At 31.4% G+C, this 72,089-nt stretch overlaps 3 protein-coding genes across 4 annotated transcripts in view; 2 read left to right on the plus strand and 1 right to left on the minus strand.

Moving 5' to 3' along the window:
* Window positions 1-8,959: 8,959 nt before the first annotated feature.
* Window positions 8,960-31,028, plus strand: LOC119602478 (rhythmically expressed gene 5 protein). Its single transcript, XM_037954023.1, has 3 exons — window positions 8,960-9,757; window positions 29,540-29,729; window positions 29,850-31,028. Exons 1-3 carry the CDS (start codon window positions 9,623-9,625, stop codon window positions 30,473-30,475), a joined length of 951 nt encoding a protein of 316 aa, XP_037809951.1. The 5' UTR covers window positions 8,960-9,622; the 3' UTR covers window positions 30,476-31,028.
* Window positions 31,029-35,694: 4,666 nt separating this feature from the next.
* On the plus strand, window positions 35,695-56,809 carry LOC119602471 (protein kintoun). Of its 2 annotated transcripts, none has more exons than XM_037954014.1 (6): window positions 35,695-35,872; window positions 46,227-47,043; window positions 47,908-48,649; window positions 48,727-49,948; window positions 51,233-51,350; window positions 56,256-56,809. In XM_037954014.1, the coding sequence occupies exons 2-6, from the start codon at window positions 46,441-46,443 to the stop codon at window positions 56,472-56,474; spliced, it is 2,904 nt and encodes a 967-aa protein (XP_037809942.1). In that variant the 5' UTR covers window positions 35,695-35,872; window positions 46,227-46,440; the 3' UTR covers window positions 56,475-56,809. The 2 variants fall into 2 exon arrangements, with proteins under 2 accessions (XP_037809942.1, XP_037809943.1); XM_037954015.1 differs by lacking the exon at window positions 35,695-35,872 and adding an exon at window positions 42,461-42,663.
* Window positions 56,810-58,873: 2,064 nt separating this feature from the next.
* Window positions 58,874-72,089, minus strand: part of LOC119602470 (DNA polymerase zeta catalytic subunit) — a 13,832-nt gene continuing 616 nt past the window's right edge. Inside the window, 23 exon segments of the mRNA XM_037954013.1 lie at window positions 58,874-59,434; window positions 59,501-59,728; window positions 59,789-59,979; window positions 61,274-61,387; window positions 61,438-62,008; window positions 62,062-62,280; window positions 62,348-62,682; window positions 64,866-65,345; window positions 65,403-65,773; window positions 65,776-66,004; window positions 66,007-66,083; window positions 66,086-66,154; window positions 66,157-66,766; window positions 66,803-67,345; window positions 67,348-67,671; window positions 67,718-67,916; window positions 68,631-68,741; window positions 68,800-68,857; window positions 68,917-69,024; window positions 69,027-69,344; window positions 69,411-69,524; window positions 69,589-70,102; window positions 71,628-72,089. The exon segment at window positions 71,628-72,089 is cut by the window's right edge and continues 25 nt beyond it. Coding sequence (XP_037809941.1) covers window positions 59,038-59,434; window positions 59,501-59,728; window positions 59,789-59,979; window positions 61,274-61,387; window positions 61,438-62,008; window positions 62,062-62,280; window positions 62,348-62,682; window positions 64,866-65,345; window positions 65,403-65,773; window positions 65,776-66,004; window positions 66,007-66,083; window positions 66,086-66,154; window positions 66,157-66,766; window positions 66,803-67,345; window positions 67,348-67,671; window positions 67,718-67,916; window positions 68,631-68,741; window positions 68,800-68,857; window positions 68,917-69,024; window positions 69,027-69,344; window positions 69,411-69,524; window positions 69,589-70,102; window positions 71,628-72,089 — 6,642 coding nt within the window. The 3' untranslated portion in view covers window positions 58,874-59,037.

Below are 72,089 nucleotides of genomic sequence, written 5' to 3' on the forward strand. Positions count from 1 at the left end.
GATTAGTCTATAGTCTGGACTATAGATTAGTCTATAGTCTGGACTATAGATTAGTCTATAGTCTGTACTATAGATTAGTCTATAGTCTCGACTATAGATTAGTCTATAGTCTCGACTATAGATTAGTCTATAGTCTGGACTATAGATTAGTCTATAGTCTGGACTATAGATTAGTCTATAGTCTGGACTATAGATTAGTCTATAGTCTGGACTATAGATTAGTCTATAGTCTGGACTATAGATTAGTCTATAGTCTGGACTATAGATTAGTCTATAGTTCTGGACTATAGATTAGTCTATAGTCTGGACTATAGATTAGTCTATAGTCTGGACTATAGATTAGTCTATAGTCTGGACTATAGATTAGTCTATAGTCTGGACTATAGATTAGTCTATAGTCTGGACTATAGATAGTCTATAGTCTGGACTATAGATTAGTCTATAGTCTGGACTATAGATTAGTCTATAGTCTGGACTATAGATTAGTCTATAGTCTGACTATAGATTAGTCTATAGTCTGGACTATAGATTAGTCTATAGTCTGGACTATAGATTAGTCTATAGTCTGGACTATAGATTAGTCTATAGTCTGGACTATAGATTAGTCTATAGTCTGGACTATAGATTAGTATAAGTCTGGACTATAGATTAGTCTATAGTCTGGACTATAGATTAGTCTATAGTAAGTCTGCGACTATAGATTAGTCTATAGTCTGGACTATAGATTAGTCTATAGTCTGGACTATATTTTAGTCTATAGTCTGGACTATAGATTAGTCTATAGTCTGGACTATAGATTAGTCTATAGTCTGGACTATAGATTTAGTCTATAGTCGGACTATAGATTAGTCTATAGTCTGGACTATAGATTAGTCTATAGTCTGGACTATAGATTAGTCTATAGTCTGGACTATAGATTAGTCTATAGTCTGGACTATAGATTAGTCTATAGTCTGGACTATAGATAGTCTATAGTCTGGACTATAGATTAGTCTATAGTCTGGACTATAGATTAGTCTATAGTCTGGACTATAGATTAGTCTATAGTCTGGACTATAGATTAGTCTATAGTCTATAGATTAGTCTATAGATTAGTCTGCAGTATGGACTCTCGATTAGCCTATAGTCCGGACCATAGATTAGTCTACAGTCTGGACTATAGATTGGTCTATAGTCTGGACTATAGATTAGTCTACAGTCTGGACTATAGATTAGTCTATAGTCTCGACTATAGATTAGTCTATAGTCTGGACTATAGATTAGTCTATAGTCTGGACTATAGATTAGTCTATAGTCTGGACTATAGATTAGTCTATAGTCTGGACTATAGATTAGTCTATAGTCTGGACTATAGATTAGTCTATAGTCTCGACTATAGATTAGTCTATAGTCTCGACTATAGATTAGTCTATAGTCTCGACTATAGATTAGTCTATAGTCTGGACTATAGATTAGTCTATAGTCTGGACTATAGATTAGTCTATATTCTGGACTATAGATTAGTCTTTAGTCTGGACTATAAATTAGTCTATAGTCTGGACTATAGATTAGTCTATAGTCTGGACTATAGATTAGTCTATAGTCTGGACTATAGATTAGTCTATAGTCTGGACTATAGATTAGCCTATAGTCTGGACTATAGATTAGTCTATAGTCTGGACTATAGATTAGTCTATAGTCTGGACTATAGATTAGTCTATAGTCTGGACTATAGATTAGTCTATAGTCTGGACTATAGATTAGTCTATAGTATAGACTATAGATTAGTCTATAGTCTGGACTATAGATTAGTCTATAGTCTGGACTATAGATTAGTCTATAGTCTGGACTATAGATTAGTTTATAGTCTGGTCTATAGATTAGTCTATAGTCTGGACTATAGATTAGTCTATAGTCTGGTCTATAGATTAGTCTATATTCTGGTCTATAGATTAGTCTATAGTCTGGACTATAGATTAGTCTATAGTCTGGACTATAGATTAGTCTATAGTCTATAGATTAGTCTATAGTCTATAGATTAGTCTATAGTCTATAGATTAGTCTACAGTATGGACTATAGATTAGTCTGCAGTATGGACTCTCGATTAGTCTATAGTCTGGACCATATATTAGTCTATAGTCCGGACCATAGATTAGTCTACAGTCTGCACTATAGATTAGTCTATAGTCTGGACTATAGATTAGTCTACAGTCTGGACTATAGATTAGTCTATAGTCTGGACTATAGATTAGTCTATAGTCTGGAATATAGATTAGTCTATAGTCTGGACTATAGATTAGTCTATAGTCTGGACTACAGATTAGTCTATAGTCTGAACTATAGATTAGTCTATAGTTTGGACTACAGATTAGTCTATAGTCCGGGCTATAGATTAGTCTATAGTCTGGACTATAGATTAGTCTATAGTCTGGACTATAGATTAGTATATAGTCTGTAGATTAGTCTATAGATTAGTCTATAGTCTATAGATTAGTCTATAGATTAGTCTATAGTCTATAGATTAGTCTATAGTCTATAGATTAGTCTATAGTCTGGACTATAGATTAGTCTACAGTATGGACTATAGATTAGCCTACAGTATGGACTATAGATTAGTCTGCAGTATGGACTCTCGATTAGTCTACAGTCTGGACTATAGATTAGTCTATAGTCTGGACTATAGATTAGTCTACAGTCTGGACTATAGATTAGTCTGTAGTCTGGACTATAGATTAGTCTATAGTCTGGACTATAGATTAGTCTATAGTCTGGACTATAGATTAGTATATAGTCAGGACTATAGATTAGTATATAGTCTGGACTATAGATTAGTCTATAGTCTGGACCATAGATTAGTCTATAGTCTGGACTATAGATTAGTTTATAGTCTGGACTATATATTAGTCTATGCTCTGGACTATTGGATTAGTCTATAGTCTGAACTGAAGTTCAGTCTATATTTTACTTACTTTGCTGTAGGTAGGGGCTCTCATAAAGTTGTTAATTATTTAACCATCTTCTTTTACATAGCGCAGTTGTTTTTAAAAAAATATCGCATTTCATTAATTTCATGTTTTTATTGTAAAACTTATTTACGCCAAAAGTCCAGAGAACACTTCTCTAAAGAAAGAAGACAAAATCCAAACAACTTGGGGAATTCCAATTTCACATTCAAATGTGATTTTTAAATGAATATTTAAATTTTGTTTTAAAATTATTGGTATTTTAAAAGATTTTTATTTATTTTGTTTTTTTTATTTAGCTCTTTGTAATTTTTTATTATTTAATGAATTTTTAATGATGTTTTGTTATTTTGTTAAATAAAAAAAAACAAGAAAGAAAGAAAAACAATATATTAAATATTTTTGTTTTATGTAAGAAAACAAAAAAACAAACGTAACCAGAGTCCAGTTTTGTTTTCTGTACCCAATTTTTATTTCAAGAGGAATTTTGTGGATTTTTATGGAACTTTGATAATGCCGACTTATTATATATAATTGATTCTATTTGTTTATTTTTTATTTAAATAAATTTGACAAATTTTGTCTGAAAAAACCCAAACCAGTTAAATTTTAAAATATACGAGTTTTTTAAAGTGGCGCGTTCAATGGCGACTGGGCAGCAGCACTTTCTTTAAAAGGAAATTAAAGAATTTGAATATTTTGAAATATTTAAAATAGATTTTGTTGATTTTTAGATGAATAGCGTCTAGATGCGTAATTAATTAATTAATTAATTTTATTTATGAGAGGATTTTAATTTACGTAGATTCAAACGTGAAGTGTAAAAAATTGTATATGTTTTGATAATAATAAAAAATGGAATTTGAAATAGGTTGGGAAGTAACCACGTTGGCTACTGTGAGAACGAGTATTAAAGAAGTTCTAAAGTTCAGAAGAGGGACTTCTGACGGAGCCTATAATCTAATCTAAAGCTTGGGTAAAACTAGACTAGACTATAGACTATACTATATAGACTATAGACTAGACTATAGACTAGACTATAGACTAGACTATAGACCAGACTATAGACTAGACTATAGACTAGACTATAGACTAGACTATAGACTAGACTGTAGACTAGACTATAGACTAGACTATAGACTAGACTAGACTATAGACTAGACTATAGACTAGACTATAGACTGTAGATAATGATATAATGACTATAGACTAGACTATAGACTAGACTATAGACTAGACTATAGACTAGACTATAGACTAGACTATAGACTAGACTATAGACTAGACTATAGACTAGACTATAGACTAGACTATAGACTAGACTATAGACTAGACTATAGACTAGACTATAGACTAGACTATAGACTAGACTACAGACTAGACTATAGACTGTAGACTAGACTATAGACTAGAATATAGACTAGAATATAGACTAGACTATAGACTATACTATAGACTAGACTATAGACTAGACTATAGACTAGACTATAGACTAGACTATAGACTAGACTATAGACTAGACTATAGACTAGACTATAGACTAGACTATAGACTAGACTATAGACTAGACTATAGACTAGACTATAGACTAGACTATAGACTAGACTATAGACTAGACTATAGACTAGACTATAGACTAGACTATAGACTAGACTATAGACTAGACTATAGACTAGACTATAGACTAGACTATAGACTAGACTATAGACTAGACTATAGACTAGACTATAGACTAGACTATAGACTAGACTATAGACTAGACTATAGACTAGACTATAGACTAGATATAGACTAGACTATAGACTAGACTATAGACTAGACTATAGACTAGACTATAGACTAGACTATAGACTAGACTATAGACTAGACTATAGACTAGACTATAGACTAGACTATAGACTAGACTATAGACTAGACTATAGACTAGACTATAGACTAGACTATAGACTAGACTATAGACTAGACTATAGACTAGACTATAGACTAGACTATAACTAGACTATAGACTAGACTATAGACTAGACTATAGACTGACTATGACTAGACTATAGACTAGACTATAGACTAGAACTATAGACTAGACTATAGACTAGACTATAGACTAGACTATAGACTAGACTATAGACTATAGACTAGACTATAGACTAGACTATAGACTAGACTATAGACTAGACTATAGACTAGACTATAGACTAGACTATAGACTAGACTATAGACTAGACTACTAGACTAGACTACTATAGACTAGACTATAGACTAGACTATAGACTAGACTATAGACTAGACTATAGACTAGACTATAGACTAGACTATAGACTAGACTATAGACTAGACTATAGACTAGACTATAGACTAGACTATAGACTAGACTATAGACTAGACTAGACTAGACTATAGACTAGACTATAGACTAGACTATAGACTAGACTATAGACTAGACTATAGACTAGACTATAGACTAGACTATAGACTAGACTATAGACTAGACTATAGACTAGACTATAGACTAGACTATAGACTAGACTATAGACTAGACTATAGACTAGACTATAGACTAGACTATAGACTAGACTATAGACTAGACTATAGACTAGACTATAGACTAGACTATAGACTAGACTATAGACTAGACTATAGACTAGACTATAGACTAGACTATAGACTAGACTATAGACTAGACTATAGACTAGACTATAGACTAGACTATAGACTATAACCCGTTCAGCACGCCGTTGAAGGAAATTTGAAATCAATAACAATCTTCTCTCCTCTCTATCTGTAATGATAATTAATTGTAATTAAATAATAAAATTTTTATTGATTCATTTTACTTATTTATGTAAATTATACCGGTAAAACATCATTCAATATCGAGGCAATAAATAATTCATTCATTCAATCATTTTAATCAGTCAGTCATTAAAAATGATTCTTAAAAAAAAACTGATCAACAACGCATCGGCTCTATCTAATGCACATTTTACTTTACCGACAGACAGATAGACCGACAACTATTGACAACACAACAACAACTTACTACCTCCACTTGAATAGCGAAAAAAAAGTCTAGAAAACTTGACTTTGAACTGTGTACAAAAAAAATAGAATTAATATAAATAAACAAATAAATTTTTAAAATGTACAATTTTTTCAGTTTTGTAGACATCGCATTTTTTTGTTGCAATTTCTATGTACAACAAGTATGACTAGTTTTGAGTAGAGAAAATTTTTTTCGATAAACTGCAAAATACATATTTTTATATCTGACAAATTAATTTTTCTAAAATAACTTTCGCTCTCCTAAAACTCTCTCTGTGTTTGATGCTCTCATTGTTTATCGACATTCTGGCTTAAAACTCAAATAATCATAGCTTAAACTAGTCATAGCTGAGAGTTTAATTGCAATTGGAACCGCTGTCGATTGGACAGCTAAATGATGTTTAGCTAAATAAGTAAATGATATCCGATCATCCGTTGGACTACAATTTAGTTCATAGTATAGTCTGGACTATAGCCTATACTCTAGACTATAGAGCAGTCTAGTCTTGTCTATAGCCTTGTCTATAGTCTGGTCTATAGTCTTGTCTATAGTCTGGACTATAGTCTTGACTAAAGTCTGGACTATAGACATGTCTATAGTCTGGACTAAAGTCTTGTCTATAGTCTGGACTATAGCCTCGACTATTATAGTCATGTCTATAGTCTAGTCTATAGTCTAGTCTATAGTCTAGTCTATAGTCTAGTCTATAGTCTAGTCTATAGTCTAGTCTATAGTCTAGTCTATAGTCTAGTCTATAGTCTAGTCTATAGTCTAGTCTATAGTCTAGTCTATAGTCTAGTCTATAGTCTAGTCTATAGTCTAGTCTATAGTCTAGTCTATAGTCTAGTCTATAGTCTAGTCTATAGTCTAGTCTATAGTCTAGTCTATAGTCTAGTCTATAGTCTAGTCTATAGTCTAGTCTATAGTCTAGTCTATAGTCTAGTCTATAGTCTAGTCTATAGTCTAGTCTATAGTCTAGTCTATAGTCTAGTCTATAGTCTAGTCTATAGTCTAGTCTATAGTCTAGTCTATACTCTAGTCTATAGTCTAGTCTATAGTCTAGTCTATAGTCTAGTCTATAGTCTAGTCTATAGTCTAGTCTATAGTCTAGTCTATAGTATAGTCTATAGTCTAGTCTATAGTCTAGTCTATAGTCTAGTCTATAGTATAGTCTATAGTCTAGTCTATAGTCTAGTCTATAGTCTAGTCTATAGTCTAGTCTATAGTCTAGTCTATAGTCTAGTCTATAGTCTAGTCTATAGTCTAGTCTATAGTCTAGTCTATAGTCTAGTCTATAGTCTAGTCTATAGTCTAGTCTATAGTCTAGTCTATAGTCTAGTCTATAGTCTAGTCTATAGTCTAGTCTATAGTCTAGTCTATAGTCTAGTCTAGTCTAGTCTATAGTCTAGTCTATAGTCTAGTCTATAGTCTAGTCTATAGTCTAGTCTATAGTCTAGTCTATAGTCTAGTCTATAGTCTAGTCTATAGTCTAGTCTATAGTCTAGTCTATAGTCTAGTCTATAGTCTAGTCTATAGTCTAGTCTATAGTCTAGTCTATAGTCTAGTCTATAGTCTAGTCTATAGTCTAGTCTATAGTCTAGTCTATAGTCTAGTCTATAGTCTAGTCTATAGTCTAGTTTATAGTCTAGTCTATAGTCTAGTCTATAGTCTAGTCTATAGTCTAGTCTATAGTCTAGTCTATAGTCTAGTCTATAGTCTAGTCTATAGTCTAGTCTATAGTCTAGTCTATAGTCTAGTCTATAGTCTAGTCTATAGTCTAGTCTATAGTCTAGTCTATATGTCCTAGTCTATAGTCTAGTCTATAGTCTAGTCTATAGTCTAGTCTATAGTCTAGTCTATAGTCTAGTCTATAGTCTAGTCTATAGTCTAGTCTATAGTCTAGTCTATAGTCTAGTCTATAGTCTAAGTCTATAGTCTAGTCTATAGTCTAGTCTATAGTCTAGTCTAATAGTCTATAGTCTAGGTCTATAGTCTAGTCTATAGTTCTAGTCTATAGTCTAGTCTAGTCTAGTCTATAGTAGTCTATAGTCTAGTCTATAGTCTAGTCTATAGTCTAGTCTATAGTCTAGTCTATAGTCTAGTCTATAGTTCTAGTCTATAGTCTAGTCTATAGTCTAGTCTATAGTCTAGTCTATAGTCTAGTCTATAGTCTAGTCTATAGTCTAGTCTATAGTCTAGTCTATAGTCTAGTCTATAGTCTAGTCTATAGTCTAGTCTATAGTCTAGTCTATAGTCTAGTCTATAGTCTAGTCATAGTCTAGTCTATAGTCTAGTCTATAGTCTAGTCTATAGTCTAGTCTATAGTCTAGTCCTATAGTCTAGTCTATAGTCTAGTCTATAGTCTAGTCTAGTCTATAGTTAGTCTATAGTCTAGTCTATAGTCTAGTCTATAGTCTAGTCTATAGTCTAGTCTATAGTCTAGTCTATAGTCTAGTCTATAGTCTAGTCTATAGTCTAGTCTATAGTCTAGTCTATAGTCTAGTGTATAGTCTAGTCTATAGTCTAGTGTATAGTCTACTCTATAGTCTAGTCTATAGTCTAGTCTACAGTATGCACTAAGGCTAGTCTACGGTCTGAATTGGAATTCAGTCTATTGTCTAGTCTAGTTCATAGTCTAGTCAATCGATCGGATTATTGTTTGGTTTATATTTAGATCTACAACATTGACAAAAAACGCTTGTCGCTAACGATGTGTTTCACTAAGCCAGTAACAATAAGAGAAACCACAATTGAGAAAGAGTTTACGTGCTCGGGGAATGTGTTGTTAAAGTGAGCCATCTTCATAGTGGCGAGTACAGAAGATCGGCTTAAAAACAGGCCTCTAACTAAAAAAAAAAAACTCAACACTAAAAACAAGTGTGTTGTTTATAAGGGGGAACAAAAGAGGATCGTATAGTATATTGTTTGTGTGTGAGGAATACTATAGTCAAGAGTCAAGACTATAAATAAAAGTTTAAAATAACGCGAAGATTCATAATGAATTGAGTCTTCTTCATTTAAGCTTGACAGCAGAGTAAACAGAAAAATATTATAAAAATTAAACAAAATTTAAAAGTAAATTTAATAAAATATATAAATTAAAAATTAAACAAATTTGTTTTTAAAAGCGGTTTATTGCAATATTTGTAGTGAAGTGAAAACAATTTAATCGTGACTAAATAGAGGTGATTGTTAACAAAACAATTTTGAAGTTTGATTTTAAAGCGAAATTATCGAAGTGCAACCAACAACTTTAAACGATAAAGAAAACAATAATAAAATCTAGAAATAATCACGCATTACAAAATTTTAATAATTAAACAAAGTTTATTTAACTAACGGAAACTATTTAATTTTAATTAAAAGATTAAACTACAATAACTAAAACAAAAAATCTTGATACAAATCTTTTATTTTTTCATAAGAAAGAAACAATTAAAATTGTTTATATATTTTTATCTTTATATATTTTTGAAGAAAAAACAAAAAACACAAAAAAGAAAGTTAATTGTTGTTCGAAATATCAACAAAAAGCATCTTTTATTTGTACGTAAAAAAATACCAACAACAACAACATCAAAATAATAAAAAATTTAAAAAATAAACAAAACTCAAGAAAAAAAGTTTAAGTTTAACACTATGGCTCGTCTTCTGCAATTTAATGTAGCGAAAGTTTTACTGGCATTTGGTTTGTTTCTAAGTATCCACTCCAATCTGCAGTCTACGAACGCCTCTTCCATACCAATTTGGGAATTTTTAACACGTAATGAAAAGGTGAGTACAAACAAACATACATATGTATATGTATTTGGTGGCGATCTTTTACAAAACTGTTCAATATGTTAGGTCTTTTTTCTTACCGGTTGGGTTGTGTTAATATTATTTGTAATCATCTTGAAAATATTTTGTTTGTTTTTAAACTTGTTTTTTACATAAACAAAATCTCAAAAAAGAAAAATAAATTCCAGTTATTATTTAGTCACCAACCGTTTTTTACATACTTACATATGTATGTATATGTATGTTATGCATCTTTTTAGTGCTTTTTTGAAATTTTAATGTAAATTACATATTTGGGCCCCACTGAAGGTAAAATGTTCCTGGATTAAAGTCAGGTTTTTGAACTTTTATAAAATTGCAAAATTTCCAAAAGAAGTTTATATATAATTTTGTTATTTTTACACATAACACCACTCGCTATTTTATGAAATTCATTATCACATAATCGAGTCTTTTATAACACTTCATACTTATTTAAGATATAATTCATACTTTTAGATACTCTTTTATGATCTGATCACTTTTGTGTCATACTTGCAATCAGTTGTGATTGTGTTTTTTTATTATAAAAATATCATTTTTTATCTTAAGTTTGGATCATTTACGAATCCTTTTTATTAGCTAGACTGAACTAGCACTGAACTAGAACTGAACTAGAACTGAACTAGAACTGAACTAGAACTGAACTAGAACTGAACTAGAACTGAACTAGAACTGAACTAGAACTGAACTAGAACTGAACTAGAACTGAACTAGAACTGAACTAGAACTGAACTAGAACTGAACTAGAACTGAACTAGAACTGAACTAGAACTGAACTAGAACTGAACTAGAACTGAACTAGAACTGAACTAGAACTGAACTAGAACTGAACTAGAACTGAACTAGAACTGAACTAGAACTGAACTAGAACTGAACTAGAACTGAACTAGAACTGAACTAGAACTAGAAACTGAACTAGAACTGAACTAGAACTGAACTAGAACTGAACTAGAACTGAACTAGAACTGAACTAGAACTGAACTAGAACTGAACTAGAACTGAACTAGAACTGAACTAGAACTGAACTAGAACTAGAACTGAACTAGAACTGAACTAGAACTGAACTAGAACTGAACTAGAACTGAGCTAGAACTGAACTAGAACTGACTAGAACTGAACTAGAACTGAACTAGAACTGAACTAGAACTGAACTAGAACTGAACTAGAACTGAACTAGAACTGAACTAGAACTGAACTAGAACTGAACTAGAACTGAACTAGAACTGAACTAGAACTGAACTAGAACTGAACTAGAACTGAACTAGAACTGAACTAGAACTGAACTAGAACTGAACTAGAACTGAACTAGAACTGAACTAGAACTGAACTAGAACTAGAACTAGAACTGAACTAGAACTGAACTAGAACTAGAACTAGAACTAGAACTGAACTAGAACTGAACTAGAACTGAACTAGACTGAACTAGAACTGAACTAGAACTGAACTAGAACTGAACTAGAACTGAACTAGAACTGAACTAGAACTGAACTAGAACTGAACTAGAACTGAACTAGAACTGAACTAGAACTGAACTAGAACTGAACTAGAACTGAACTAGAACTGAACTAGAACTGAACTAGAACTGAACTAGAACTGAACTAGAACTGAACTAGAACTGAACTAGAACTGATCTAGAACTGAACTAGAACTGAACTAGAAACTGATCTAGAACTGAACTAGAACTGAACTAGAACTGAACTAGAACTGAACTAGAACTGAACTAGAACTGAACTAGAACTGAAACTAGAACTGAACTAGAACTGACTAGAACTGAACTAGAACTGAACTAGAACTGAACTAGAACTGAACTAGAACTGAACTAGAACTGAACTAGAACTGAAACTAGAACTGAACTAGAACTGAACTAGAACTGAACTAGAACTGAACTAGAACTGAACTAGAACTGAACTAGAACTGAACTAGAACTGAACTAGAACTGAACTAGAACTGAACTAGAACTGAACTAGAACTGAACTGCACTTGAACTGAACTAGAACTGAACTAGAACTGAACTAGAACTGAACTAGAACTGAACTTGAACTGAACTAGAACTGAACTAGAACTGAACTAGAACTGAACTAGAACTGAACTAGAACTGAATTAGAACTGAACTAGAACTGAACTAGAACTGAACTAGAACTGAACTAGAACTGAACTAGAACTGAACTAGAACTGAACTAGAACTGAACTAGAACTGAACTAGAACTGAACTAGAACTGAACTAGAACTGAACTAGAACTGAACTAGAACTGAACTAGAACTGAACTAGAACTGAACTAGAACTGAACTAGAACTGAACTAGAACTGAACTAGAACTGAACTAGAACTGAACTAGAACTGAACTAGAACTGAACTAGAACTGAACTAGAACTGAACTAGAACTGAACTAGAACTGAACTAGAACTGAACTAGAACTGAACTAGAACTGAACTAGAACTGAACTAGAACTGAACTAGAACTGAACTAGAACTGAACTGACTAGAACTGAACTAGAACTGAACTAGAACTGAACTAGAACTGAACTAGAACTGAACTAGAACTGAACTAGAACTGAACTAGAACTGAACTAGAACTAAACTGGAAGTAAACTAGAACTGAACTAGAACTAACTAGCACTGAATGGACCCATATTAAAGGATTTATTTCAATAATGAATCCCTACTTCAAACTACAAGATTCTAGAATTAAAATTCTACATTCAAATCAAAATATTAATTTAAAATTCTTTATAAATTTAAAACATAAATTGATGTGACAACAACATAAAAAGTAAGTCGGATTGATTGACCTTTAAAAAAAAAGACTCAATAAAGAATATTAACAATATATTCTATGTTTTAACATAATTCTCTATAAATAAAAACAATAACAACTACAAAATAATCACAAATTTGCAACATAATGCTGAGCAATCGAATGCTGAGAATCGTTAAAAAAAAATCTATGAATAAATAAAATGCAAAATCAGTTTAAAACTAATACTTGATAAGCCGGTAATAATGAGTGAATTAATAAAAATAATAAAATCACAAAAAAAACACATAAAACATTATTTATAAACGTCTAACAAGTTTTTACAGTTTGTTTTTTCTTTTTTTGTTTTTTTTGCTGTTCAAGCACAATCACGTTTTGGCATGTTGTTTTTTTCACAAAATCCTAGAAGAATTCAAATTTAAAACTATAACAATATATTATGAAAATAATAATAAAAAAAATTAAAACAAAAATCACCTTCATCTTAAATAAACACTACTAATATTTATAGATCCCCACTTTTTGTTAAATAACCTTAACTCTATCATAACTTAACTCTCTAACCAAAATGAAGGCTTTTAAATTTTAAAGAATATTGAAAAAACAAATATCACAATAGCAACAAAACAAATATGATTGTGGTTTTTAACTCATCAAAGAAAAAAATTTTAAATTTCAATTTTTTAAAATTCTTTAAATAAATTATAAATTTTGAGAATTTTTAAACATTTAAATTTATAGAAATATTTTTTTTTTTAAAATTTAATTTTTAAATATTCATAAGAACATTTATTTTGAAAATATGCTAATTTTTTATTTACGTAAAGAAAGGTTTTTTAAATTAATTAATAAAGGCCACTGGCGCCTATTACGTTTCAAATTCATTAGTATTGAATTTTTTCAAATAACACTTAGTCATTATTTCAGCTAGTTTTGTTTTGTTGAACAACAATCAACAATTATTTTATTTAATTAAAACATTTAAGTTATTTTTTGTATTACTTAATTTTGTTTGATATTTTTTAGGAGAATCCATATAAAAATTGGAATTATTTTTTAATACAATGAATGTCAAGGTTTAAGCAATAAAAACATTTCATCATGATTTTGAAATCATAGATTTCTATAAATTTTAATAGATATTTCTTAAAAGAAAACTACAAAACATACATGCAGTTTTAAAAACATATTTGAAAAACATTTTTCGAATATCTTGCCCAATTTAGTAAAAGTTCGGCTGTGCTACATCGTGCAAATAATCTTCTAATAATTTTTCGTTAAAAATTAAATAAATAAAATTTGTTTTGATAAAATTATGATTTATCAAAAAACTAGTTAATTTTTAGTACAGTTCTAGTTCAGTTGTAGTTCAGTTCTAGTTTAGGTCTATTTCAGTTCTAGTTCAGTTCTAGTTCAGTTCTAGTTCAGTTCTAGTTCAGTTATAGTTCAGTTCTAGTTCAGTTCTAGTTCAGTTCTAGTTCAGTTCTAGTTCAGTTCTAGTTCAGTTCTAGTTCAGTTCTAGTTCAGTTCTAGTTCAGTTCTAGTTCAGTCTAGTTCAGTTCTAGTTCAGTTCTAGTTCAGTTCTAGTTCAGTTCTAGTTCAGTTCTAGTTCAGTTCTAGTTCAGTTCTATTCAGTTCTAGTTCAGTTCTAGTCAGTTCTAGTTCAGTTCTAGTTCAGTTCTAGTTCAGTTCTAGTTCAGTTCTAGTTCAGTTCTAGTTCAGTTTTAGTTCAGATCTAGTTCTAGTCAGTCTAGTTCAGTTCTAGTTCAGTTCTAGTTCAGTTCTAGTTCAATTCTAGTTCAGTTTCTAGTTCAGTTCTAGTTAAGTTCTAGTTCAGTTCTAGTTCGTTCTAGTTCAGTTCTAGTTCAGTTCTAGTTCAGTTCTAGTTCAGTTCTAGTTCAGTTCTAGTTCGTTTCTAGTTCAGTTCTAGTTCAGTTCTAGTTCAGTTCTAGTTCAGTTCTAGTTCAGTTCTAGCTAGTTCAGTTCTAGTTCAGTTCTAGTTCAGTTCTAGTTCAGTTCTAGTTCAGTTCTAGTTCAGTTCTAGTTTCAGTTTCTAGTTCCTGTTTTAGTTTAGTTTTCAGTTCAGTTCTAGTTCAGTCTAGTTCATTCTAGTTCAGTTCTAGTCAGTTCTAGTTCAGTTCTAGTTCAGTTCTAGTTCAGTTCTAGTTCAGTTCTAGTTCAGTTCTAGTTCAGTTCTAGTTCAGTTCTAGTTCAGTTCTAGTTCAGTTCTAGTTCAGTTCTAGTTCAGTTCTAGTTCAGTTCTAGTTCAGTTCTAGTTCAGTTCTAGTTCAGTTCTAGTTCAGTTCTAGTTCAGTTCTAGTTCAGTTCTAGTTCAGTTCTAGTTCAGTTCTAGTTCAGTTCTAGTTCAGTTCTAGTTCAGTTCTAGTTCAGTTCTAGTTCAGTTCTAGTTCAGTTCTAGTTCAGTTCTAGTTCAGTTCTAGTTCAGTTCTAGTTCAGTTCTAGTTCAGTTCTAGTTCAGTTCTAGTTCAGTTCTAGTTCAGTTCAGTTCACTTCTAGTTCAGTTCTAGTTCAGTTCTAGTTCAGTTCTAGTTCAGTTCTAGTTCAGTTCTAGTTCAGTTCTAGTTCAGTTCTAGTTCAGTTCTAGTTCAGTTCTAGTTCAGTTCTAGTTCGTTCAGTTCTAGTTCTAGTTCAGTTCTAGTTCAGTTCTAGTTCAGTTCTAGTTCAGTTCTAGTTCAGTTCTAGTTCAGTTCTAGTTCAGTTCTAGTTCAGTTCTAGTTCAGTTCTAGTTAGTTCCAGTTCTAGTTCAGTTCTAGTTCGTTTCTAGTTAGTTCTAGTTCAGTTCTAGTTCCGTTCTAGTTCAGTTCTAGTTCAGTCTAGTTCAGTTCTAGTTCAGTTCTAGTTCAGTTCTAGTTCAGTTCTACGTTCAGTTCTAGTTCAGTTCTAGTTTCAGTTTCTAGTTCAGTTCTAGTTCAGTTCTAGTTCAGTTCTAGTTCAGTTCTAGTTCAGTTCCTCGTTCAGTTCTAGTTCAGTTCTAGTTCAGTTCTAGTTCAGTTCTAGTTCAGTTCTAGTTCAGTTTCTAGTTCAGTTCTAGTTCAGTTCTAGTTCAGTTTTAGTTCAGTTCTAGTTCAGTTTAGTTTCAGTTCTAGTTCAGTTCTAGTTCAGTTCTAGTTCAGTTCTAGTTCAGTTTCTAGTTCAGTTCTAGTTCAGTTCTAGTACAGTTCTAGTTCAGTTCTAGTTCCATTTAGTTCAGTTCTAGTTCTGTTTTAGTTTTGTTTTAGTTCAGTTCTAGTTCAGTTTCAGTTCAGTTCTAGTTCTGTTCTAGTTCAGTTCTAGTTCAGTTCTTTTTCAGTTCCAGTTCAGTTCTAGTTTAGTTCTAGTTCAGTTCTAGTTTAAACTTTTACAATAATGAATTTATTGTGAAAGTTTGACTGTACTTCGAATTATTGAATATTTTTCATATTTTTCTTTAAGTCTAACTAAAATCCAGAGTATATACACAAAAAACCTGTAATTGCGACAAATACAGGAACCGTCACGCAATTGTTTCTTATATAAACAAATTTTTAAAATTTAGAAAGCAAACCCCATTTTTTCATGATCTTAAAAAATAAATTTTGTTTCATTGACAATTTGCAATATTTATTAATACACGAGTTTATTGTGTTAAAATAAAACAATAGAATAATTTAAAATCCAGAAATTTTACTTTTTATGCAATTTCTATAATTTTTTTTTATAAATAATTTTAACGAGTTTTTTTAAAACACTCAAACACACATATGAAGGGGAGAGATGGTGTCATTGAATGAAAAAATAAAATAACAATTAATTTAATAATAAAATTTTTTATTATAAACATTGATAAAAATAGAAATTTTAATAAAGTTTAATTAAACATTTTCTTTAAGTTTTTTTTTGTTTAATCACTATTGAATACTAATTATTTAATTTTTTGCAAACATTTTGCGGATGTAAATACAGAGTTGTAATTCGAAAATTAAAAAACATTATTTAAGTTAGTTAGTTTTCAAAATTTGCATAAAATGATGATTTTCATTTAGCGGGGACTGTCAGTGAGGGAGATTAAAAAAAATTGTTTGTTTCATGATAAAACAATTTGTGTAATGTTTAATGGCTGATGTAGCTGTTTTTTATTTTGTAAATATAACGGAAATAATGTATAATGAAATTCTGCACTATTTGTGCGAGCTAAGATATTTTATACAGCTGGTGCTAGGAAAACAGTCGTGTTTTTTAGAAATGTTAAAAAGAAAATAAAAAACACTGAATAAATTTTGAGATAAAATTTCGATTTAAATAAATTCACAACTTGAAGGGAATTATCGAAATAATTTACGATTTACAAAGAATTTTCTTATAAGGGAGAGTCTCTCGATTCATAGAGAATCACTGAAGTAGAACTGAACTAGAACTGAACTAGAACTGAACTAGAACTGAACTAGAACTGAACTAGAACTGAACTAGAACTGAACTAGAACTGAACTAGAACTGAACTAGAACTGAACTAGAACTGAACTAGAACTGAACTAGAACTGAACTAGAACTGAACTGCAACTGAACTAGAACTGAACTAGAACTGAACTAGAACTGAACTAGAACTGAACTAGAACTGAATTAGAACTGAACTAGAACTGAACTAGAACTGAACTAGAACTGAACTAGAACTGAACTAGAACTGAACTAGAACTGAACTAGAACTGAACTAGAACTGAACTAGAACTGAACTAGAACTGAACTAGAACTGAACTAGAACTGAACTAGAACTGAACTAGAACTGAACTAGAACTGAACTAGAACTGAACTAGAACTGAACTAGAACTGAACTAGAACTGAACTAGAACTGAACTAGAACTGAACTGCAACTGAACTAGAACTGAACTAGAACTGAACTAGAACTGAACTAGAACTGAACTAGAACTGAACTAGAACTGAATTAGAACTGAACTAGAACTGAACTAGAACTGAACTAGAACTGAACTAGAACTGAACTAGAACTGAACTAGAACTGAATTAGAACTGAACTAGAACTGAACTAGAACTGAACTAGAACTGAACTAGAACTGAACTAGAACTGAACTAGAACTGAACTAGAACTGAACTAGAACTGAACTAGAACTGAACTAGAACTGAACTAGAACTGGACTAGAACTGAACTAGAACTGAACTAGAACTGAACTAGAACTGAACTAGAACTGAACTAGAACTGAACTAGAACTGAACTAGAACTGAACTAGAACTGAACTAGAAGAACTGAACTGAACTAGAACTAGAACTGAACTAGAACTGAACTAGAACTGAATTAGAACTGAACTAGAACTGAATTAGAACTGAACTAGAACTGAACTAGAACTGAATTAGAACTGAACTAGAACTGAACTAGAACTGAACTAGAACTGAACTAGAACTAGAACTGAACTAGAACTGAACTGAACTAGAACTGAACTAGAACTGAACTAGAACTGAACTAGAACTGAACTAGAACTGAACTAGAACTGAACTAGAACTGAACTAGAACTGAACTAGAACTGAACTAGAACTGAACTAGAACTGAACTAGAACTGAACTAGAACTGAACTAGAACTGAACTAGAACTGAACTAGAACTGAACTAGAACTGAACTAGAACTGAACTAGAACTGAACTAGAACTGAACTAGAACTGAACTAGAACTGAACTAGAACTGAACTAGAACTGAACTAGAACTGAACTAGAACTGAACTAGAATGAACTAGAACTGAACTAGAACTGAACTGAACTAGAACTGAACTAGAACTGAACTAGAACTGAACTAGAACTGAACTAGACTAGAACTGAACTAGAACTAGAACTGAACTAGAACTGAACTAGAACTAGAACTGAACTAGAAACTGAACTAGAACTGAACTAGAACTGAAACTAGAACTGAACTAGAAACTGAACTAGAACTGAACTAGAACTGAACTAGAACTGAACTAGAACTGAACTAGAACTGAACTAGAACTGAACTAGAACTGAACTAGAACTGAACTAGAACTGAACTAGAACTGAACTAGAACTGGACTAGAACTGAACTAGAACTGAACTAGAACTGAACTAGAACTGAACTAGAAACTGAACTAGAACTGAACTAGAACTGAACTAGAACGAACTAGAACTGAACTAGAACTAGAACTGAACTAGAACTAGAACTGAACTAGAACTAGAACTGAACTAGAACTGAACTAGAACTGAATTAGAACTGAACTAGAACTGAACTAGAACTGAACTAGAACTGAACTAGAACTGAACTAGAACTGAACTAGAACTAGAACTGAACTAGAACTGAACTAGAACTAGAACTGAACTAGAACTGAACTAGAAACTGAACTAGAACTGAACTAGAACTGAACTAGAACTGAACTAGAACTGAACTAGAACTGAACTAGAACTGAACTAGAACTGAACTAGAACTGAACTAGAACTGAACTAGAACTGAACTAGAACTGAATTAGAACTGAACTAGAACTGAATTGAACTAGAACTGAACTAGAACTGAACTAGAACTGAACTAGTACTGAACTAAAACTGAAATATAATAGAAGAAGATCTGAAGTAAACTATTTAATGAAAATTCATTGAAAAATTCGCTAAAGAGTTTTGACCAACTTCCTATTTATGTATGTATGTTATCTGTTTCATTCATATAAGTAGTGGGTGTTGCGAAAAATTCATATAATTCTTAACAACTTGCGGCCTATTTTTTGCCACTCTTTGTATTAATTTCCAAGTACTAGAGTATCTATCTCTAAAAGGAAATTAAACAAAGTCAGATAAAAAAAAATTATAAAGCAAAACGCGATAATTTGTATTTAACAAACTGTAGCAAATAAATCTGTACTTTATTTACAGATTTAAAACAACGAACGAACACCAAACAAATATTTAAACGTAAAAACAATCTACAAAATGCAAAAAATAGCGATAAAATCAACAGAGCATAACAATTGATTAAATAGTAGTGTTTTGTGTAAAATTGAAATATCTCTAAGGCTTAGAGTACTTGCCTCAGGGGGCTATTACTTTAAGAAGATGCTTCGCAACAGGTGGGGTTTTGCAAAGAGTTTAAAAAAGTTATTTAGAAACAAAAATTGAGGATTTCTAAGAGAGTTTTCAAAATTCAAAAATCATTTTAAAAATTTTGATGTTTGGCAGACATTTTGGATTTTTTTCTTAAAAAATCAACAAAGTTTCAAAGATATTTTGTGTTTAAAATTATAAAAATGTACTGTTATTAACATATTATTATAAAATTTATATTAAAAGCTCAAGAGATTTAGTGTTGTAAAACTAAACTACCGGTCAATAACCTGTTATTACTTTATTTTACCTAAATCATCAGTCGTTACACTAAGCTCGCGTTAAACGACCTTAAAAAGTTTTCAAAATAACATATTTATACTATTATTTTCTCTATAGATTACTTTAATTTAAGGCCGTTTAAGCAGACTCAAGTTTACACTAGCCACTATCAAATTAACACATGGGAAAGTTTTTAAAAATCATACAAAAAAATATATAATTAAACAAAAGACATTACCAAGCATTTAGCCGTTAAATAAAATAACAAAACAGAAACTAAATATGAAAAAAAATATATATATAACAGCGCTATTGACCCACAATATCGTAGACTGACACTCTCTTAAATAAAAATGACAAAGACGTTTTTTATGAAAAAAATAAAATAATAATGTACATATAACCTGTCTTACGTAAATAAAAATAAATAAATATTGGTTAACATAATCATTAACGGTTACATTTAAAATTTTAAAACCTGATATGACACCGCAGTTGAATAATTTTTCTTTGGGTTTAAGAGTTTGGCCATAGAGATTTATCAATAATATTTTGGTTTTAAAAGTTTTTTCGCAAACATAAGAAACACCCTGATCCTTGCGACTAGACTAAAAACTAGAATATAGACCAAAATATATACTAGACTATAGGCTAGAATATATACTATGGACTAGACTATAGACTAGACTATAGAATGGACTATAGACTAGACTATAGACTAGACTATAGAATGGACTATAGACTAGACTATAGACTAGACTATAGAATGGACTATAGACTAGACTATAGAATGGACTATAGACTAGACTATAGACTAGACTATAGACTAGACTATAGACGAGACTATAGACTAGACTATAGACTAAACTATAGACTAGACTATAGACTAGACTATAGACTAGACTATAGACTAGACTATAGACTAGACTATAGACTAGACTATAGACTAGACTATAGACTAGACTATAGACTAGACTATAGACTAGACTATAGACTAGACTATAGACTAGACTATAGACTAGACTATAGACTAGACTATAGACTAGACTATAGACTAGACTATAGACTAGACTATAGACTAGACTATAGACTAGACTATAGACTAGACTATAGACTAGACTATAGACTAGACTATAGACTAGACTATAGACTAGACTATAGACTAGACTATAGACTAGACTATAGACTAGACTATAGACTAGACTATAGACTAGACTATAGACTAGACTATAGACTAGACTATAGACTAGACTATAGACTAGACTATAGACTAGACTATAGACTAGACTATAGACTAGACTATAGACTAGACTATAGACTAGACTATAGACTAGACTATAGACTAGACTATAGACTAGACTATAGACTAGACTATAGACTAGACTATAGACTAGACTATAGACTAGACTATAGACTAGACTATAGACTAGACTATAGACTAGACTATAGACTAGACTATAGACTAGACTATAGACTAGACTATAGACTAGACTATAGACTAGACTATAGACTAGACTATAGACTAGACTACTAGACTAGACTAGACTGAACTAGAACTGAACTAGAACTGAACTAGAACTGAACTAGAACTGAACTAGAACTGAACTAGAACTGAACTAGAACTGAACTAGAACTGAATTAGAACTGAACTAGAACTGAACTAGAACTGAACTAGAACTGAACTAGAACTGAACTAGAATTGAACTAGAATTGAACTAGAACTGAACTAGAACTGAACTAGAACTGAACTTGAACTGAACTTGAACTGAACTAGAACTGAACTGAACTAGAACTAAACTAGAACTGAACTAGAACTGAACTAGAACTGAACTAGAACTGAACGAGAACTGAACGAGAACTGAACGAGAACTGAACGAGAACTGAACTAGAACTTAACTACAAATAAAACTGAAGTAAACTAGAAAATGTATTTATTCTTCTTCACTGCCATACCATTCTCATATTTCAATGATAATACTGTTCATAATGTTATTATTTACATATTAACAGTACAAAACAATGATGCCAATTTGTAGGTTCTGTTAATATTATAAATTTTTAATATTCTTGTACTGGATTGCAATCATCAAGGTTTTTCTTCGCAAAATAACCTTAAACATATAAACAAACATGGTTATGCATAAATAAAATAATGAAAAACTAAATTAAATAAAATCACAAGAAAATAAATCCTTGATTTACAATTAGTAGTTGAGACATGTGATATTATTTAAAGAATTTTTAAAAAAGAGTATAGTTTTTAATTGTATCATTTTCCTTTATTCTTCCGACTTTTTTATGATTTCCACTGTAAAACACAAATTTAATGATTTAATTATTTCCATATAAATTATTAAACAAAATATGTATAAATGTGCTTCAACTGAATCTGACAACCAACTACTATATAGTACATACATACGTACGTATATATTTCATCATTCAAGCGTTTAAAACTCATAAATAAATATGATGAATCAGTGACACTTTCAGACGATCGTCAGAGTGAGCCATCTTTAACTAAAGCACAATTTTGTCTGTCTTAATCTTTATGGTTATATCTTTTCATTTTATTTAAAATTTATTTATTTATTATTTATTTTTTCATATACTTTGCATATAAGAAAAAAATATTTAAAGTGAAATATTATTTAAGAAGAAAAAATTTAATAAAAAACAACAAAAACACCGCTTAATACGTAAGAATTTTTTAAAAATTAATACCTGTTTTCTTTTTTTATTTGTGATTTGTTGAATCATAAAGTTAATTATTATTGCTTTTTACAAAAAAATATTAAATTAAATTTATTGACTTTATAAAAAAAATCGGTGTTCTTTTTAAATTATTTATGCCAGAATATAAAAAATTATTTATTTTTTTTTTTCGTTTAAAAAAAAATAATAATGTCAAGGATTGTAAAGGGAATTTTGATTTAATGATTTTAAAGGTGTGTAATTTCTCAAAATGTAAATTAGTTTTACAATGACAATTTTTGGGAAAAAATAAATAAAACGTGTTAAAAAAGTGGACTATATTCAAGACTATAGACTAGACTATTTGAAAAACTTTTTAAATTTTCCACTTACAATTAAGGTGTAACCAAATAAACATCTAAATCTATTAAATTTACGCGTGCCATCAGTATAAAATTTAAAGTTTATGTTAATACCCAAATCTTTTTTTAAATTTGGTCTAGGTTGGGTAATTTATAGTCCAAAATAACAAGGTCTCTAGTAACTGTAAAAATTTTAAAAACAAAATGCAATAATTTTTTTTTAAATTTAATTATTTTAAACGTTAAAATACAATTAATAAAGCGGTAATCAAAAAAAAGGTGCAAAATAATTGAAAATACAAAGAGTTAAAAATAAAAGTTTGATTGTGCTAACTACGTGACAAATTTATTAATATTAAAAAAATATGCACCACAACTATTTAGTAATCGATAAGTTATAAAGTAAATAACGAAAAATTAAAAGATACAGGGGTTGTACGCTGACAAGGCGATAGATTTTTAATCAGGCATTCCATAGTCTTGACTATAGATTATTCTATAGTCTTGACTATAGATCATTCTCTAGTCTTGACTATAGATCATTCTATAGTCTTGACTATAGATCATTCTATAGTCTTGACTATAGATCATTCTATAGTCTTGACTATAGATCATTCTATAGTCTTGACTATAGATCATTCTATAGTCTTGACTATAGAATGATCTATAATCTTGACTATAGAATGATCTATAATCTTGACTATAGATCATTAGTCTATAGATTTGACTATAGATCACTCTATAGACTTGACTATAGATCGTTCTATAGTCTTGGCTATAGATCGTCTATAGTCTTGGCTATAGATCGTTCTATATTCTTGACTATAGATCATGCTACAGTCTTGATCAGTCTATAGATTTGACTATAGATCACTGTATAGACTTGACTATAGATCATTCTATAGTCTTGACTATAGATCATGCTACAGTCTTGACTATAGATCTTTCTATATTCTTGATCAGTCTATAGATTTGACTATAGGTCAGTCTATAGTCTTGGCTGTAGATCACTCTATAGACTTGACTATAGATCGTTCTCTAGACTTGACCATAGATCAATATATGATCAGTAGTCTTGTCTATAGATCATTGTATAGTTTAGACTTGAAATTATTCTAGTCTTGACTATAGATCATTCTATAGTTTTGGTCAGTCTATAAACTTGACTATAAATCAGTCAATAGACTTCACTATAAACCGTTCTATAATCTTGACTATGGATCGTTCTATAGCCTGGACTATAGATCGCTATATAGTCTTGACTATAGATCGTTCTATAGTCTTGACCACAGATCGTTCTATAGTCTTGACGATCTATAGTCTTGACTATAGTATTACTATAAATCGTTTTATAGTCTTACTATAGATCTTTATATACTCTTGACTATAGATCTTTCTATAGTCTTTACTATAGATCATTCTATGATCAGTAGTCTTGTCTATAGATAATTCTGAAGTCTTGATTATATATCATTGTATACTTTAGACTTTAAGTCATTCTATAGACTAATCTATAGTCTTGACTATAGACTAATCTATAGTCTTGACTATAGACTAATCTATAGTCTTGACAATAGACTAATCTATAGTCTTGACTATAGACTAATCTATAGTCCTGACTATAGACTAATCTATAGTCTTGACTATAGACTAATCTATAGTCTTGACTATAGACTAATCTATAGTCTTGACTATAGACTAATCTATAGTCTTGACTATAGACTAATCTATAGTCTTGACTATAGACTAATCTATAGTCTTGACTATAGACTTATCTAGAGTCTTGACTATAGACTTATCTAGAGTCTTAGCTATAGACTTATCTAGAGTCTTGACTATAGACTAATCTATAGTCTTGAATATAGATCATTCTATTGTTTTGACTGTAGACCATTCTATAGTTTTGACTATTAATCATTCTATAGTCTTAACTAAAGTTCAGTCTATAGTCTTGATCAGTTTATAACAGCCTTAACTAGAGATCAGTCTATATACTTGATTATAGATAAGCCTTGGCAAAAAAAGTAAGGGTATAGTCTTGACTATAGATCGTTCTATAGTCTTGACTATAGATCATTATATGTTCAGTAATCTTGTTTATAGATAATTCTGTAGTCTTGACTGTAGATCATTCTATAGTCTTCACTAAAGATCATTCCATAGTCATGATCAGCCTATAGCCTTTATAGTCATGACTATAGATCAGTCTATAATATTGACTGTAGATTAGTCTATATAATCTACGTATTTAATTGTCTGGACAATAGTTAAATCCTCTCTATAGTCTGGTGTAAAAACTTTATTCTATAATATTTTCTATAGTATGGGTTATTGTCCAGTCTGGCCTATAGTTTAGTCCAATTTAGTTTAGTGTATAGTTTAGTCTAATCTATTTAATAGTATAGTCTGGACTTTAGACTAGCCTATAGTCCGGCCTATTGACTAGGCTATAAACTGGCCTATTGACTAGGCTATAGCTTAGACTATAGTCTGGACTATAGGCTAGACTTTATTCTGGCCGATAGAATAGACTATAGTTTGGAATATAGTATAGATTATAGGTAGTCTAGTCTATTCTATAGTCTGTACTACATATATACTAGGCTATATACTAGCCTATGGTCTGGACTATATTATAAACTTTATTCTGACCTATAATTTGGACTTTATTATAGCCTATATTTTGGACTATAGTCTAGCCTATAGTTTGTACTATGGACTTGCCTAGTTTGGACTATAGTCTAGCCTTTAGTCTGGTCTATAGTTTGGAGTGTAACCTAGTCTTTAGTGTGAACTATAGTCTAGCTTATATTCTGCACTTTTTACGCAGGGAAGTTCTAATAATTATGAGCCATATTTTTGAACTGAGTCATCTGAAATTGTAAGCTATTCTAGAGAGGAATAGAACAATTTATTACTTCATTTCCTTTTTATACACATATATGTATGTAAATAAATGAAATGTTCGTGACATATTTCCAAAATATTTATTAAAATTCTCTAAAGAAGAATAAGTATAATATATATAAATATTTGCCTTTTTATAGAAGTTATATCCGCATATTAAATTTATGGAACAACATTTCAACAACATTCAAATTACAAACATTATAACGTTGCCTCAGACACGTAGCCCATGCAAATTCTATGAGATAGCTTACTTATTTTTTCTTTCCAGTAGTACAAATACAATTGATAAATGGATTCTTAAATACGTTATATTTGACTTGTATATTTGTATGAATGGAAGTTAATGCAATAAATTTGTAGGAAAAAAACACACAATAAAACGTGCAGTAGCACCTAAATATGCACTATTTATGGTTCAGTAGCTTTCCAAGCCCAATTTGTTTGACTTGACGTAGACAAAAGTATCAACGCATTTCATATGTTGAGTTCTTTTTACAAAAGCTAGAGTTTTATTCACTACGATATCATCATCATCATCATCATCATGACTTTCAATACAAATTTCGTATGCTGTACAGGCAAGCAGCCGAGCGTGTTATTTGCATAGATTGTGGGTTTTAACACCATTTCCAAAATGTAGCTAGAGGTGGGGTTTCCACATTTTGTTGGAAATTTTGTAATGTTTTTGGTTTTGTTAATTTAAATTTAATAATTTAAGAAACATTTTAAAATAAAAGAACTGATAAACTTTTGCGTGAGAAGAATCATTTCTAAACCTCTAAAGGTAAACGGTGTTGAAAATTTCTAAAACGTCAGAATCATAATATAAACAAAATATCCCAAAGTAGTTAAAATAATGCAAGAATACATATAACAGAGTAATAATAATAAAAAGTAGGTTTTTTTCAAAAAAAACGTTAAAGATTTTTGGCAAAATAAACACAAACATGATGACACATTTCCTAAACAGACGTAATTTTTTGGATTTTTTCTTAATTAGGGGGTATTTTCTAAAAAAGCCGAAACCACCTATAAAGTTGGCATATTAAATTAGCTTATTTTGAAACTATGACGTTTATAATAACAAAAATATATACATAATAAAAATTAACATAATTATACATAAACAAAATTTATAACTAAATCTTCAGATAAAAACAAAAAACACAATTTAGTTATTTTTTTCATAATCATGTTATTTAATTAAACATTTATAAGTTGATTTTACAAAATCCACAAAACTAATATTCTCAACAAGTGATAAATTTTAATGGTTTAATACCTTTATTAAGAGAAAAGTTATCGTAATACTTCCTGCTTTAGGGAAATGTTTGAAAATGCATAATGTTTTCAACATACATACATATGTATTCAATTTGTAACAAATGCTTTTATCTCATAACTTTTTAACTTATTAACCTAATATTAAAAAAATATACAAATATTTGCAATAAAAATACAATTCCCAGCAAAAAAAGTCATAAATATTCATATATTTATGTATATTGTTTAAAGATGCAATACAAATTAAAAATATTTTCCTCATGTTTTTATACCTTTCAACATGATGACTTGCTTATATCTTAATTGTAGATCAGTTTAACTATACATTAGTCTATATATAGACTATATATAGACTGTTATAGTCAATAATCTGGACTATAGATCAATCTATAGCCTGAACTACAGATCAGTCTACAGTCGTGATTTTAGATCATTCTATATTCTTGATTATAGAACAGTCTATAGTCTTGACTAAAGATCAGTCTATAGTCTTAACAATAGACCAATCTATAATCTTGCCTATAGATCTGTTTTTACTCTTCACTATAGATTAGTCTATACTTTAAACAGTAGATCAGTCTATGGTCCTGACTATTGATTAGTCTACTTGACTACAGATCTGGACTATAGATCGGTCTATATACTTGACTATAGTTCAGTCTATATTCTTGACTATAGATCAGTCTATAGTCTTGACTATAGATCAGTCTATAGTCTTGACTATAGATCAATCTATAGTCTTCAATCTATAATCTTGACTATAGATCAGTCTATAGTCTTGATTATAGATCAGTCTATAGTCTTGACTATAGATCAGTCTATAGTCTTGACTATAGATCAGTCTATAGTCTTGACTATAGATCAATATATGTATAGTCTCCAATCTATAGCCTTGATCAGTCTTTAATCTTCACTATAGATTAGTATTTATTTTAATCTATAGATCAGTCTACAGTCTTAGGGATAGATCAGTCTATAGTCTTGACTATTGATCAGTATTTAATCTTCACTATAGATTAGTATTTATTTTAACCTATAGATCAGTTTTCAGTCTTGACTATAGGTCAGTTTATAGTCTTGACTATAGAGCGATCTAGAGTCTTAGATATAGATCAGTCTATAGTCATGACTATAAATAAGTATATAGTCTGGACTATAGATCATAGTTCAACCTATAGTCTTGACTATAAATCAGTCCATAGTCTGGACTATAGATCAGTCTATAGTCTTGACTAAAGATCAGTCTATAGTCTTGACTATAGATCAGCCTACCGCCTTGACTATAGATCAGCCTATAGTCTTGACTATATATCAGTCTATAGCCTTGACTATAGATAAGCCTATAGTCTGGACTATAGATCGGTTTATAGTCTGGACTATAGATCGGTCTATAGTCTTGACTATAGATCGGTCTATAGTCTTGACTATAGATCGGTCTAAAGTCTTGACTATAGATCGGTCTATAGTCTTGACTATAGATCGGTCTATAGTCTTCATTATAGATCGGTCTATAGTCTTGACTATAGATCGGTCTATATTCTTGACTATAGATCAGTCTATAGTCTGGACTATAGTCTTAACTATAGATCAGTCTACAGTTTTGACTATAGATCAGTCTATAGTCTTGACTATATATTAGTATATAGTCTTAACTATAGATTAGTATATAGTCTTGACTATAAATCAGTCTATAGTCTTGACTATAGATCAGTGTATAGTCTTAACTATAGATCAGTCTATAGTCTTGACTATAGATCAGTCTATAGTCTTGACTATATTTCAGTCTATAGTCTTGGCTATAGTTTAGTATATAGTCTTGACTATAGATCAGTATATAGTCTTGATTATAGATTAGTCTATAGTCTTGACTATAGTTTTAACTATAGATCAGTCTACAGTATTGACTATAGATCAGTCTATAGTATTGACTATAGATCAGTCTATAGTCTTGACTATAGATTAGTCTATAGTCTTGACTATAAATCAGTCTATAGTCTTGACTATAGATCAGTTTATAGTCTTGACTATAGATCAGTCTATAGTCTTGACTATAGATCAATCTATAGTCTTGACTATATTTCAGTCTATAGTCTGGACTTTATTTCAGTCTATAGTCTTGACTATGGATCAGTATATAGTCTTGATTATAGATTAGTCTATAGTCTTGACTATAGATCAGTCTATAGTCATGACTATAGATCAGTCTAAGTTCGCAAATTCAGACCATATGTAAATGCATGAGATTATGAAACTTGCATATTAAGTTCTTTATATATAAAATATTTATATCAAATGAAAGGTATTTCGAAGACCTTTATAACAGGAATCACAATTCGATACAATAGTTCTCTCCATTGTTTTAATCAAATTATAGCATTTATTTTGTAATCGACTTTTTAGTAAACTATATTTTCTTTTTCTTTCACTTTCAGATGTCTTATTTGTACTCTACCTTTGCCCAATTAGTGAGTGTACATTGTAAGGCAACCACGGCCAGCTCTAACATACCAGTTAATCAATGTAAACGTGATCTATTGAGTTATGGTTATGAAAAATTACAGACCTTTAACGATGCCCAGTTGGATGCCTTTGATCCCTATCAAAGGGGTGCAAGTCAATTAAGTAAGTTAAGATTATGAATTTATAGAAATCTGAATTTTCTAATTCTTTGGGAAAGGTCTATAGATCTTTGAAGTTTATTTTTTTTCAAGTCTTAAACAATTACTGTTTTCTATTTTCCAGTCTGGACCTCCATCATGAGAGATCATCCCAGTTCGACTTTGGTAACAACACGCAAACCCTTACCCACTCCCCCAGCCACCTCTATAGTCATCATGACACACCAGCAACCTCATACCAGTAACACCAAAACGAAATTTGTCGATAGCACAACATCGGCAAATCATTATCCCAAAAATCCCATGTTTGAAAGCAGTGAACATAAACATCAATATGCCATGGATATGGATATAGCCTATGGTCAACCCAGTATGGCCCATAATCCCCAGATAGATGTTTTCGATGTCAATGCCCATAAAACCTATTTGACTGGACCCTCGGTGGTGCGTGTTAAGCCTGATGGTTCACCTGTCGAAGAAGATCAACATAGAGCACCCGCTAAAGATGATGATTTGGAGGCGTATACCAGTGCTGTGACTTATGGTCGTAATGAAGATATTAAAGTCAATACAAATGCCAATCAACAGCAGAAGCATCGTAAAATTGCCACCATTAATGCTTTGAAACAACAATATTTGGCCAATTTAGCCAGACAACAGCAGGAATTGCTGCCACCATACGAGGATGCCAGACGTCGTCGTCGCCGTCATCAGCCCATAGTCTATCATTATGGCGGTATTCGTGTGTAATTGTTTAAATTTGAATTTTCTCTAAACAGATTTAACTAAAAATTTAGTTAAATTTTTTAAATTCTTTCAATTGTGAATTTTGAATTGAAAAACTGTTTTCTACTCTTTTTAGCTTTATTAAAAAAGTTGTTGTAAGTTTTAGTTTTTTAAATTATTTTTTGTATGTTTGCTTGTGTGTGTATTAATTTTTTAAGATTGTATGCGTTTTTGTTTGGCTGTGCTTGTGATTTTGTCTGTGTACGATATTTAATTTAAAAATTTTATTTTATTTTGTATTTTATTTAACTTATAATTTATATTCATATTTTCTGTTTTATTTTTTTTTGCAATCTCATGGATTTATTTACATACATTTTTTTTATTTCTTTTCTATTTAATTATTTTTTTTATATAAAAAAACATTTTTGCATATTATAAAAAAACTTATTTAATTATTATTAAATTTTATTTATTGTGTGCTTTAATTTAAGTTATTATTATTATTATTGTATTTACAATGAAATACGTTTATTTTAGTTAAGTTTTGTAAAGATTTTTTACGAATGAAATAAATCATTTGAAAAACAAAACAATTGTTTAATTTATTTAAATTAGGGATACATTTTTAGACATTAGATCCACCAGCAGACCTATAGAATATACTAAAGACTAAAATATAGACAAAACTATGGATAGACTGCACTATAGACTTGACTACAAACTAAATTATAGACAGGACTATTAAGTAGACTATAAACTATACTATAGACTAGATCTAAGACAAAACTATAGTCTAGACCTAAGACTAAACTATAGATTTGACTATCCAATAGACTATAGACTAGACTATCCAATAGACTATAGACTAGACTATAATATAAGATAGACTATATAATATACTATTGCATAGACCATAGACTAGACTATATAACAGATTATTGACTAGACCATTGACTAGACTTTGTTATAGACTAGATTATGGTCTAGGCTATTGACTAGAACTAGAATATAGAGCAGACTATATACTCGACTAAAGACTAGATTAGAGTTTAGGGTACTGACTAGAATATAGACTAAAGACTAGACTATAGACTAGACTACAGACTAGACTATCGACTAGACTATCGACTAGACTATAGACTAGACTATAGACTAGACTATAGACTAGACTATAGACTAGACTATAGACTAGACTATAGACTAGACTATAGACTAGACTATAGACTAGACTATAGACTAGACTATAGACTAGACTATAGACTAGACTATAGACTAGACTATAGACTAGACTATAGACTAGACTATAGACTAGACTATAGACTAGACTATAGACTAGACTATAGACTAGACTATAGACTAGACTATAGACTAGACTATAGACTAGACTATAGACTAGACTATAGACTAGACTATAGACTAGACTATAGACTAGACTATAGACTAGACTATAGACTAGACTATAGACTAGACTATAGACTAGACTATAGACTAGACTATAGACTAGACTATAGACTAGACTATAGACTAGACTATAGACTAGACTATAGACTAGACTATAGACTAGACTATAGACTAGACTAGACTAGACTATAGACTAGACTATAGACTAGACTATAGACTAGACTATAGACTAGACTATAGACTAGACTATAGACTAGACTATAGACTAGACTATAGACTAGACTATAGACTAGACTATAGACTAGACTATAGACTAGACTATAGACTAGACTATAGACTAGACTATAGACTAGACTATAGACTGGACTATAGATTAGACTATAGACTAGACTATAGACTAGACTATAGACTAGACTATAGATTAGACTATAGACTAGACTATAGACTATAGACTATAGACTAGACTAGACTAGACTATAGACTAGACTATAGACTAGACTATAGACTAGACTATAGACTAGACTATAGACTAGACTATAGACTAGACTATAGACTAGACTATAGACTAGACTATAGACTAGACTATAGACTAGACTATAGACTAGACTATAGACTAGACTATAGACTAGACTATAGACTAGACTATAGACTAGACTATAGACTAGACTATAGACTAGACTATAGACTAGACTATAGACTAGACTATAGACTAGACTATAGACTAGACTATAGACTAGACTATAGACTAGACTATAGACTAGACTATAGACTAGACTATAGACTAGACTATAGACTAAACTATAGACTAGACTATAGACTAAACTATAGACTAGACTATAGACTAGACTATAGACTAGACTATAGACTAGACTATAGACTAGACTATAGACTAGACTATAGACTAGACTATAGACTAGACTATAGACTAGACTATAGACTAGACTATAGACTAGACTATGGACTAGACTATAGACTAGACTATAGACTAGACTATGGACTAGAAAAGACGAAAAAACTGTAACATTAAAAAGTACCGTTCCCCAAATTTTAAGTCTTCACGTTCTGGTCGATTTACAAGTTTTTATTAAATAAATATATTTCATTGGTTTTGTCTCAAGGACAAATGAAAATCAATTTAATATTTAACGAAATTAAAAAAAATTTAATTATTTTACCTAAGCACATGTTGTTTAGCACAATACAAATTTGCATATTTAAAAAACATTATTAATTAATAATTTATTACACTGTTTACGCAATTTTGTAATGAAAATTAATATTAACCCATATACAATTTTTCTGGCATAATAAATAAATTTATTATGTATATTTTTCAAACATTAATAAACACAACATCAAAAACAACAATTATATAGTACATACTATATAATTTTTACAAATTATACAATAATTATAAATTATTTTAACAAAAAAAGGCCTGTCTGTCATTATTTTATTTTTTTTTTTTTTGTACTTACTGTCTCTTTTTTAATAAATTACAATTTAGTACAGTCTGAAAGTTATATTTGAAATTACGTTTGAAAATTAAGGAGCGTTTTGGTTTTTTTGTTGTTGTGCCAATATTGAAATTTATAATTTATTATGTTTTTTTATTATTGTCGCTTTATTTACCATATGTATATAATTATATATTTTATTTAATTGTACACAATGCAAAACAAACAAAAAATTAAAATTTTATTTCTTAATAATAAAGAAATGAAAATTTCATTAAAATTATTCGTTAAGAAAGTTTTGGATGATTATGCATTAATATCTTCAAATAACATAATACCAAACTAAATATAGTCAAGATTATAGTCCAGACTATTAACTTGAATATAGGTCTTACTATAGGCTAAACTACAGACTACAAACAAGAGTCCATATTATAGACTAGAATCTTTTCTTAACGCTTTCTTTAGCTTTAATAAAAGTTTACAAGCGTTGAAAGAAAGTTTTGTTAAGTACAAAGTGAACCTCATGATCACAAAATTTTTTTACTACTTATCATTCAGTCTAGATAAAATCAATTCACATTTGAATTATCGACACGAATTTAGTTAAGACAACATCCATTACTATTGTAGACAAACTCCATATTTATAATTTGTAATCTCTTACAACTGCTGTCGTTAATATTCTATTACAAGTCAGTGATAGCAAACATATCAACAGAAACCCAAAATATTTTTTTATTTATAATTTTTTAATAGTTACTGACCATTTTTAATTATTTTTGATATTATTTTAATTATTATTCTTAATTTTTAACTACTGTGCACATACAATGACTATTTTGTTTATTATTAACAAAATGTATTTCTATTGCCAACTTTAAAAAAATATATAACTGCTTTATCGGTTACCAATTTCATTACCTATAACACACTGAAAAACAATGATAAAGCAGTAGTCGATAAAGCTGTGTATTGTCATATAATGTATTCAATAAAGACAGTGTGTGGTAAATAGTTTTTCATGGTGGAATTCAGTAATCTTTTATTTTTATTGCAAGCATTTCATAAGTAAACTTTAACAATAGTAAAATTGGATACTTAGACTAGACAATAGTCCAGTAGTATGGACTATAGTCTAGTCTGGTCTATAGTCTAGTCTGGTCTATACGTCAGTCTATAGGCTAGTCTATAGTCTAGTCTATAGTCTAGTCTATAGTCTAGTCTATAGTCTAGTCTATAGTCTAGTCTATAGTCTAGTCTATAGTCTAGTCTATAGTCTAGTCTATAGTCTAGTCTATAGTCTAGTCTATAGTTTAGTCTATAGTCTAGTCTATAGTCTAGTCTATAGTCTAGTCTATAGTCTAGTCTATAGTCTAGTCTATAGTCTAGTCTATCGTCTAGTCTATAGTCTAGTCTATAGTCTAGTCTATCGTCTAGTCTATAGTCTAGTCTATAGTCTAGTCTATAGTCTAGTCTATAGTCTAGTCTATAGTCTAGTCTATAGTCTAGTCTATAGTCTAGTCTATAGTCTAGTCTATAGTCTAGTCTATAGTCTAGTCTATAGTCTAGTCTATAGTCTAGTCTATAGTCTAGTGTCTAGTCTTAGTTCTAGTCTTAGTCTATCATAGTCTAGTCTATAGTCTAGTCTATAGTCTAGTATATAGTCTAGTCTATAGTCTAGTCTATAGTCTAGTCTATAGTCTAGTCTATAGTCTGTCTATAGTCTAGTCTATAGTCTAGTCTATAGTCTAGTCTATAGTCTAGTCTATAGTCTAGTCTATAGTCTAGTCTATAGTCTAGTCTATAGTCTAGTCTATAGTCTAGTCTATAGTCTAGTCTATAGTCTAGTCTATAGTCTAGTCTATAGTCTAGTCTATAGACTAGTCTAAAGTCTGGACTATAAACTAGTCTATAGTCTGTACTATAACTAGTCTAAAGTATGGACTATAGTCTAGTCTAAAGTCTGGACTATAATCTCGTCTATAGTCTACTCTATAGTCTAGTCTATAATCTGGACTATAGTTTAGACTAGACTATATTGCAGAATATAGACTAGATTATAGTCCAGACTATAGACTAGATTATAGTCCAGACTTTAGACTAGACTATAGTCCTTACTTTAGACTAGACTATAGTCCAGACTGTAGACTAGGCTATAGTCCAGACCATAGTCTAGTAAAAAAAATAAAAAAGTACTCTTTTTATTATAAGTTACTAAGTTACAATTTCAAAATTAACATTTTTATGAAAGCTATATAATAATTTGTATCATTTTAATATATTTTAGTCATGGTTACTTTTTTCCATTTTGGTTACTTTTTCAGAAATTTGTTTTTAAGAGTTGTGGCAACACTGCTAGAGAAACTTCAACAAAAAAACAGTTGATAAAATCAATTCGCAGCGAACGGTTGTACAACAAACAGAGAGTTACAAAATTTTAATAAAAAAAAGGAATAAATAATTATTAATTATATTAAAATTTGTGTTTAAAATTAAAAGATTATAAAGAAAATTAATTTAATTTTCTTTTGTACTAGAAAAACAAGACTTAAAAAGTGTGAGTAGATAAAATTAAACGAGACTAAAACAAAATTGATTTTGTGTATATAAATAATAAATTTAAAAGAAAAAGCCGGTTCGTTAGGTATATATTTACCTATGTATGTGTTGTAAATATATATATATATTTATTAAATATATATACTTATTTGTATAGATATTTATTACATTTAATAAGTAAAGTATATAAACGTTTTACAGATACAGATATTGTTTAAAGTGAAAAGCAAATAATTTGTTTAAAAGAAAAGATAAAACAACAACTTGTTAATAATAATGTAATTGATAGTTACAACAAATAGGCGATAATTTTATGAATAATGTAAATAATTTTGAAAATTTTCCATTAGCAATTTGACCGCCCTTTTTATGACCTGCCCTTTTTAAAACAAAAAACACGTGTTATTATTAAATTTTCTAGAAATTTCATAAAATGTTTATAAAAATATAAGCAAAACTAACAAATAAAATAAAAACTAGCTATACAATCGTTGTCCATAGCTGTTTTATTTCTACCATTTGTTATTGTAATATTTTTGTATGGATGGTGGGTATTTCTGGTTAGGCACGTATACCACCACGTTGTTTTTTTCTATATTTCTTTTCATTAGTTCTCTACCTACTCTTACGCGCACACACTATATTCACCCAATGCCTTTCCTATCCCCTTTCATTTTGTGTTTACTCTTTTTCTCTATCAGCTGTTTACCGGCTGGAGAAGATGCTGCTGCTCTGCTGTTGCCCAAACAAAATTGTAAAGAATAACAACTAAACACAGAGTAGGTATGATGTCTAGGGTAATGGTATATATTCTAAATTGCAGAACTGCGCAATTTTTTGTTAAATACTTGTTCTAATTTCTCTCAAAAGTAGCAAAAGTTTAAAAATAATATTAAATGTTATATAATATATGTATGTTTGTATATAAAATACATTAAAGTGGGCTCAGAAAATGTGGAATAACTTGTATTAACTGACAGGTTTTATAGGCATTTGTTTGTATGTAATGAGTTGTTTATCTAAATGGTTGATTTTAGTTATACAAATTTTCTATTTAGGTTTAATGACATGATTTTCTTTATTTAAAATTTCCATCATAATACATTGTTAAAGTTATATCTTTGGTATACTATCAGATTTATATAAATATACTTTTCGATATATTCTCCTATAGGCCCTTTTTATCTATCGACAAGTCTATAGTTTTTCCTAGAACTAGAACTGAACTAGAACTAAACTAGAACTGAACTAGAATTGAACTAGAATTGAACTAGAACTGAACTAGAACTGAACTAGAACTGAACTAGAACTGGACTAGAACTGAACTAGAACTGAACTAGAACTGAACTAGAACTGAACTAGAACTGAACTAGAACTAGAACTGAACTAGAACTGAACTAGAACTGAACTAGAACTGAACTAGAACTGAACTAGAACTGAACTCGAACTGAAATCGAACTGAAATCGAACTGAACTAGAACTGAACTAACTGAACTAGAACTGAACTAGAACTGAACTAGAACTGAACTAGAACTGAACTAGAACTGAACTAGAACTGAACTAGAACTGAACTAGAACTGAACTAGAACTGAACGCGAACTGAACTAGAACTGAACTAGAACTGAACTAGAACTGAACTAGAACTGAACTAGAACTGAACTAGAACTGAACTAAACTGAACTAGAAATGAACTAGAACTGAACTAAAACTGAACTAGAACTGAACTAGAACTGAACTAAAACTGAACTAGAACTGAACTAAAACAGATCTAGAACTGAACTAGAACTGAACTGAACTTGAACTGAACTAGAACTGAACTCGAACTGAACTAGAACTGAACTCGAACTGAACTAGAACTGAACTGAACTAGAACTGAACTAGAACTGAACTAGAACTGAACTAGAACTGAACTAGAACTGAACTAGAACTGAACTAGAACTGAACTAGAACTGAACTAGAACTGAACTAGAACTGAACTAGAACTGAACTAGAACTGAACTAGAACTGAACTAGAACTGAACTAGAACTGAACTAGAACTGAACTAGAACTGAACTAGAACTGAACTAGAACTGAACTAGAACTGAACTAGAACTGAACTAGAACTGAACTAGAACTGAACTAGAACTGAACTAGAACTGAACTAGAACTGAACTACGAACTGAACTAGAACTGAACTAGAACTGAACTGACGAACTGAACTAGAACTGACTAGAAACTGAACTAGAACTGAACTAGAACTGAACTAGAACTGACTAGAAACTGAACTAGAACTGAACTAGAACTGAACTAGAACTGAACTAGAACTGAACTAGAACTGAACTAGAACTGAACTAGAACTGAACTAGAACTGAACTAGAAACTAGGAACTAGAACTGAACTAGAACTGAACTAGAACTGAACTAGAACTGAACTAGAACTGAACTAGAACTGAACTAGAACTGAACTAGAACTGAACTAGAACTGAACTAGAACTGAACTAGAACTGAACTAGAACTGAACTAGAACTGAACTAGAACTGAACTAGAACTGAACTAGAACTGAACTAGAACTGAACTAGAACTGAACTGGAACTGAATTAGAACAGAACTAGAACTTGTCTATCGACTAGTCTTTAGACTTGTCTCTCGACTTTTCTATTGAATCGTCTATCGATTAGTCTCTAGTCTCATCTATAGACAACTTGATAGATTTTTCTATTTACTAATCTATAATATTTTCTATCCAATAATCTAAAAAGTAAAATTGAACATTTCGACCGGTTCCAACAGAAATTAAAAAGAAAATCTCCACTTTCAAACAAGTATATTTTTCGACAACATTTCTTTATGTAAAATCAATTTTGTGTGGAGTTTTACCATGCATACAGAAAAAGTCCAACTAAGGCTCCATGTTTGTCATACTCCATCATCATCATCGTTGCTGACAACTTGTATCAGTGTTTGTTAGCTGTATTTATCTCCAGCTAACATAGACTATTTGTGGCATAAAGCAAAATATATGTAAAATATAAATACATACAGTTTTTTTAAGCACATCCATAATCTTTTTGCTCAAGAGTACAACGACAACGAGTCAAGCAACAACCAACTAACCAAACAGCCAACCAACTAACATGTTTCACTTTTTTGTTTTTGCACTGCAAAATTTCTATATGAAAACAAATAGTTTTATGAAAAACAGAAATGCACACTCAACATAAATAAAACAAAAGTAGAGGAAAAACATGTTTGTTCATATGTTTAAGTCATTGCTGTTGTATGTGATGTGGTGTGTAGGTGCCCCTGTTAATGTAGAAAAAATAGCAAATGCAGAAAAGTTTATTGACTTTTTGACCTCTAAAACCACTTTAGAGAAGAAAAACTCATGAATACTACTCGTTGTTTAATGTAATATTTGGTATAGTATGTTTGTATGTTTGTTGCCTTGCGCTATTGTAATGTAAGTTTTACGAAAATTTTTAAAGAAAGCAAAAAGAAAACAAATCGATGAAAATGTTTTTGATTAAACTGAATTTAAGAGATTTAGTTAGAATATAAGAAAAAGTTTATTTTTTCTTTGAATTACATCAAAATTTTCAGTTTATAAATAAATTTAAACAGTTTTAGTTCAGTTCTAGTTCAGTTCTAATTCAGTTCTAGTTGAGTTCTAGTTCAGTTCTAGTTTAGTTCTAGTTCAGTTCTAGTTCAGTTCTAGTTCAGTTCTAGTTCAGTTCTAGTTCAGTTCTAGTTCAGTTCTAGTTCAGTTCTAGTTCAGTTCTAGTTCAGTTCTAGTTCAGTTCTAGTTCAGTTCTAGTTCAGTTCTAGTTCAGTTCTAGTTCAGTTCTAGTTCAGTTCTAGTTCAGTTCTAGTTCAGTTCTAGTTCAGTTCTAGTTCAGTTCTAGTTCAGTTCTAGTTCAGTTCTAGTTCAGTTCTAGTTCAGTTCTAGTTCAGTTCTAGTTCAGTTCTAGTTCAGTTCTAGTTCAGTTCTAGTTCAGTTCTAGTTCAGTTCTAGTTCAGTTCTAGTTTAGTTCAGTTCTAGTTCAGTCTAGTTCAGTTCTAGTCAGTCTAGTTCAGTTCTAGTTCAGTTCTAGTCAGTTCTAGTTAGTTCTAGTTCAGCTTCTAGTTCAGGTTCTAGATCAGTTCTATTAAAAAATACCAATAAATTTTGAATTTGTAGAAAATTTGCAAACAAATTTTGGAATTTTATGAAAAATATCGGAATTTATTTTTAAATATGTATTAATTTCTCAATCATTATGTTTAAAGGGGTTGTTAAATGACAATTATTTATTCATTAAATAAAATTTTTCCATTTATATAAATGTTTCATTATTATTTTTATTGATAAAACAATTGGTCATGTGTTTTCTATAAAAAATACTTCATTATATATCATATTCCATAACTATATACTTGCATTTATTAATTGTATATAACAAACACCTGTAATAGATAAGCATTATGTGAAACAATAACAAACTATCCTAAATGTAGAAAATCTCAAAACCCTAGAGCTTCTTTTTCTTTATACACCTCCCCCTTTTTCTGTTTGTTTTACATTTTTATCTTAGTTACTGCCAGTAGAACTGTTTTTTTTTCTCGCTCTATACAAACATTTTATCGACCAAATTGTTTGTAGTTAACTATATAAACTTGTAGTATGTAATATTAATACCCCTAGATTTTGTAAACAATGTCGTCCTACACTCGTTGTGATAATAATACTCAACTAATCAGTTTGTTTTTTATTTACATTTTGTTTTTATTTATATGTACTTTTTTTATTTTTATTAATTTTTTTATAGTTTTTTATATTTGTAATTCTTATACATCTACTTCTATATAATATACACTTTATTTTTGTATACAAATATAAGTAGTTTACAGCAATAATTTTACTCTCATCTAAATGTATACAATTTGGTGAAAATTTCTAGTATCATTTTGGAAGGGAATAGTCTGTTCAATCTTTAATATATAGACTGAACTAGTTTAGTATAAAGTCCAGTCTAGTGTATAGAGTATAGCCTAATCTATAGTCAAGTATATAGTCTAATCTATAGTATATAATCTAATCTATAGTCTAGTCTATTCTTTAGTCTAGTTTCAGATCACTTCCAGTTCAGCTCTATTTCAGTTCTAGTTCAGCTCTAGTTCAGTTCTAGTTCGGTTCTAGTTCAGTTCTAGTTCAGTTCTAGTTCAGTTCTAGTTCAATTCTAGTTCAGTTCTAGTTCAGTTCTAGTTCAGTTCTAGTTCAGTTCTAGTTCAGTTCTAGTTCAGTTCTAGTTCAGTTACAGTTCAGTTCTAGTTCAGTTCTAGTTCAGTTCTAGTTCAGTTCTAGTTCAGTTCTAGTTCAGTTCTATTTCAGTTCTAGTTCAGTTCTAGTTCAGTTCTAGTTCTAGTTCAGTTCTAGTTCAGTTCTAGTTCAGTTCTAGTTCAGTTCTAGTTCAGTTCTAGTTCAGTTCTATTTCAGTTCTATTTCAGTTCTAGTTCAGTTCTAGTTCAGTTCTAGTTCAGTTCTAGTTCAGTTCTAGTTCAGTTCTAGTTGAGTTCTAGTTCAGTTCTAGTTCAGTTGCAGTTCAGTTCTAGTTCAGTTCTAGTTCAGTTCTAGTTCAGTTCTAGTTCAGTTCTAGTTCAGTTCTAGTTCAGTTCTAGTTCAGTTCTAGTTCAGTTCTAGTTCAGTTCTAGTTCAGTTCTAGTTCTAGTTCAGTTCTAGTTCAGTTCTAGTTCAGTTCTAGTTCAGTTCTAGTTCAGTTCTAGTTCAGTTCTAGTTCAGTTCTAGTTCAGTTCTAGTTCAGTTCTAGTTCAGTTTTAGTTCTGTTCTAGTTCAGTTCAAGTTCAGTTCTAGTTCAGTTCTAGTTTTAGTTCAGTTCTAGTTTTAGTTCAGTTCTAGTTCAGTTCTAGTTCTAGTTCAGTTCTAGTTCAGTTCTAGTTCAGTTCTAGTTAAGTTCTAGTTCAGTTCTAGTTCAGTTCTAGTTCAGTTCTAGTTCAGTTCTAGTTCAGTTCTAGTTCAGTTCTAGTTCAGTTCAAGTTCAGTTCTAGTTCAGTTCTAGTTCTGTTCTAGTTAATTTCTATTTCAGTATTAGTTAGGTTCTATTTAATTTCTTGTTTATTCTAGTCTATAATCTAGTCTATAGTCTTGTCTGCAGTCTAATGTATAGTCAAGTCTATAGTATAGTGTATAGTCTAGGCTATATTCTAGTATATAGTCTAGTCTATATTCTAGTCTATATTCTTGTCCATCGAATAGTCTGTAGTCTATCATATTTATAGAGAAATTTATAGTCTTTCGGTTTTTCGGTAGTGTTAATCGGTCGACTAGTCTGTTTCATGAACACTGCTATAATTTTGCATCATTCTGTTAATTGGGGGAGCGGGTCGGAGGTTTGTTTGTCAATATATATACGACTGCTAGAGTATGAATATAAAAGTCAAAACAAAATGGGGACAAATGGCTGATGATGGTTCGTTCTCTTTCTCTAATATGTATTGTTTTGTTTATTATTTTCTTTTATTGTTATTTTTTGTTTTTTTTTTACTTCTGCTTCGTTATACTTTCTTAATTTGTACTCGGTTTTTCTTTAGCTATTTGTAAAACTCTGGTCGTTTGCCTTTCGTCGTTTTGAGGTTTATGCCGGATTCTTACCGGTAAAATTTTTTTTACTGAGATCTTAAAATTCAAAATGTATTCATTATAAAAACTTTGTTCAAACAATAAACAACAAAACTATAGTGAAAAAAAACTATTAAAAAAAATTAAAAAAAAGAAAAACTTTTGCAAACAACGTGTATTTTTCATAAAGCAATTGCGTAAGTTTAACAAATTTAAATATTTTTTGTAAATTGTAAAAAACTACATACTACGCATTTATTTGAATATATTTTATACTTTTTGGTGGAATTTTTTTAATATTTATTTTACAAACATTTTAAAACGTGCTCATAAATAATTTAGAGTTTGTAATTTATACTTTAGGTTTGTAATATTACTTTTTATTTATTTATATTCTTTTTCTTTGGTAAACCTACATGCATATTTAATTAAAAACAAATAAAATTTACCTTTCAATTGCGTATTTAGAATACAAAATTTGTTGATAACAATATACAAACATATGTATAAATAATAGAATTTAGCATCAAATGTTAGAAGTGTGTGCCAAAATAAATTAAATTAATATATAAATTATTCCAAAATAGATTTCACCTAAATATAAATGAGAGTTTCTCAATTTTCATCAAAATTTACAGATTTTTAAACTTAAAACCTTCAAATCTGTGTAGCATTTAATGAAACAGATTAACAGATTTTTACTATTTAAATTTATAACTTTAAAATATGTAATAATAAATATATTATAATAATAACTTGCCCACGTTCGACAGCAGGTTTTAATTGAAAAAATAAATCAAATTTATTTAAATAGATAATTAACACTTTGAGAATTAATTGTACTTATGTGTATTTCGAGTCGATTTTGATTAGGAAAATGTGTAGAAAAAATCTGTTTATTATTAACAAATTTTGTTTACTTTTTTCTGAGGTTTCTCTTATCAATAATTATTTCAATGACAAAAAAAAAAAAAAAACCGCCGGCTAATTGATAAGCATTTAGTGGAACCCCTTGTGCAGAGTTTTGGCAAAAAGACACGCAATAATGAAGTGTCACAAAAGAATATGTGTTTCTAGATTTTAATGGAATATCTATTGAATTTTGCGTTATCTTTTAAAATGAAATTCAAAAATATTTTAACCCTATGAAGGAAAACTTCAGATCTGACAGAATTATAGATCAGTTCAGTTTTAGTTCTGTTCACATTCTGTTTTAGTTCAGTTCAAGTTGAGTTCTAGTTCAGTTCTAGTTTAGTTCTAGTTCAGTTCTAGTTCAGTTCTAGTTCAGTTCTAGTTCAGTTCTAGTTCAGTTCTAGTTCAGTTCTAGTTCAGTTCTAGTTCAGTTCTAGTTCAGTTCTAGTTCAGTTCTAGTTAGTTCAGTTCTAGTTCAGTTCTAGTTCAGTTCTAGTTCAGTTCTAGTTCAGTTCTAGTTCAGTTCTAGTTCAGTTCTAGTTCAGTTCTAGTTCAGTTCTAGTTCAGTTCTAGTTCAGTTCTAGTTCAGTTCTAGTTCAGTTCTAGTTCAGTTCTACTTCAGTTCTACTTCAGTTCTAGTTCAGTTCTAGTTCAGTTATATTTCAGTTTAGTTCAGTTCTAGATCAGTTCTAGTTCTAGTTCAGTTCTAGTTCAGTTCCAGTTCAGTTTTAATTCTGTTCTATATCAGTTCTAGTTCAGTTCTAGTTCAGTTCTAGTTCAGTTCTAGTTCAGTTCTAGTTCAGTTCTACTTCAGTTCTACTTCAGTTCTACTTCAGTTCTAGTTCAGTTCTAGTTCAGTTATATTTCAGTTTTAGTTCAGTTCTAGATCAGTTCTAGTTCTAGTTCAGTTCTAGTTCAGTTCCAGTTCAGTTTTAATTCTGTTCTATATCAGTTCTAGTTCATTTATAGCTCTAGTTCAGTTCAATTTAAGTTCAGTTCTAGTTCAGTTATATTTCAGTTCTACTTCAGTTCTAGTTCAGTTTTACTTCAGTTCTAGTTCAGTTCAGTTCCAGTTCAGTTTTAGTTCTGTTCTATATCAGTTCTAGTTCATTTATAGCTCTAGTTCAGTTCAATTCAAGTTCAGTTCTAGTTCAGTTCTAGTTCAGTTCTAGTTCAGTTCTAGTTTAGTTCTAGTTCAGTTCTAGTTCAGTTCTAGTTCAGTTCTAGTTCAGTTCTAGTTCAGTTCTAGTTCAGTTCTAGTTCAGTTCTAGTTCAGTTCTAGTTCAGTTCTAGTTCAGTTCAAGTTGAGTTCTAGTTCAGTTCTAGTTCAGTTCTAGTTTAGTAGTTCTAGTTCAGTTCTAGTTCAGTTCTAGTTCTAGTTCAGTTCTAGTTCAGTTCTAGTTCAGTTCTAGTTCAGTTCTAGTTCAGTTCTAGTTCAGTTCTAGTTCAGTTCTAGTTCAGTTCTAGTTCAGTTCTAGTTCAGTTCTAGTTCAGTTCTAGTTCAGTTCTAGTTCAGTTCTAGTTCAGTTCTAGTTCAGTTCTAGTTCAGTTCTAGTTCAGTTCTAGTTCAGTTCTAGTTCAGTTCTAGTTCAGTTCTAGTTCAGTTATAGTTAAGTTCTAGTTCAGTTCTAGTTCAGTTCTAGTTCAGTTCTAGTTCAGTTCTAGTTCAGTTCTAGTTCAGTTCTGGTTCAGTTCTAGTTCAGTTCTACTTCAGTTCTAGTTCAGTTTTACTTCAGTTCTAGTTCAGTTTTAGTACAGTTCTAGTTCAGTTCCAGTTCAGTTTTAGTTCTGTTCTATATCAGTTCTAGTTCATTTATAGCTCTAGTTCAGTTCAATTCAGTTCTAGTTCGGTTCTAGTTCAGTTCTAGTTCAGTTCTAGTTCAGTTCTACTTCAGTTCTAGTTCAGTTTTACTTCAGTTCTAGTTCTGTTCAGTTCCAGTTCAGTTTTAGTTCTGTTCTATATCAGTTCTAGTTCATTTATAGCTCTAGTTCAGTTCAATTCAAGTTCAGTTCTAGTTCAGTTCTAATTCAGTTCTAGTTCAGTTCTAGTTCAGTTCTAGTTCAGTTATAGTTCAGTTATAGTTAAGTTCTAGTTCAGTTCTAGTTCAGTTCTAGTTCAGTTCTAGTTCAGTTCTAGTTCAGTTCTAGTTCAGTTCTAGTTCAGTTCTAGTTCAGTTCTAGTTCAGTTCTAGTTCAGTTCTAGTTCAGTTCTAGTTCAGTTCTAGTTCAGTTCTTCTTCAGTTCTAGTTCAGCTTTAGTCCCGTTCCAGTTCAGTTCTAGTTCAGTTCAGTTCCAGTTCAGTTCCAGTTCAGTTTTAGTTCTGTTCTAGATCAGTTCTAGTTCATTTATAGCTCAGTTCTAGTTCAGTTCAATTCTTTTGTAGATATTAACCTAGCGAATTCTCTATAGACTTGTCTCTTAACCAGTCTATTCTTGTCTTGTTCTGACCTATAAATACGCTACGCAAAGACATTTATTTATAAACGCTCATGGTTTCAGAAACTATTTCATCTGCCCCTAAAAAAATCATCTGCCAACCAAAATTTAGTTGAAATTCTAACATTATATTTCATCATTTCATTTATTATTGAAATTTATTAACGAGAATCTCAAAAAATTATGACGTAGAAATATAGTATTGCGTAAATTTTTGTTTAAATGTTTTGTATTCATTATCAAAAACACTTCAATGACAAATTAGCCGGCATCCATTAGAAGACATACTATTTATATAGAACAAAATGATAATACAATTAAACAGGTGGAGCGGCTTTAGTTTTAGATAAAGTACAATTATAAATATTTGTGTATAAGCAATTTAATTTATAAACATTTAATACTTTTACAGATAAAAAATATTTCAACAAATACAAAAAAAAAATTAAAAGGCTTTTACAAATTTCAACAGCGTGTTTATAAAAGTTTAATTGACACAATAAATTGAAAATAAACAAAAAAATAAACTTCATTAAGGACAATTACAGCGAGAGCGTGTTTTAGAAGAAAAAACTCCAGCATCATTTGTTTGTCACGATTTACAAACTGCATACGCAAATTGCGTCATGTCCGCAACTTCGACTAGTACAGCACCACTTCATCATCAGCAGACTCAAAAGACTAGCAATCCTAAACTACAACAAACAACCTACAATAATCAGCAACAACAACAACATCCCGACATAACAAAGGAAGAATTCGAACGCATATCGGAAGCTCTTAAAAAAGAGGAATTTCGTAAATTATTCCTTGATTATATCGAAGAAATCCAAGATCCTGAAAATCGTAAACGTTATGAAGAGGAAATCAAACAAATTGAAGCTGAACGTGGTGTTGATGTAGTCTTCATACATCCTGAACCGGGATTTGTTATTAAAACTTCACAGGATGGCAGTCAAAAATGTTTTATCAATTGTGCGAAGAGTGAACATGTAGCTAAGCCAACAAATCAAATATGTTTGGACCCTAAGACGGGTACTCGTGGCCTCAGCTGGTCTATACCGATGGCTCAGGCACCACCACGTGATGATTTGGATAATAATAAGAAACGTTGCCGGGTCTATGATGTTGTCTTCCATCCGGATGCTTTGTATTTGGCCGAACGTAATACATCATTTCATAAGTGCCTTGTCGATACAGCGCTGGATGCTGTGGAGAGAGAATATAAGGTGAGATAGATAAATAGAAAGATAGATAGATAGATAGATAGATAGATAGATAGATAGATAGATAGATAGATAGATAGATAGATAGATAGATAGATAGATAGATAGATAGATAGATAGATAGATAGATAGATAGATAGATAGATAGATAGATAGATAGATAGATAGATAGATAGATAGATAGATAGATAGATAGATAGATAGATAGATAGATAGATAGATATCAGTCTGTAGTCTGGACTATAGTCTAGTCTAGTCTGACTATAGTCTATAGTCTGGACTATAGTCTAGTCTAGTCTATAGTCTGGACTATAGTCTAGTCTATAGTCTGGACTATAGTCTAGTCTATAGTCTGGACTATAGTCTAGTCTAGTCTATAGTCTGGACTATAGTCTAGTCTATAGTCTGGACTATAGTCTAGTCTATAGTGTGGACTATAGTCTAGTCTATAGTGTGGACTATAGTCTAGTCTATAGTCTGGACTATAGTCTAGTCTATAGTCTGGACTATAGTCTAGTCTATAGTCTGGACTATAGTCTAGTCTATAGTCTGGACTATAGTCTAGTCTATAGTCTGGACTATAGTCTAGTCTATAGTCTGGACTATAGTCTAGTCTATAGTCTGGACGATAGTCTAGTCTATAGTCTGGACTATAGTCTAGTCTATAGTCTGGACTATAGTCTAGTCTATAGTGTGGACTATAGTCTAGTCTATAGTCTGGGCTACAGTCTAGTCTATAGTCTGGTCTATAGTCTATTCTTTAGTGTGGACTATAGTCTAGTCTATAGTCTTGTCTGGTTTGATCTCTCACAAGCATTTTAAACATTTCCTAAAATTCCATTTGCCAAATTTCTACTTCATTTACAGGTCACCCTAGATCGTATTAACATCAAATTTCCTAAACTACAATTCAAGGGTATTGCCCGACCAACTGTGATACGTAAATTGGCTAAAGATCCACCGGCTGAATGTGAAGAACCACATCCGCTGGAGAATATCTATCCAGCTAAACCCTCAGATAATGCTGGTATACCCAAAGTGCTGCCTATGAAAACCATCGACTGTAGCAAAACAGCGACAGCAGCAACAAAGCAATCATCTGATTATTGCACCCCAAAGTACACAATAAAACATCGTCATGATGTTGATCTCACTGAATATACACATGAATTAGATGCTAAATTACATGTCTCTACACCGCGTGAACTAGTTGTAGACATTGAATTGCCCCTCTTGAATTCAAGCAACGAATGCCAATTGGATGTTACTGAGAAGACGGTGTTCTTGCTGAGCGAACGTGCGGGCGCTAGATATCGTTTGAACATTGATTTACCTTTTAAGGTGAACGATAAAGAGGGTTCGGCTAAATTTGATGTGGACACGAGACATTTAGTTATAACACTGCCCGTTATACGAGCAAGTATAGAAAAGCAAAGGCGTATGCATGAGAGCCTGCTACATTTAAGTCGTGAAGATAGTGGTGTCGAAAGTGATATGCGTGATGAATTGTTATCGAGTAATAGTGAATCGCCAGTAGAGGAAATAATTTCAACAACCATGGAACAAATCTTAAACAAGGCTAGTGAAGACATCAATCCTATACAAGAGGGTAAGTGTGAAAATATTAAATTATTAAACATACTTTAGGCAAAGTCTAATTAGATTTTTTCTTTGTTTTACTTTAAGCTTATGATACAAAATCGGAAGACTTTTTACAATCCAATATTGATTATCAATTACCTGCCAAATTCGATTGTAATGTTTTGGACAATACCATGTCTTATGTATTGCATGTACGTAATGTACAGGAAGACTCCTTACAAATAAAACGTGCTGATAATGAATTGCATTTAAAATTCATTTCCCTGGGCAGCGGTTATTATCCCACACATTATTCGTTTTACATACAACTTCCTAACCAGGAAAAAGAGGCTAAGATACTACAAGCCGATGCTGAGGCATGGGAAAATAATGTGGTTTTAAATGTACACTTGAACACAAGTGCCGAAAGTGTTTCTAGCTATCTAGCTGGTTTAGATAGTGATCATTTGCAAGAGCATGTATTGCAGCAAAAGTTAAAAGTGGCCCACAAGTCGAGACAACGACAAAAGGAACAACAGCCCTCTTTAGACATATCCATAGAACGTTCGGAATGTGAGAAAACTGTGGAAATTGAAATAAAATCTAGACCGGGTGAAATGTCTACCTGTAATGCCAATACTACAGAGGATGAAGAAGATGCCAATGCAAATGGTTCGGGAGAGGCATCTGCCTCCAATCAGACGAACCAAAAGAAAGTTAATAAAAAACAAAAACGTAAAAATAAAAAACGTCGTTCTCTTTCTGAGTCCGCTTGTGATGATATTAAAGCATATCAACAACAGCAGCAACAGTTGCAACAAAATTCCATACCAACTGCAGTGCCCGAAGTTAATGAAACAGAGCGCGATGAAAATGCAGAAGATGCCGATGATGATGAAGAAGATTCTTCGCCCGAACGTACAGAGAAAACCGCAAAATCTATGCATGCTACTTCACTATCCATGAATGTTCCCTTGGCTAGTTCAAACGACAACTCCGGTTTGACCCAGCAACGTAAACATCGTAGCTTCTCTGAATCTCGTGATAGCGCTGTTAGTTTTAGTGCTGGTAGTTCGTCGTACAAGGGCATTTTAAAGCATTACAGTCGTTATGAACCCAGACCTTCAATATCTGATTCCTGCGATTCCATCGATGAATATTCATCATCTGCCTATTCGACTTCTGTTGATGGCATGACTAGTGCTTTTAATTCTTTGCGTTTTTCACAATCATTTAGTGATATTCCGGAGGAAAATGTTGTTGGTCTTTCGGAAAGTTGCAAGAAGACTGTACGTTTTAGTGAAGTCATTAAGAAGCAGGTGTTTAGGTAAGTGTTTTCCCGAAGGTGGATTAATAAGTGTAATAATTAGTAGGGAAAAACAGTAAAAAGGTCTAAAGGTTGGGCTGTAGTCTGCACTATAGTCTAGTCTATAGTCTGGACTATAATCTAGTTTATAGTCTGCACTATAGTCTGGTCTGTAGTCTGCAATATAGTCTAGTCTGTAGACTGCACTATAGTCTAGTCTATAGTCTGGACTATAGTCTGGACTATAGTCTGGACTATAGTCTGGACTATAGTCTAGTCTATAGTCTGTACTATAGTCTAGTCTATAGTCTGGACTATAGTCTGTACTATAGTCTGGACTATAGTCTAGTCTGTAGTCTAGTCTGTAGTCTGCACTATAGCCTAGTCTGTAGTCTGCACTATAGCCTAGTCTATAGTTTAGTCTATAGTCTGCACTATAGTCTAGTCTCGACTATATTCTAGTCTGTAGTCTGCACTATAGTCTAGTCTATAGTCTAGACTATAGTCTAGTCTAGAGTCTGCACTATAGTCTAGACTAGTTTAGTCTGTAGTCTGGACTATAGTTAAGTCTGTAGTCTGGACTATAGTCCAATCTGTAGGCTGGACTATAGTCCAGTCTGTAGTCTGAACTATAGTCTTATCTGTCATATGGAGTGCAGTCTAGTGTGTAGTGTGAACTATAGTCTAGTTAATAGTCTGGACTATGGACTAGTCTGGACTATAGTCTAGTCTATAGGCTGGAGTACAGCCTAGTCTATATTATAATCTAGAATGTAGTTTTTTATAGTTTGGACTCCAGTACAATCTATTGTCTAGACTGTAGTCGTGGCTATAGGCTGGTATAATCTCTGTAGTCTTGGATATAATCTGGTCTATAGTCTGGACTATAGTCTAGTCGATAGTCTGGACTATATTCTAGACTATAGTTTAGTCTATAGTCTTGGCTATAGTATAGTTAGTCTATAGTCTTGGCTATAATCTGGTCTATAGTCTTGGCTATAGTATAGTTAGTCTATAGTCTTGGCTATAATCTGGTCTATAGTCTTGACTATAGTCTTGACTCTAATGTTGTCTATAGCCTGGACTATAGCCTAGTCTGTAGTCTGGACTATAATCTAGTCCATAGTCTGGACTATATTCTGGTCTATTGTTTAGTCTATAGTATTGACTATAGTCTGGACTATAGTCTTGCCTATGACATGTGATATACCCTAGTCTAGTCAACATATAGTGTTCGCTTGAAATAAGTATTACATTTCTTTAATATATCATTTAATGTTAAATTAATAATTTTTATATTCACAGATTAGACTCGAGCATCTTGGGACAACGTAAAAAGAATCAAAAACGTCGTGATCGCAAACAAAGAGCTTTGCAAAGACGTCTCAGTGAAGGAGATTCAGCTGACTATGAAGATAATAAGGTAAATTTATTAATTAAATAAATATAAATTTTTATTTAAATAAATTTAAGTTTAGTTAAAAAAATCATACAAGTTTCAAACATAAACATGATAAATAGTTGCTATTTTTTCGCTAAATTTACTACAGTTGTTTTAAATTGAAATTTTTAATGGATGGCATCTAAACGAACCCAATTTAACACAAGTTAAATAGTGACGCAGTCAGTATCTAAAGACAGATTTAACTGATTTGACTTTACATTTTGTCGTACGCATTTTATGTTTTCTTGTTGTTTACTTGATTTTTATTGTTTATGAGATAATAGAATGTGTATTTTTTTATTATTTTTCTGAAAAAAAAAACTATAAAAATAAACAAAAATAGGGAAATTATGGCACTATGCCAACTAAATGTATATGTTCTACATAAACTAAACAACCGGCCATCTTAACCACTGCCTATGGCATACGACGAGGGTATTATTTGTTTTCTTTTTTTTTTTCACTTTGTAATTATGAGATATTAGTTCGGTTTTGAAATGTACATATCATTTTGTTTATTATTTATTTTCATTTATTCATTTTACTTAATTTGTTTGTTATTCTTGTTGTCTTGTGTTTTTATACGTTACTTTAGTTTTTTTTATTATTTAATCGATTACAGCATTTAATTGCTGTAGGTTAGTTACACTTTTATAATAATTGCTATAAATAGTTTTTTTTTTCTTAATTTTTCTTTTAAATTGTCGACATTATTCTTTAATGATATTGTTATAACGATGTTAATATAACGACATTTTTGTAGTTGATCCATAAAATATTATATATTTTAGATCTTATCTATCTATGGGGACAATAGACTTGACTATAGACTACATTATAGACTAGACTATAGATTAAACTATAGACTATAAATTAGTTTATAGAGTAGACTATATATACACTAGACTATAGACAAAACTATAGGCTAGACTATAGACTGAACTATATACTGGACTATAGACTAGACTATATACTAGAATATAGAGTAGACTATAGACTATACTATTGACTATACTATAGAATAGACTATAGACTAGACTATAGACTAGACTATATACTAGACTATATACTAGTCTATAGACTAGACTATAGACTAGACTATATAATAGACTATATGCTAGTCTATAGACTAGACTATAGACTAGACTATATACTAGTCTATAGACTAGACTATAGACTAGACTATAGACTAGACTATAGACTAGACTATAGACTAGACTATAGACTAGACTATAGACTAGACTATAGACTAGACTATAGACTAGACTATAGACTAGACTATAGACTATAGACTAGACTATAGACTAGACTATAGACTAGACTATAGACTAGACTATAGACTAGACTATAGACTAGACTATAGACTAGACTATAGACTAGACTATAGACTAGACTATAGACTAGACTATACTAGACTATAGACTAGACTATAGACTAGACTATAGACTAGACTATAGACTAGACTATAGACTAGACTATAGACTAGACTATAGACTAGACTATAGACTAGACTATAGACTAGACTATACTAGACTAGACTAGACTATTGACTATACTATAGACTAGACTATAGACTGGACTATAGACTATACTATAGACTAAACTATATACTAGAATATAGAGTAGACTATAGACTATACTATAGAGTAGACTATAGACTAGACTATAGACTAGACTATATACTAGACTATAGACTAGACTATAGACTAGACTATAGACTAGACTATAGACTAGACTATAGACTAGACTATAGACTAGACTATAGACTAGACTATTGACTATACTATAGACTAGACTATAGACTGGACTATAGACTAGACTATATACTAGAATATAGAGTAGACTATAGACTATACTATAGAGTAGACTATAGACTAGACTATAGACTAGACTATATACTAGACTATATACTAGTCTATAGACTAGACTATAGACTAGACTATAAACTAGACTATAGACTAGACTATAGACTAGACTATAGACTAGACTATAGACTAGACTATAGACTAGACTATAGACTAGACTATAGACTAGACTATAGACTAGACTATAGACTAGACTATAGACTAGACTATAGACTAGACTATAGACTAGACTATAGACTAGACTATAGACTAGACTATAGACTAGACTATAGACTAGACTATAGACTAGACTATAGACTAGACTATAGACTAGACTATAGACTAGACTATAGACTAGACTATAGACTAGACTATAGACTAGACTATAGACTAGACTATAGACTAGACTATAGACTAGACTATAGACTAGACTATTGACTATACTATAGACTAGACTATAGACTGGACTATAGACTATACTATAGACTAAACTATATACTAGAATATAGAGTAGACTATAGACTATACTATAGAGTAGACTATAGACTAGACTATAGACTAGACTATATACTAGACTATAGACTAGACTATAGACTAGACTATAGACTAGACTATAGACTAGACTATAGACTAGACTATAGACTAGACTATAGACTAGACTATTGACTATACTATAGACTAGACTATAGACTGGACTATAGACTAGACTATATACTAGAATATAGAGTAGACTATAGACTATACTATAGAGTAGACTATAGACTAGACTATAGACTAGACTATATACTAGACTATATACTAGTCTATAGACTAGACTATAGACTAGACTATAAACTAGACTATAGACTAGACTATAGACTAGACTATAGACTAGACTATAGACTAGACTATAGACTAGACTATAGACTAGACTATAGACTAGACTATAGACTAGACTATAGACTAGGACTATAGACTAGACTATAGACTAGACTATAGACTAGACTATAGACTAGACTATAGACTAGACTATAGACTAGACTATAGACCTAGACTATAGACTAGACTATAGACTAGACTATAGACTAGACTATACTACTAGACTAGACTAGACTATGACTAGACTATAGACTAGACTATAGACTAGACTATAGACTAGACTATAGACTAGACTATAGACTAGACTATAGACTAGACTATATACTAGACTATAGACTAGACTATAGACTAGACTATAGACTAGACTATAGACTAGACTATATACTAGACTATTGACTAGGATATAGTCTATACTATAGACTAGACTATAGACTAGACTATAGACTAGACTATAGACTAGACTATAGACTAGACTATAGACTAGACTATAGACTAGACTATAGACTAGACTATTGACTAGGCTATAGACTATACTATAGACTAGACTATAGACTGGACTATAGACTAGACTATAGACTTGACTATAGACTAGACTATAGACTTGACTATAGACTTGACTAAAGACTAGACTATAGACTAGACTATAGACAAGGCTATAGACTAGACTATAGTCTAGACTATAGACTGGACTATAGACTGGACTATAGACTGGACTATAGACTGGACTATAGACTGGACTATAGACTAGACTATAGACTAGACTATTGACTAGACTATTGACTATACTATAGACTAGACTGTAGACTGGACTATAGACTAGACTATAGACTTGACTATAGACTAGACCATAGACTTGACTATAGACTTGACTAAAGACTAGACTATAGACTAGACTATAGACAAGGCTATAGACTAGACTATAGTCTAAACTATAGACTGGACTATAGACTGGACTATAGACTAGACTATAGACTAGACTATAGACTAGACTATAGACTAGACTATAACTAGACTATAGACTAGACTATAACTAGACTATTGACTAGACTATAGACTGGACTATAGACTAGACTATTGACTAGACTATAGACTATACTATAGACTAGACTATAGACTATACTATAGACTAGACTATAGACTATACTATAGACTAGACTATAGACTTGACTATACTATTGACTAGACTTTCGACTTGACTATAGACTAGACTATATACTAGACTAGACTATTGACTAGGCTATAGACTATACTATAGACTAGACTATAGACTAGACTATAGACTAGACTATAGACTAGACTATTGACTAGGCTATAGACTATACTATAGACTAGACTATAGACTGGACTATAGACTAGACTATAGACTTGACTATAGACTAGACTATAGACTTGACTATAGACTTGACTAAAGACTAGACTATAGACTAGACTATAGACAAGGCTATAGACTAGACTATAGTCTAAACTATAGACTGGACTATAGACTGGACTATAGACTGGACTATAGACTGGACTATAGACTGGACTATAGACTAGACTATAGACTAGACTATAGACTAGACTATAGACTAGACTATAACTAGACTATAGACTAGACTATAACTAGACTATTGACTAGACTATAGTCTAGACTATAGTCTAGACTATAGACTGGACTATAGACTAGACTAGACTATAGTCTAGACTTTAACTAGACTATTGACTAGACTTTGGACTAGACTATAGACTAGACTATATACTAGACTATAGACTAGACTATAGACTAGACTATAGACTAGACTATAGACTAGACTATGGACTAGACTATAGACTAGACTATATACTAGACTACAGACTAAACTATACACTAGACTATAGTCTAGACTACAGACTAGACTATTGACCAGACTATAGACTAGACTATAGACAAGACTATAGACTCGACTAAAGACTAGACTATTGTCTAGACTATAGACTAGACTAGACTGGACTATAGACAAGACTATAGACTAGACTATAGACTAGACTATAGATTAGACTATAGACTAGACTATAGATTAGACTATAGACTAGACAAGACCATAGAGATCAATATAGATTAGAATAAAAACTAGAATTTTCTAAGTACATATATACTAAAATGTTCCACTGTTCTTTAACAAAACACAATGTTAATAAAAAATTGTTTTTCTTTTCCTTTTAGCCCATGGCCCCATTGCCAGCCTCAACACCCAATGCTCAATATTTAAAATCGAAAAATAATCAACAAAATGTGGCCAACAATTGTAAAAATGTTAATAACAATAAACATAATAAAACAGCTGATAAGAAATCGAATAAATTACGTGCCAGATTAGAATCAGAATCATCATCAGATGTAGATAATCATAAAAACTCTATGATGTTTGAAATGGATATGTAAAAGCAACAATCACAACAACAGCAACATTCTTAATATTAAAAATCAATCATACATAAAAATACCACCCACCACCACCAACAGCATAAATTCAAAAAAAAAAAAAAATCATCACAAAAAACACACATATTTTTTCATAAAATTCATATTATATCAAGTAATTGTTTTATAGATGATAAATATGTATTAATTAAATGTAATTTTTAATTGTTATAGTGTAGTAGGGTTATAGAATGTAGTTTTCTAGTAACATTCGATTCGTAAATGCGAAAAATTAAAATAATGCCTTAAAAAAAACAAAACTGTTCATACATATGGATTAATTAAAAGCATGCTTTTTATTATTATTATTATCAAACAATTAATCATCATTATTAAATTAGTTACCTTTTCAAAATTGGCCTTAAGTTGAACAAATTTTATAAAGATTTATTTAACCTCACAAAATTATATTAGTTTTTAGTTATGATTTTTTTTTAACTTAATTATAACACAAATTCAAAAAAGACTTATTATATTTAAAAAAATTGTTGTTTCTGGAAAAAAATTTAAAATTTAAAAAAAATCTAAATTTTTGTTATTTTTTGTTTTAATTAAAAATTTTAGTTAATTTTAAATTGTATAATTAAATTGTATTGCTGTAATAATTGAAATTTTGAAATCTATCTTTGCATGCTGTGTAGTTATAAATAAATTACTGCCTAATTCTCTTTTTTTTTTATATTTATAAATAATATGTTTATAGAATTTAGTTTGTTAACTCAAATAGTTGCCTGTTATATGACTTAACTATTGAGTTTAACTATTTTCTTTGATTTATTTCCTTATGTTTTTTCTTATTACATATATGAAAATATTGAACACATTTTATTGTAATTCCTTAAATAATTGCGTATGTTAGAGAAGTAATTTTTTTATTATTATTTTCTTATTAATTATTTACAACACACATACACATGTATATGATTTTCTTTTATTATTGTCAAATAAATACAACATTTATGAAAAATTTAAAGAAATTTGTTTTATTTTAAAGAAATGTGACAGTAGGCAGAAGTTGAAATATTTAAATTTTAATCGAATAATTCTAAATTTTAGAAGGATAATGAGTCAGTGGGGTTTGTCGTAGAATCCATCTATCTATCTATCTATCTATCTATCTGTCTATCTATCTATCTATCTATCTATCTATCTATCTATCTATCTATCTATCTATCTATCTATCTATCTATCTATCTATCTATCTATCTATCTATCTATCTATCTATCTATCTATCTATCTATCTATCTATCTATCTATCTATCTATCTATCTATCTATCTATCTATCTATCTATCTATCTATCTATCTATCTACTCTATCTATCTATCTATCTATCTATCTATCTATCTATCTATCTATCTATCTATCTATCTATCTATCTATCTATCTATCTATCTATCTATCTATCTATCTATCTATCTATCTATCTATCTATCTATCTATCTATCTATCTATCTATCTATCTATCTATCTATCTATCTATCTATCTATCTATCTATCTATCTATCTATCTATCTATCTATCTATCTATCTATCTATCTATCTATCTATCTATCTATCTATCTATCTATCTATCTATCTATCTATCTATCTATCTATCTATCTACTATCTATCTATCTATCTATCTATCTATCTATCTATCTATCTATCTATCTATCTATCTATCTATCTATCTATCTATCTATCTATCTATCTATCTATCTATCTATCTATCTATCTATCTATCTATCTATCTATCTATCTATCTATCTATCTATCTATCTATCTATCTATCTATCTATCTATCTATCTATCTATCTATCTATCTATCTATCTATCTATCTATCTATCTATCTATCTATCTATCTATCTATCTATCTATCTATCTATCTATCTATCTATCTATCTATCTATCTATCTATCTATCTATCTATCTATCTATCTATCTATCTATATCTAGCTATCTATCTATCTATCTATCTATCTATCTATCTATCTATCTATCTATCTATCTATCTATCTATCTATCTATTCTATCTATCTATCTATCTAGCTATCGTATCTATCTATCTTATCTATCTATCTATCTATCTATCTATCTATCTATCTATCTATCTACTAGCTATCTATCTATCTATCTATCTATCTATCTATCTATCTATATCTATCTATCTATCTATCTATCTATCTATCTATCTATCTATCTATCTATCTATCTATCTATCTATCTATCTATCTATCTATCTATCTATCTATCTATCTATCTATCTATCTATCTATCTATCTATCTATCTTATCGAGCTATCTCTCTATCTATCTACCTACCTATTTTTCTGACAGCTTGAAATAAAAAAAGAAAACAATTTTTTTTATATAAAATTTTCATACAGTTTTTGTAACATTTATTAACTTTTAATTTAAATAATTAATTTCATTAACAAACTTCTTAACTTAGTTATAAAAATACTTATATAGCAAATTTTTGTACTTTCTACCATAATTTAAGAATAACATGGTCGTATCATGCTTCCCTCACACTTCCAGCTAAAATCGTTCTTCTACAATATTTCTAAAATGCATAATCTGTTGCAAATCGCGACGCTTAACTTCTAAAACATACAAAACGGGACAATCCAAAGAGCCACATTTTATATCTCCCACTCGACCGCAACATGCCTCACATATGTGTTGCGTTGCCAGATATGAACGTTCAATTTTAGAAATTTTCGATTGTAAAATAATCATGGAACGTGTTGAATTCTGACTGCATTCCATGCAAATACCCTGTTTCGTTTGGCGACCGCAATCAACAATACAATTAGTAGTGGAGAAAAATTGTGATATAGTACTCTTCTTAGATTTAGGATTAGGACAGGAAATAATTTCGCTGGCAGTGGAGAGAGCAGGTGTTAGAAGAATTTTTCGAGGTAAATTCGCAAACCTTAAAGAAAAGTTATCAAAGGAAAGTATTGTACTACCCATTTAAATGTTCAATCTAACTCCTTACCACTCACTGACATCGGCTCCGATAAGTAAAAGACAACGATTTAAGGGAGGTATTATGGCTTTGGTTATATAATAGACAGCATTGATTTTAAGACCTTCATCGCTTAACACCTCATGGGGATGACGTACCAAACGTATTAATGGTACACCTGGTGGTCCATTAGTTATAATAAACGGCACTCTTTCACCGCGACGAGGTATACGACGTGGATCTGATTGCATCCATTTTCTGAACAATTTATGTTTTGTTATTAGATGTAGATAGCATTAGTGGAGATAGTTTTCTTACCTAGTTAATTCTAAAGCGGGCACACAGGCCGTAGGACGATAACCATTGAGACCTCTAAACTCTTTAGCAAATATTAAATCTTGTAAATTCGCGCGCCCCGACAATAGTTTAGTAAATTGTCGACAAACATAATGTTTCACTTGACTTACATCTGCGGTTTCAAAGAGAATACGCAAAACCTTTTCTAACATCTAAAAGAAGAAGAAAGGTGGAAAAGCATTCACAACAGATCAAGTTCTAGATCAGTTCTTGTTCAGTTCTAGTTCTAGTTCAGTTCTAGTTGAGTTCTAGTTCAGTTCTAGTTCAGTTCTAGTTCAGTTCTAGTTGAGTTCTAGTTCAGTTCTAGTTCAGTTCTAGTTCAGTTCTAGTTCAGTTCTAGTTCAGTTCTAGTTCAGTTCTAGTTCAGTTCTAGTTCAGTTCTAGTTCAGTTCTAGTTCAGTTCTAGTTCAGTTCTAGTTCAGTTCTAGTTCAGTTCTAGTTCAGTTCTAGTTCAGTTCTAGTTCAGTTCTAGTTCAGTTCTAGTTCAGTTTTAGTTCAGTTCAGTTCTAGTTTAGTTCTAGTTCAGTTCTAGTTCAGTTCAGTTCTAATTCAGTTCTACTTCAGTTCTAATTCTAGTTCAGTTCTAGTTCAGTTCTAGTTCAGTTGTAGTTCAGTTGTAGTTCAGTTGTAGTTCAGTTCTAGTTCAGTTCTAGTTCAGTTCTAGTTCTAGTTCAGTTCTAGTTCAGTTCTAGTTCAGTTCTAGTTCAGTTCTAGTTCAGTTCTAGTTCAGTTCTAGTTCAGTTCTAGTTCAGTTCTAGTTCAGTTCTAGTTCAGTTCTAGTTCAGTTCTAGTTCAGTTCTAGTTCAGTTCTAGTTCAGTTCTAGTTCAGTTCTAGTTCAGTTTCTAGTTCAGTTCTAGTTCAGTTCTGGTTCAGTTTTAGTTCAGTTCTAGTTCAGTTCTAGTTCAGGTCTAGTTCAGTTCTAGTTCATTTCTAGTTTAGTTCTAGTTCAGTTCTAGTTCAGTTCTAGTACAGTTCTAGTTCAATTCTAGTTCAGTTCTAGTTCAGTTCTAGTTCAGTTCTAGTTCAGTTCTAGTTCAGTTCTAGATCAGTTCTAGTTCAGTTCAAGTTCAGTTCTAATTCAGTTCAAGTTCAGTTCAAGTTCAGTTCAAGTTCAGTTCAAGTTCAGTTCAAGTTCAGTTCAAGTTCAGTTCAAGTTCAGTTCAAGTTCAGTTCAAGTTCAGTTCAAGTTCAGTTCAAGTTCAGTTCAAGTTCAGTTCAAGTTCAGTTCAAGTTCAGTTCAAGTTCAGTTCAAGTTCAGTTCAAGTTCAGTTCAAGTTCAGTTCAAGTTCAGTTCAAGTTCAGTTCAAGTTCAGTTCAAGTTCAGTTCAAGTTCAGTTCAAGCTCAGTTCAAGTTCAGTTCAAGTTCAGTTCTAGTTCCAGTTCAGTTCTAGTTCAGTTCTAGTTCAGTTCTAGTTCAGTTCTAGTTCATTTAAAGAATAATTTACCTTAGCTACCATTGGACAGCCATCTCTTCTAACAGTTTCAATACCTTTAGCTTCATAAACGGGTTCCTTTTGATCGGGGGTCTCATACATATAACCGACATAACGTTTTTTGGTCTGCAAATAAAGTTTTTTAGCTTTAACTTTGATTAATGTTAAAGCCATACCTGTAATATGCAGGGCTGGTAGACTTTTTCCAGTTTCAATTTAACCGGATGAGGATTTTGTTTTGTTACAGCCTCAGCAATTTCCTCGCCAATGCGAAATGCTTCATCACGATTACGTCCCGGCACTAAAACAAACATGGAATCGGTGTCACCGTAAACTACTCTAACATTCCATTTATCATTGACTTCCACCATTTTAATGGCACGCTCTAGAGTTTCACGGCCCTTCGAAACTACACTATCACCTACTTCTACAGCTGGCATACGACCACTAAAATTGGCAGCTGTATAACCATAAGTAACATTAGCCATTAGTTTCAGACCCAATTGACGTGAGTGTAAAATACGTTGTAAGGCTGAATTAGATTTATGTAGTTTCATGGATTGTTTAACCATTTGACGGGTATCGAGGATTTCTGTTAGCATACGCGGTAATATACCTTCACGCACCGCTGATTTGACAAACACCACGCCACAAGGTGAAATGGTGATGAGATCACGATCCACTAATTTACGCAACATAGCCGGAGAAACACGCAATTGTGAGGCACCAAACTCAAATGGTGTCGATCTAGTAATTAAGATATGTCATAATTTTATCAAAATATCTTGCATAATACTCACTGTCCCAAATGTTCTACCCTTCCTAGACAGGTGGAGAAACAATAGTTGTAGGCTATTATCATGCTAGGATATAAACTTTGAAAATCTAAAACTATTAAAGGATCAGCATAAAAGCGAGATTGAGGTTCCATAATTAAAGCCAAATATTCGGGAGCTCTCATATGGGCACGCTGCTGGACGCTAGGCGATAATGGTACCAAATTTTTAGGTTTAGCAATTCTAGAAGTATAAAAAAACTTGATAACACATATTCTTCCCTTTTATTTTTCTTTAAAATTCCCTTTACCTTAACATCATACTTTCCACCCGAAATTGTGATCCTCTCGACAGAACTTCATAGAATTGTATACCTATCAGTTTAGCCATTTCACTTGTACGTCCTATTAAATCAAGCTGATCTAATAGGGCCAATGTACCTCGTACTCTTTCCAAATAATATTCTATGACAATCCAACGTGAACAGGGTGAAGAAAACCATTCGGTTAAATTGCGATAACTATGCCAGGGACAACGTTTGTGCATGATATGATACATAACATTTTCGAAGGTGTAGGAGGTCAAGGCAATTTCCGAACGTAACAGACGCCAGACATCTAGTAAAATGCGACCACAAAGTTTCATCTAGGTAATAGTTAGGGAGAATTATTAACGTATATACGTTTAAAACTATAGCTCTGGAAATTTGAGGGAGTCCTAATAGGAACTAAGAATCAGCTAATGAAGAAATTTTCAAAAATAAAGCATATAATTGAGCCAATAATACTGTATCTTTGGATGATCCAAAACATCTACATTTTCGGTTTCTCTAAATTTTAGTAACGTGTTATTATTTCGTACTTTAAACAGTATGAGCCGATCTTCTTTAAGAATTCCAAATCAAAACATTTTTCTAAAGACTCATTGGCTCAAATATTTTCATCATTTAACCGACAAGACAAGGTCTTGGTTAGGCGCAGTATTTTCATAACCTTCTTGGACATCAGTATTTATATTATCGAGACGACTCACCACTGTAACTTGAGACTTGCAAAAAACACACTCTATACACAAGCAATTTGCTCAAGTACTAAAGATAACTAATCTCTGCTATTGTAGTCAAAGTATACTGTGATGATTGCACTGATAACCATACTACTATACCCTCTATTGAATCGGCACCATCAAGTAGAACATGGAATCCCATTCAATTAATAAGCGTTAACTAGAAAATTTCCCTACCAATGAAGAAGCACATACTGAAAACGGAAGAGAGATATTCCCTAACCGATTCAATTCCTATTATTTGAGCGTTTAGCCACTTCACTCAATGTTAAGATGGTAACATAACGAAAGGATTTACTGGTTTCCGTGTCACCAGATTGGAAAAGGCACTCTGGTCTGACGAGAATGACCGGAAACCCCATATATATAGAGCGACCGAATAATAGCCATTACATCAGCAATCCATGAACATTTGGAAAACCAGTCTCTCGGCATTTGAACCAATTCGCTATCAAACTCTATTTATCTGATCAATGAAACGTTCAAATGGAACGGAATTATTTTTTTAAATCTGTCCAGTTGGGATTAGGTACTATTCACTACATCTATATTCTACACTCTCTAAATCTTTGTGATCACTACACTTTTCTCTCTACTCTCCTGTATATACATTTATGTTTTTTCTCATTTCATTATCTTATTCTCCTTCAGGCATTACCAATAGACCTTCTGAACCCAATTAAAGTTGTAATCTACAGTATTACAGTGGTTTGATAAACCTAAAAAACTTTCATAAAGAATGATGAATGATTGTGTTTCAGTTTACCAATACCACTATTTTTAACCTAACCTGTGTGTAGATATTTAGATGATTATTTATTGAGCTCCTAGAGAGAGAGATAAAGCAAAATGAAGTGTTGTTTGCAAATTACACTGATAGAAATTGTTGAAATTTTATGAGAAAGTTGCAGTATCTTTCCGTCAACTGATTGAATTTGAGAGGTCTCTTCGTTATCAGCAGTTGCGGAGTCATTCGAAGTTCTTCTTCTTACCACACTGACGCGACACCTAACAGTGTCTAATCTACAGGAGACATTCTAATGCTGAAAACTTTGAAAAGTTTGGATTTGAGGAGGAAGATGCAGAACCTTTCCGCCCATTGATCAAACATGGGAAAACAATCTGTTTATTAGTCGCTCGAGGCTGTTCTCCTTACCACAATGACGCAACACCTAATAGTGGCTCATCAAAATAGGCTGAGATTTGAGTTTATGAGAAAGATGCAGAAACTTTCCTCTGATTGACTAAACATGAAAAATCAATCTGTTTTCAATAGTCACGAAGACACTCGTGGCTCTTATCTTAACCAAATCGATGCGACACCTAACAGTGGTTCATCTACAGGAGCTGATTTTCTTAAAGAGAGTATATATGGGAGCTAGGGTTAATGTGGAGAGTATAGTTGTATGGGATCTTCGTCTTGGGATTAATAGAAACGTATGGGTCATGTCTAATCACATTTTTTAATAATTGGGACCTGCAGTTTGATTATAAAGTTTGCATGAATGGGCGGACATAGGTAATTCGAATTGGAAAATGATTCTGAAACGATTGGTATTCTTTAAGGTGGGCGTATGACTAGTAGTTCTATGCTTTATATACATACATCAGCATAAACCCACTTCACTATAGTGGTGTATGATTTAAATATTTATTATAATGATTCTTGGGGTTACACATAAAATTCACATAAATTTTTAACTTTCGCGTTTAACTAGAGTACTTTAAAGCTTTGAAAAAATATTGAAATGTTTTCCACTTACCTCTACATCCAAATCCGTAAACGACTCTCGATCTTCATCCACAAATTCTCTAACTTTCTGTGTTGGAACTCTTGACAATAAAGGTGCAATATTCAAACACAAATACTTGGCACGTTCAATAACAAAACCCCAAGAAGACATTTCTATTTCATAGCCAGCATAAATGTCAGGATCCCAACGTGAACATAAACCCAATAGAGCTTCCAAAGCCTCAACTTCAGTTTGAACAATGGTCACTTCAATATCATTATCAATGCCATGAATACGACCCTCCTTAGCAACAATATCACGAGAATCATGTACCATTATATAGCCACAAGCTTTGCGGGGTAATTTTTTATCGACATCAATATGATCGTTGGGTATACTATTTTCTATGGCATAAAATAGGCAACGTATTTCGTCCATTTCAGGATTGGGAAATAAATCATCACGTGTGGCCACAAACACTTCCAAGGTGACAATGGTAAGATAATTGAACTAGAGTAAAGAGTGAACTTAAGGGTTATTTCTAAAGCAAAGTGTTGAAAAATTTACCTCTACATCTGCCTTGGCCTGTTGCAGGTTCTCCAAAGCCACTTTAAAACCAAAAGTATTATTCAAAGTGGAATTCTCTGAAAAGCCACCAATGGTAACATCGGCTTCCTTTAACTGCTGCATAAAAGAGGAACGTTCCAATTCCGCCAGAGCAGTTTCACTACTAACACTAGTTTCACTATTTTGAGAATTGGCTATAACACTGCCTTGACTATCCTTTATAGCTTCTAACTCCTGTGAGCTTTCTTTAGATGCTTCCTTTTCGAAAGCCTCCTTAAGTTGTTTATTTAGAGCAACACGCCGAAAAATTCTATAATTTTTACGTTTTCTTAGGGAACTATCCAGTTTTAAGGGTACTTTTCCAAATTCCTAGTAACAGGTGTAAAACTTTTCTTAACATCTGCTTTGCTGTAATGTTCATTTCCGGTTGGTGTTCCTGGTGTTAGAGGCGTTAGCGTTAGACTTCTGGAAGAACAGTCCAAACTATTATCACCATCATCACTGTCTGCTTCGCCTGCATCGCCAGCATTCAACATCATAGTTACTTTTTGTCGTCGTACTTTAATTGGACTGTCTTCTTCCAGGTTTTTCACTTTCATGTCTTCCACTCTTCTCCTTTAGTTTTTAACAACTCCCTAGCTTTCAGCCATAGTTTAACTTCTTGTCTAGTGGGAGCATTATTTGGGGAGTTATAATAACCGATTTTTGATTGGCAAAATATTCACGTATACGTTGTGGATTACGATATTTATTAACATTTCTACTCCCCCTAGTTTTATTAGTTGTTGACGTCTCCAGGAGGTTAAACCTTTGACGTCTGTACCCAATATACTTTGGAATTCTTCTACATCATTTAGTTTATTACCCGGTATTTGGAGTACGGTGAAACCAAGTTCCTTATGCTTGGTGATATCATCGGGATTACTGTAGAACGGTTGTTGGAAATCATATTCTGGTAGTTGAAACTTACGACAACCTTTCAGCACTTCTTCCCGGCTGGGAGGTAAATCTAGGGGAGTTAAAACTATATTCGTTTCTGATGTTATTAGGGAATGATTACTCGAAGAAGACGATATAGTTATATAGCTTTCCAATTGTAAGGAATTGGATCTAGAGGTTGTTTTTGATTGGGCTTGTAATACTGGACTAGAATTCTGGGTAAATATTACTGGACTTTGTAGACTTATTGATTTACTACCCAACCTTTTAAATTTGGGATCTTTATCAGTTTCTTGTGGTGGAGGTTTCAGTGATTTCCTCATCTGAACATTGTTTATTTGGAGACTTAGAAAGAATATCAAATAAAGGAGTTTCGAAGATTTCTTCATCTGAACTTTCTTTGATTTGGGATTCAGGGAAAATGTCTAACGATGGAGTTTTTGTAGATTTTCAGTAGTGGCTTCTAGATTTGGTGAAATCGTGCTGTTCCGAGTTTCTATATTGCGATTGGTTGTGTCATCTTTATCTTCCTTTTGAGATTTATACTTAATTTCAATTGATGACGGTTTTGGATGGTGGTTTCCGGTACAGCTTTTGAAGTTGCAGATTGATTGGAAATGCAACTTTAGAGCACTGCTTAAATCTTCTAATTTAGTAGAAATTTGCTGATCATTTGTTAGATCAGAACTTTTTGAATTATCTTCTCTAGATTCTACACTTTCTAAAGCTTTAGGTTTTACCACTTGGTTGGAATTTTCTTTTAATTCCATATCACACTTTAAGCCATCGTTTACATTTCCTAAAGTTTCGACATAGCTTTCTCCGGATTTCGTATTAACTGTTCTATTTTTACTTTCCTGCTCTTCTGATTCTGTTAGTTTCTTGAGTCTCACTTTACATTTTTTCAATTTTAAATGATTTTCCTCCTCAATTTCATTAGGTTTGCGTTCATCTGTTGCACAATCAAATTTTGATGAATTAACTAATGAGCTAGTACTAGATCTAGTATTTTTCTACGTTTTGCCGAATTGGCTGCTATAAAACTACGCCTTAATCTCTTTAAATTTGGTGTTTTACGTAAATTTTTCATGGCTACTTCACCCTCATTACCAGAGTCAACAATTTCTTCATCTGTTTCCTTATTAGAGTCAATTTCTTTCACTATTTCCAAGTTATTTGCAACAGTTTCTTTTAATTCATCTTCTAAGTTATTTGGTACATCCACCGCCAAGTCCGGCTTTTTGGTGAATTTCCTAGTTACTTTCAAACATCTTTTGTTTACAGTTTTTGTCGGGTTTTCCCCTTCTAAACTAATTGGTTGTTTGGCTTTTGTATTGTATTACAGCGACTGGAATATGTGATTTTCTTTTTTTTAAAATTTCCTTTTTCTTTATATCATCTTGGATATTTTCACTTTCCTCGGGGGTATCTTGTGCGTCGTCCCCAATTTCATTATCCTTATTATCCAAACTATAAACTTTAAGTAATTTTGCATTTGTTCGTCGGGGTGTTAAGGCACATGTGACATGAGTTTTATCTAAATTAACTAATCTTTTGGAACGTCTTCGATTGGAACTGAAATAATATTTCAAGATTTAATAAATGGGAGTTTATAACTTTATATAATTTTACTTTTAACAAAATTTATTAATTAATTAATATTAACTTATACTAAACTAAAACTATGAATGTAAGTGCTAGTGCAATATCTGACAAGTTTTCATCAGTTAGATTATCCACAGACGTCTCTACGATTCTCGTTAAATGCAGTCGTATTCGAGTTTTAAAGTTGGGATGACTCCTTGGGAGATTTTCCATGTGGAATATATCTTGTAAGCTCTCCTCTTATACAATGGTTATTACTGATATTCTTCGGGAAATGATGAATTTGTGTGATATGAAGATGGGATTTCTCCTTCGGTGACATACTAGGAAGAATATATCATATAAGTTACACACTTATATACTAAGATCATGACAGACATGTTTTGGGGGAAGATCGACTTGTGTGCTAATAAAGTTAAGATGATTTCCTCTAGGGATAGACAACTAGGAAAAGTTGTATTGTCATATTGTTATGTTACATGACTGGTCTGCATTTCCATATTTGGATTAAGCACAGCTCAATCCTTTAGAAGAAACTTTAGTCTCTGGGTTTCGTTGGCAAGTGGAGCAGAAGATTACTCTAACATTTTTTCTTTTCATTTTAATTTTTCCAACATTTTTTTCTTTTTATTTCGTTTTAATTTTTCAATTGTAATTATATAAAATAACTGAAAAAAAACTTACCTGGTACTTTCGGCTACAGCAGTAACCTGATCCTCCACATCTGTATCGACCGATATGCTTTTGCGGCGCATATCAGACAAAGCTAATTTTTTGCGTAAAGATAACATTGGCCTAAAAACAACACAAAATATTAATATTTTAACATTTCTATACATACTAGAAAGCATACAAACTGTTTCGTTCTCCCGAGGACTGTTTCAAAGGTGTAGTGTCATTAACAGCTTTGGCTTAAAATAAAGAAAATTTGATTAATATTTATATTTGCCAATAATATCTAATAACATACTTTTACCCGTAGAACGATCAATAGAAACTAAAGGTAAAGCAGCATATTTATGTCCAGTTTTAGGTGTTCTGGGAGAACGACAGGGAGAACCCATAGTTAAACGTCTATTTTAGGAGTAGTGGGGGTATGTGGCGGCGTACCCCTATTGTTAGCTGCCACGGTTTTTGCTGCCTTTGTAGGAGTTCTTAGCAAATCATCAGCTCCATCTACTTGTGGAACATCCAATGAAGATTTTTCATTAGGCGCATGTGGTTGTTTTTGTGATTGTGTTAGTTTTAGTATTAAATCATCTAGATTTTCTAAAGCTATAGAAAAATCATGTATATTATCATCATTTTCTTGATCATCTTCAGAATCAGTGTAGGCAGAGGGTTTATGCAAAGCAGCATTTGTGGTTTCTTTATCCAATTCTTGAGGTGATAAAGCAACTAGCAATAGGAATTTAAATACAATTTATTTTAAATTCACTTAAGTTTTTACTCGTATTAACTTACAATTTTTATGCATTTGAGACATAGGCGCTAAACTACTATCTAAATCAATTTTATCTTCATTATTCTCTTCCAATTGTTGTAAGATATCTAATAATTCCATGTCTTCCTCACGTACTTTATACCAGAAATAGACAATTAAAAACATGTGAAGATATTAATAAAGCTTTCTTTTACTTACAAGTAACATTCATGGGTACATGCTCCTCCTCAGCTGCTTGATTTTGTTGTTGTGTTAAACTTAAGACCAATTCTTCATCGACTATAGTATCTTCCAGAAAAACACTTTCATCTTCGGGTATTTTTATTATTTCCTGCTCTTTTGTCTCATTTGATTTTACCATAAGACTCTGCTCAAATATACTGCTATTGCTTAAATGATTTGGTATCACTGAGGCATTAATTAAATTATCATTTTGTGTACATTCTTCAGGATAGACGGAGTTTTGTAATATCTTTGTTAAATTAAATGTTCTCTTCTGCTGTTTGCTATTTAAACTTGTATTGCTGGGATTAAGAGTTATATTTGAAATAAGACTTGAATTAAGAGTTTGATTTGAAATTTGCGTTGACTCTAGTATGGAGGTTTCCATAGCTAATAGTTTACTTAATAATGCTGTACGATAGAAAATTTCACTTTCGGTTGGTTGGACATCGGGTCGTTCTTGTGTGGCTGGTATTTCAAGTCGAGGTATCTACAATGTAATGGTGGGTTAAAATGTTATTTCAAAACAGCAACTGAAGTAGAACTGGCCTAAAACTAACTAGAACTGAACTAAAGCTAAACTTAACAAGAACTGAACTGAACTAAAACTAAACTAGAACTGAACTAGAACTGAACTAGAACTGAACTAGAACTGAACTAGAACTGAACTAGAACTGAACTAGAACTGAACTAGAACTGAACTAGAACTGAACTAGAACTGAACTAGAACTGAACTAGAACTGAACTAGAACTGAACTAGAACTGAACTAGAACTGAACTAGAACTGAACTAGAACTGAACTAGAACTGAACTAGAACTGAACTAGAACTGAACTAGAACTGAACTAGAACTGAACTAGAACTGAACCAGAACTGAACTAGATCTATAACTAAACTAGATCTATAACTGAACTAGATCTATAACTGAACTAGATCTATAACTGAACTAGATCTATAACTGAACTAGATCTATAACTGAACTAGAACTGAACTAGAACTGAAATAGAACTGAAATAGAACTGAACTAGAACTGAACTAGAACTGAACTAGAACTGAACAAGAACTGAACTAGAACTGAAATAGAACTGAACTAGAACTGAACTAGAACTGAAATAGAACTGAAATAGAACTGAACTAGAACTGAACTAGAACTGAACTAGAAATACTAGAACTGTACTAAAAATAAACTATAACTGAACTAGAAATATACTAGATCTGAACTAGAACTTAAATAGAACAGACTTAGAACTGAACAACAACTAAACTGAACTAGAACTGAACTAGAACTGAACCAGAACTGAACTAGAACTGAACTAGAAATGAACTAGAACTGAACTAGAACTGAACTAGAACTGAACTAGAACTGAACTAGAACTGAACTAGAACTCAACTAGAACTGAACTAGAACTGGACTAGAACTGAACTAGAACTGAACTAGAACTGAACTAGAACTGAACTTGAACTGAACTAGAACTGAACTAGAAATAAACTAGAACTGAACTAGAACTGAACTAGATCTATAACTGAACTAGAACTGAACTAGATCTATAACTGAACTAGAACTGAACTAGAACTGAACTAGAACTGAACTAGAACTGAACTAGAACTGAACTAGAACTGAACTAGAACTGAACTAGAACTGAACTAGAACTGAACTAGAACTGAACTAGAACTGAACTAGAACTGAACTAGAACTGAACTGAACTAGAACAGAACTGAACTAGAACTGAACTAGAACTAGAACTGAACTAGAACTGAACTAGAACTGAACTAGAACTGAACTAGAACTGAACTAGAACTGAACTAGAACTGAACTAGAACTGAACTAGAACTGAACTAGAACTGAACTAGAACTGAACTAGAACTGAACTAGAACTGAACTAGAACTGAACTAGAACTGAACTAGAACTGAACAAGAACTGAACTAGAACTGAACTGACTTAGAACTGAACAATAACTAAACTGAAATAGAACTGAACCACAACTGAACTGAACTAGAACTAGAACAAATCTTACCGCATTCAATTTCTCTTCATCATCCTCTACACTTTTCGCTAGTTTTTGTCTTCTTAAACGTTCATCATTCCAGATAGATTCAATACCCGGATTTGTATGTGTTGTATTCGTTTTAGTAATCAATTGGAAACGATTCAAAATAAAATTAGAACCAATATCAATTTCCAACGTACTGCAGGATATTTTTTTAACAATATTTACATCTAGCATTTGTGTTTCCTGAAGATTCCGAAATGGAATCAACTCAGCATTATCACTGCGACGAAATTTCACAATTTCCAAAGGAATATGTAAAAAACTCATGCCATATAAATTATAATCAATCATAAATTGTAAAATATATGGAACATGAGACTCATGAGGATGAAAGTTTTTATTTAAAATAGCACCATTTTGTAGAAGATTTGCCGCTCTTCGTATAAAGCGAGGATTGAACATGTAAATTTTAAGAAATTGATGATC

This window comes from Lucilia sericata, unplaced genomic scaffold, assembly GCF_015586225.1.
Source record: "Lucilia sericata isolate MDLA Ls3-8-SP2 unplaced genomic scaffold, ASM1558622v1 Contig000234F_arrow, whole genome shotgun sequence".
Classification (NCBI taxonomy): domain Eukaryota; kingdom Metazoa; phylum Arthropoda; class Insecta; order Diptera; family Calliphoridae; genus Lucilia; species Lucilia sericata.

What these genes read in the sequence shown, in the direction of transcription:
- LOC119602471 (XM_037954014.1), top strand. Translation starts at nt 46,441, where the DNA reads ATGTCCGCAACTTCGACTAGTACAGCACCACTTCATCATCAGCAGACT. An exon ending in CTGTGGAGAGAGAATATAAG is followed by an intron (nt 47,044 to 47,907) that starts GTGAGATAGATA and finishes CTTCATTTACAG; the next exon opens with GTCACCCTAGATCGTATTAA. An exon ending in CATCAATCCTATACAAGAGG is followed by an intron (nt 48,650 to 48,726) that starts GTAAGTGTGAAA and finishes TTTTACTTTAAG; the next exon opens with CTTATGATACAAAATCGGAA.
- LOC119602478 (XM_037954023.1), top strand. Translation starts at nt 9,623, where the DNA reads ATGGCTCGTCTTCTGCAATTTAATGTAGCGAAAGTTTTACTGGCATTT. An exon ending in TTTTAACACGTAATGAAAAG is followed by an intron (nt 9,758 to 29,539) that starts GTGAGTACAAAC and finishes TTTCACTTTCAG; the next exon opens with ATGTCTTATTTGTACTCTAC. An exon ending in AAGGGGTGCAAGTCAATTAA is followed by an intron (nt 29,730 to 29,849) that starts GTAAGTTAAGAT and finishes TCTATTTTCCAG; the next exon opens with TCTGGACCTCCATCATGAGA.